The 72089-nt window shown below is 36.0% G+C and overlaps 1 long non-coding RNA gene and 2 pseudogenes across 1 annotated transcript; 1 reads left to right on the top strand and 2 right to left on the bottom strand.

Annotated features, from left to right (window-relative positions):
• Positions 1-38246: 38246 nt before the first annotated feature.
• Positions 38247-49687, bottom strand: LOC115990150 (annotated as a pseudogene).
• Positions 46300-48011, top strand: LOC115991854 (annotated as a pseudogene).
• Positions 49688-49695: 8 nt separating the features above from the next.
• Positions 49696-51805, bottom strand: LOC115991855. The gene is made up of 3 exons (XR_004092349.1): positions 51646-51805; positions 49938-50023; positions 49696-49808 (listed from the first exon to the last, which is right to left on the bottom strand). It is a non-coding gene; the product is annotated as an uncharacterized LOC115991855 (long non-coding RNA).
• Between the last annotated feature and the right edge of the window lie 20284 nt (positions 51806-72089).

Genomic DNA, 72089 nt, shown 5'->3' with positions numbered 1-72089 from the left:
GAGAGAGAAAGAGGTGGACTGGTTTTTGCTAAAACAATTAACTTGCATCTTTTTAAATTATTTTATTTTTTTGAGAGAAATCTTTTCAATTTCTAAATGGCCGTTGGAATTCATTTTATAAGAGGAGGTGAGGTGGAGGGTTAAATGCAATAATTACTCTAATAGAGTTATATTAGAGTGGCACATGGCAAAATCTCATACTTTCTCGTATTAGGTCTCTGTTTTTATATATATTGATTGATTGATTGATTATAAATAGGTGCCTCTCTTGGATGTAGTACTCTACTTCCACCCTACATATGTTTATATAAACAGTTTATATATATATATATATATATATATATTTAAATAACTTATATTAGCTACTTTCACTCAGGTAATTCTTCGTCTTAGTACAATTTGATTAGTTTTAGATGGTCACCAAATTTCATAAATTTTGAGTAAACTATATGCTAGTGTAATCGTTTATTTTTAATAAATTTAACATATCTAATAAAATGCAATCTTTAATTTATAGGTTAATTTTTGAAGTAACCAGCTCAAAAGATCCATTTACAAAAATCCATATATATAATACATACACTATTCTCTCACTCCCTCCTATTTTATTGTATAGCATTCTTAAATGACTTATTTATGTGAGATGCACTATTTATGTAAGATGCACAATACAGAACATTTGTCTAATTCAGAAGGATGCCACGTAGCAATTTGTAGCCTAAACTTTATCTAAATTAAAAAGGATTTTCCCCCCCGATGTTTTAAATAATAAGTGACACTGACACGCCTAAACTAAAACACTTGGGAGAATTGAACCCAAACTAAAATACTTTACATTGATTAGGAAGGAACATGCCAAATGAACCAGAGATCACTTCCATTTGATGTTCTAGTACCCAACAACTTCCACAAAAAACAACAATACATTTATGATTTATGATAATGTCATGGTTGCCTCCATAATTTACATTCCCTCCTTCCTAGTACTAGTAGCCTTGTTTGGGTCAGATGAAAATTGTTGTCCCGATGAGGTCCAAAATTTACCGGTAAAAAGTGCTGGAGTATTATCAAACCATAGAACTTTCAAAGGTCCTATCTAATTTTTATTTTTTCTTTTTTTTTTGGAGAAACCAAATGTTTTATCTAAAATAAGGGTTTAAACATTTTTTTTTCTTTAAAGGAATGTAGTTTGAGTTAAGCATGTCCTACTGTTCAGTTCTATAATTATGGCACTTCAAAGCGCTGGTAACTCCAAAATTTCCTAAATTAGTCATTCCTTAGGGATGTCACATGGACATGTCTAATATGTCCTGCTCTATTATTATTAATAAATGGGAAATATTAACTGTCCTAAAAGCATTAGTTTAGGAACTATTTTTTAAGAAATATTTTATTGAAAAATAATAAAGCAATTAATTTTATTAACAGTTTTTTATATTTCCTATATAAATAATGTTAAAAATTTTATAACGTGGTTTATTAATAATTATCCTAAGAACACTAGTTAACATTACCTTTAATAAGTAAAACTTCTCTTTCTAACACATAAAAATAAAATAAAATAAAAAAGGCCAGGCTTACCTATTATACCACACAAGAATAAATATAATGTACGCACTTCACTAAAATAGGAGAAAAATAAATATCATGTACAAGTTTCACCCAAAAAATAAGAAGATAAAAACAAGGAATTTTTTGTAAATTAGGTCCCGTTTGGTAAAGAAATTTGAATAATATTATTTGAGTATTTTTGATATATGTAGGTGAAAATATATATAAAAATATGTGTAATGTTGTTTAAAATGTAAAAATATGTATTAGAACTAAACTAAGCATTAACCTCTCTTTTGTGTAGATGAACCCTACTATAATAAAGAAGTTTCTTCTTTGTTGTACTGCTTGTCAGTGTGAAAACTCTTGCAGTCTTTGTCGAACAATAAGGAATAGAGCTAACACACTGACACTACGTACCTCTTATTTCTTCCTGAATTCTTTTCATTTTATTTTCAAGTTTTAGGTTGGAAAATTTGAATATATGCCTATACCTATATTGCTCGCGAAAACTAATGATATTATTCATTTATTATTATTATTATTTTTTTTAATGGTTTATAGATCAAATGCCTCTATATTTCAAAATCCACACTTCTTCCTCTCCTAAATCAAATTCCGCTCTACCTGTGCTTGATGGTCGTGCTAGCAGTACGTTGATGTTCTCAATGATGGCAAATTCGGTTGGGGGCATTGTGATGGTGGTTGTTAGTCAGTAGTGTATACATATGGGCAATGGCTTCGTGCAACACAATTTAATCCTTTGAGGAAAACTGTTGTGGATGTCAAAGGCTTCGGGAGTAATGCTCCAAGTCGTCATCAGGGTAGTCTAAGTTCTTCTCTAATATCAAATGTTTCACCAGGAGAGCCAAGTTATAGTGTAAAACCTGTATCTGAGAGTGTTGGTGTAGGACATTCTGCCTCTGTTGATTATGAGAAGATGATGGAACTGTCTCCGGTGGAAGTTGGACAGTTAAGTGGACGGTTGGACAATTTGGGTGAGCAGTTGATCCAAAATACAAAGGTAAGTCTGGATGCTAAAACTAAGGAGTCAGTTACCAATGTTGATGAAAAACTGCCTGATATTGATAGAGCTTTATCGGTGGGCTATTTGGATTCGAATTTGAATTCAAGTAAATCTGTTGCTGTGAGCGCTAAAACTACGAATAGTTTATGCCATGACCTTACTTCCTCCCTCCCTGATGGAGATATTTTCCGCGTGGGTAGTATATCTAGTGGTCCTAATAAATCTGGCTACAAACTCTGAAAGGTTGGGAAGTCTCCTAAGATGAGTGGAAGTCCTGTAGAAACTATCCAGACTAGTGGAAATACAAGTGGTGAGTTGGTTTTGCCTAATCCTCACAATTATAAAAGTAGTAGGGACTCTGTACCCAAAAGAGCTACATCGAAAAGAATGACAAGAGAAAAGAATGCTAATTCAAAAGGAGACTTGTCTGTGGGGGTGGAGGGTAAACGTAGACTCTCTGATAGTGTGGAGGCTATCAATATGGACCTTGAGAAGAAACAGAAACTGGATGAAGGTTCACATACTCTAGATCAGGTCAGCCAATTTGAAGCAGCGGAGGTTGCTAGGCAACCCCACCAAGAACAATGAGTATTCTAAGTTGGAACTGCCGGAGGCTTGGGAACCTTCGGACAGTCAAAACCTTACAGAAAGTTATTCAAAAGGAAGCTCCCGCTTTGATCTTCTTAATGGAGACTAAAGCTAATTTAGACACTATGAAGTATGTCCAAAATAAAATTGGGTTCAAGCATGGTTTGATTATTCCGAGTGAAGGTAGAAGTGGCGGTACTGCATTGTTGTGGAAGATTGAGTCTTAGTTCATATTCCTCACTATTCTAAGTGGTATATAGATGCCCATGTGGATGGTGGTCAGAATATTGGCTGGTGGCGCATCATAGGATTTCATGGTAATCCAGAAGCCTCAAAAAGAGAAGAATCTTGGAAACTTCTCAAATACTTGCATCAAAGGAATAATCTACCATGGTTGGTTGTGGGGGATTTTAATGAAATTATGGGGATGAGTGAGAAAGAAGGAGGAAGGATTAGGCAGACTAAACAGATGGAGATTTTTAGGGATGCTATTGATGTATGTGGTTTGAGAGATTTGGGATATGTGGGTTCAAAATTTACTTGGCAGTACATCAAGAGAGATGGCACTCAAATTAGGGAAAGAATTGACCGGGCTTTAGCCTCTACAACCTGGTCTAATTTATTTCCAAGTGCTAAAGTTTTCCACTTATCTAGTTCAACCTCAGATCATTCACAATTATCTATTCACTTGGATATGAGACTAACGCAGTGAAGAAGTAGGCGTAAATTATTCCGCTTTGAAGCTATGTGGTTGAAAGATGAAAGCTGTGAGAAAGTAGTGTCAGAAGCTTGGGAGGACAGGTTGCTTTCTAGGGTGGAGTTTCCATTCTTAAAATGTATGGATTTATGCCGAGACAGATTGGTGAGCTAGAATAAAAATGAATTTGGCCATGTGCAAACAAAAATTAATAGCTTGCAACAACGTCTCCAATGGCTTGAGAAGCAACAATCTAGTTTAGAGCTTGTCCAGGAGACAGGTAGAGTAAGGACTGAATTAAATGAGTGGTTGGATAGGGAAGAAGCTATGTGGTGTCAGAGATCTCATCTAACTTGGTTACAGTTGGGGGATAGGAATTCAGCATTCTTTCATGCAAGAGCTTTAGGCAGATTTCAAAGGAATCATATTAATGGCATTCATGATGACAATCAGATTTGTCAGGAAGATGAATCGAAAATTGAGGAAGTTTTCATGAAGTACTACACGGATCTGTTTACATCAGCTCATCCTACAGATTTTGTTGAGATCTTAGATGCTGTTCAGCCAAATGTTTCGGTGGAGATGAACAATATGCTTACATCAGAATTCCAAGGAATTGAAGTCTCCCAAGCCTTGAAGCAGATGTATCCAACTAAAGCTCCGAGTCCTGACGGTATGCCCCCTTTGTTTTATCAACAATTTTGGCAGTTAGTTGGTGATTGTGTAATTAAAACGGTTTTGGATTTTCTTAATCATGGGAAAGTTCCACCAAAATTTAATGAGACTCATATTATTCTTATTCCAAAAACAAAAAATCCCACCAGGGTCACTGAATAGCGTCCTATTAGTCTTTGTAATTTAGTGTATAAATTAGCTTCAAAAACTCTTGCTAATAGACTTTGGAAAATATTGCCTTCTCTTATTAGTGATACACAAAGTGTTTTTGTGCATGGAAGGTTAATAACTGACAATGTTTTAGTTGCTTTTGAAACTATGCACCACATTAGCCAAAAGAAGAAAGGCAAAGTAGGTGAGGTTTCTCTCAAGTTGGATATGAGTAAAGCGTATGACCGAGTTGAATGGATTTGGTTGGAGAAGATATGGAAAGAATGGGTTTCAATGTTTAGTGGAGAAGTTTGATGAAGCAATGCATAATCACGGTCACTTATTCTTTGAAGATCAATGGTGTACCAAGTGGTTCTATAATTCCAACTAGAGGCTTACGTCAAGGTGATCCTTTATCTCCGTATTTGTTTTTGATTTGTGCTGAAGGACTTTCTACATTAATTAAAAAATCAGTGGAGAATGGGGTGTTACATGGGGTGGCTGCTTGCAAACGAGGTCCAAGTATTTCTCATTTATTTTTTGCATATGATAATTTAATATTTTGTAAAGCTTCCATGGAAGAGTGTGAATCTTTGCAGAGAATAATTGGGATTTATGAAAAAGCCTCGGGTCAACTTTTAAATCAAGCAAAAACTTCTCTATTTTTTAGCAAAAATACTCCTACTGATATCAAGGAAGAATTCAAAAGGAGATTTGATGCCCAAGTCATTCGCCAACATGAAAAATATCTTGGACTTCCATCTTTGGTGGGTCGCTCTAAACGCAATACCTTTATGGAACTTAAAGAGAAGTTAGTTAGAAAATTGGCGGGGTGGAAGGAAAAGCTATTATCTAGAGCTGGCAAGGAAATTTTGATAAAGGCTGCTGCCCAAGCAGTGCCTACATACACTATGAGTTGTTTTAAACTTCCCGATTCTATCTGTGAGAAGTATGGTAAGAAATTTCTGGTGGAGACAAAAGGGTGATGAAAGAAAGATGAGTTGGATGTGTTGGGAGAATTTGTGTGTTCCAAAAAATCAGGGTGGTATGGGTTTTAAACTACTGAAGGAGTTTAATTTAGCTCTACTAGCTAAACAAGGTTGGAAGCTTCAGACAGAAACTAATTCCCTTGCATATAAAGTTCTTAAAGTTAAATATTTTCTTGATTGTGAGTTTGTGGAAGCTACTGTTGGAAGGCGTCCATCTTATTTGTGGCGGAGTATAATGGCTGCACAACATATTGTTAGGAGTGGAGCAAGATGGCAGGTTGGAAATGGACAGAAGATTCGAATTTGGTCTGAAAAATGGCTGCCAATCTCATCAACTTTTAAAGTAATATCACCACCAAAATTGTTGGGTTGTGAAGCTCTTGTTTCTGATTTGATTAACAGTGAGAATGGGGAGTGGAGGACTGATTTAATTCATCAGATTTTCTTACCACATGAAGCTGAGATCATTCTTAGTTTGCCCCTAAGTTCAACTCTGCCTGGTGATGTTTTGATATGGAGTGCAACCCCAAATGGGAAGTTCTCAGTGAGGAGCGCCTACAAAATTACAATTGGAAGGTGTTGTGGGGTTTGCAAATTCCAAATAAGGTGAAACATTTTGCGTGGAAAGCGTGTAAAAACATTCTACCAACATTGTCTAACCTTAAAAGGAGGGGGATTGTTGAAAATGATTTATGTGAAGAATGTAGGATGGGCTGTGAATCATCAGCCCATGTTTTTCGGAGCTGTTTTTGTGCTTCTAATACTTGGGCCCTTACATCAATTTTCTGCAGGCAGCAAGACTTGTACTTTAATGACTTTATGGAATTGTTTTGGTTTTTGGTGCATGTTCAGAGAAGTGATAATGATGTGCTCTCATTGGCTGTGACCATTGCTTGGGCTTTGTGGACTAGGCAGAATGAGAAAAGACATGGCGGGAAGTTTATGACAGGATTGGAGTTGGTCAATTGGTGTGGAAGATATATTGATTCATATAAAGCAGCAAATTCTGCAGATGCAGCAAGTTCTCCAAGTGCAGCACCTAATTCTGCAGATTCAGCAAGCTCTGCAAGTGCAGCACCTTCAGCACTAGTTTCGGCAACACATTGCAGACAGGTTTGGTCAACTCCAGCGGGTTCTGTTTTTAAAGTAAACGTTAATGGGGCTGTCTTTGCGCAACAAAGGAAGTCAGGGTTTGGAGTTGTAATTTGTAATTGTGAAGGATTGCTTATGGGAGCTTTGTCAATGAAGCTAAATCAGCAGCTGGTTTCCTTGGAGACCGAAGCAAAAGCTTATGAATTGGGGATTTTGTTTCCTAGAGATATGGGCTTTCATGAGATTGCTCTTGAGGGAGATTTTGTCATGGTTTCATTTGCAATTGCTGGCATTTCTCCTCCTCCCTCTTCGATAGCATCAGTTGTGTGTGGAATTAGTCCTCTTTTAAGTGCTTTTCATAGTTTTTCTATTTCACATATTGGTAGGAAAGGTAATAAGGTAGCTCACTTGTTAGCAAAACATGCTCAGAGTTTTGAGCAATTTGTTACTTGGATTGAGGAGAGCCCTTGTTTCTTAGAACATGCTCTCTCAACTGATGTAGTTCCTTCTTGTTAATGTTAATGGAATTTCAGTTTTTTATCAAAAAAAAAAAAAAAAGAACGGACATGCATATAGAATAATAAAATAAATAAATATTGTTACAAAACAACAATGATAATTAATTGATTTTTTATTTAGAAAATGATAATCCACAATTGTTATAAAATTAAGGTGTATTTTTTAAATGATGCAAACAAAATTTTTTTAATTAATTTCTATATAATAATTTTATGCTGTAATAGAAACATAAATAAATAAAGAAGATTCAAATGCTATATATTCTTAATGCTTTTCAAACACCGTACCCCTGGCCAAAAGCCAGTTCAACAAGCAGACATGCTTTTCTCATGGTCTGGAATTTTTAACTTTTCATTTTTGGGTTAAATAGTCTGTAAATATAGGATGTTAACGTCTGGGAAATAAGAAATTGAGATTGTAGATAATTATATGAGATTTGAGTCATTTCAACGTCAAAAAATAATAATAATATGAAAAAGAAAGTTTATATTATTTTAAAGTTTAAACACCATTGAACATACATATTGAAATCCTATGGAAAAAATATATTGTAATAAGCTGGTCAATTAATGCATTACACAATTCTCTCAATTCCCAATCTACAAGGACCATATCACCTACGTACAATGTATAAATGTACAATTGTTGTAATGTGAATTAACTGGACTAGCTAATCAATGCTAGTATGAAAATCTTAGACTTATTATACTAGGACGGTAGGATCATAGCACTCACCTTCTCTCGTTGAATCTATGCAAATATTTTTGGGTGGACATTAGACATGCACACATAGAGAAAGGTGATAGAGAGAAAGATAGATTTTGGCTTCTGTTAGGTTTTCTCTGAGTTGGACTTGGATTTTTAAATGAGTTGGCAAGTTTTGATTAGGCCATCAAATTCACATTACAACAATATTGTACTTTTAACCCAATTCATATTGTATCAATTCCTAATTTCATGTATCACTCTCATAAGCCATATTACCATGCATAAGCATGATATATATAAACAATCATAAATATATGTATAATGTGGGTTACAGTTAGCTCAATTGGTAAAATCTCTGATGGTTGAATAAAAAATTTGGAGTTCAATCCCCGTCTACACCAAAATTAATGGATGTCTTGGTCTGATGATAAATAGCTATCATAAGATATATATATATATATATATATATATATCTGTGTGTGTAATAAAATTCCTGCCTAAGTGTTATAAAAAAAAAAAAAAAATCCTGCCTAGCTAAGTTGAATGCTACTGGCTCATTTTTGTCCTTTTGTCAACTCCTTAAAAAAGTTTTGCAAGGATTTGATTTATTTGGTAGAATATTCTAATTGTTTATCATTGATCATTTTATTATTTCTAAAAAAATATAAAATATTTTGTCACTTCTTAACTTAATTTTTGTTATTGTAGTACAATAAAATTATTTCATGTTTACATATTTCAAATAGGATATGAATAACTAATTTTTTAGAACATGATAAAATTTTTCATTGAAGCTTATATTTGAACTAATAATAAGTTTTTGTAAGAAAAATTGGATTAGTTTTAAATGGATCATAAGTGGTTTCAAATGAGATTTAAATATAATAAGCAAGATGTTATTTGAGGGACTTAAAATAGTTGTAAATATGTTAGAAGTATTACACATTCAAAATGTTAGATAGAGGTTGTGGACGACTAAATTTCTCGGTTCGAAATAAAGTCAAACAAGTAAAATAGTGTCACAAATGTGAATTTGTATTAATGAATGTGGGATACAATTCTCTATGATTACAAAAAAGTGATCATTTGATTCGATCTCTTTAAAAGATTTGTTGATTGGAATTGTGGTAATGTGATTTTGATTTGAACACAAGATATCCTTCAATTTGGCTAAGGAATGGATCGAAGATCTTTGAAACGGAATTACAATGAATCTCAGGCTATGAACTTGTTAGAAATTATTTGTTCTTCATGCTCTTTGTGTGTTCTTCGTGTTCTTTGTGTTTTTCGTGCTTTCTTCCTTTTTGAGGGTTTGTGATGGAAGTTCTTTGATGTTTTAGAGGCTTGAATCTATAGAGTTTCGCTGATTTGTGGTTTGTTGAGGTTTCTGGAGGCTTTTAAGTTTGATTCCAGTGAACTTTTGAGATCTAGGAATATGATTTTGATAATTCCTCTTCGAATGTTCTTCATATTCGAAGGTTTGTGGTGGAAGTTCTTCGGGGCTTTGGAGGCTTAGATTCATTGAGCTTCGTGGTTTCTTAGAGTTCTTGGAAGCTTTTGAGCTTGATTCTAGTGACCTTTAAGATCTAGGAAGATGATTTGGATGATTTCTCTTCGAATGTTCTTCGTATTCGAAGTTGAAGTTCTTGAAGTTCCTGGAGGCTTCAAGGCTTGGTTCCAGCAGAGCTTCTAGACTTCTGAACTCAAGATCTCTTCCCAGTGTCTTGGTAAGATGTCTTGGTGTGTCTTGGTTCCTTCTGAAATGCCTTAGGAAGGCTTCTATTTATAGGAGTTTGGGGGTGGGTGAGTGACACATGGTGGAGTCTAATTGATGACACATGTCACAGCCTAATTGGTCTACTTATGTCATTACTTACACACGCTGGATTGCATATGTCATCGCTTACATGCGTTGATGTGTGATTGGTTTTTGCATGACACTTGGCAAATTTCTGTTGGTTTCTGAGTAGTGATAGCAAAACCTAGCAGCAACACGTGGTGCTTTGTAATTGGCTGTATTTTGTGGACTTGGTAGTATGACGTGTCAGCTTGTGATAGGTCGGGAATTTTCCCTCTCTACAAATGTATATTAAATTTTAATTGAGCAATTTATAATTTTTAGTTGAGATTCATGAATTTATATATAATTAAGGACATTCGACACGCGGTCAGATAAATAACAACTTGGCACAAAATTGAAACTCAATTAAAATTCAAAGACATATATGGCATCAAATTAAAGGGAAATTAGAAAGATACTTGGCACAAAATCGAAATGCAATCAGAATCTAATTTGGATGTTTAATAGAACTTTATCTCAATTTCAACTTTAATAATATATATATATATATATATATTGATAAGAATACTGTAACTTTCATTAAGAAAAAGATAAAAACAATACATCCTAAGCCAATGTGGACTCAAGATACTATGATTTTTCTCTATCCAAGTTACATAAGTAGCAATCCCCTTGGTATATTGAGTCAAAATATGTGCTGGTCAGTTACCTTGGTGCTTCACATGACATGGTTGGATCATTCTAAATTCCCGTAATTTCTTTTAAATTCCCATTATAATGTTGGCCACAGTGGCAGGAGGGTCGTTGAGATCATTAAGAGCATCAAATACAATCCTCGCGTCACACTCAAAAATTACATCCTGAATGCCCGCATCCCAAACGAACTGAACACCATCTTCCATGGCCTTTGCTTCCACTTCTAGCTAAAGGGCCAAATGGACAATAAAAATTTTTGCTAAGCGCTGCCTCCAACCTGCCTTCAGAATCTCGAATGACTGCCCCCATTCCTGAGGATTCGAGAGATGAAAAAACAGCTCCATCCACATTTATCTTATACCATGGCGGCTTTGGGAGAACCCACTGAATTGGTCTATCCTTTAAAATTGTTGGTATCTTGAGATTGGCTGCTTGAAATTCATCCACCAGATATCTTGCTTTACATAGAATAACTGGGCCAGGTTGTCTAGGCTTACAATGTCTAGTCTGGTTTATGTTGAACCGCATACTCCATGCAATGGTAATGAACAAACAGACCACCTCATCACTGAAATGCTAGATAACATAACATGCCACAATAAGTCTTTGAAATCTTGAAAGTGTGCTCCCCGAGCATCAAAAGGAATGCCCGAAAGCTTCCAAATCTCACTAGCCTTATCACAGTCCCAGAAAAAATGCCCACTAGATTCAGCTGCTACTCCACAGGCCTCACAAGTCGGATCATCAAGGACTCTTCGGTGACCAAGGTTAGCTTTTGTGGGTAAAATATTTTTGCTTGCCCTCCATGCAAAAGATTTGACTTTGTTCGGCACATTTAGACTCCAGAGAAGCTTCCAAAACTTGCGATTAGCCTGGTCATTTGAAGTCTCACTCTGGCCAATTGGGCGAGAGAGGTTGAGCCAATTTATAAGCACTGAGGACGGTGAACTTGCCCTTTGGATCATATGCCCATATTACACGATCCTTCGGTAATCTCGGGCTGATGGGAATGCTAAGGATGGCTAAAGCATCTATCGGATAAAAATAGTATTGGATTAAGTCCGAGTTCCATATTCCAAGCTGTGGGTCAATTAGGGAACTAACTCTAGCATCTATTGGAATTCCATGGGGAATGTTTGTTATTCGAAAAGTAGATGGCTGTGACAACCACTTATCCTTGTTTTGCTAGTAAAGCCAAATTCTTGAGGTCTCTAAAACCCAAACCTGCCCTATCCTTAGGCAAGCACATTTGTTCAACTGACCCCATCATAATTTCCAGATCATACTTGTCATCTCCTCACACAATACATTTGGCAATTTAAATACACTTATAGTGTATGTCAGATCTACTTGTGCCACTATCTTAATAAGAACTAGTCGCAAATCCGCGCATTGCGTGAGAAAATTTAACATTGTAATTTTTTTTTTTTTTTTTTTTTTTTGTGAAGTAAAAAATGAGAATAGTAGTAGAGACTTATAAGTAATAGTCACAAATCCATCTCAAAATAATGTGACTATATTGTAATAAATAATATATATTCAGTACGGTGGTTTTTTTTTTTTTATAGAATCAACAGTAAGTAAAGAAGTCTATGTCTTGAATTTTTTTTGGCAAGGAAACATGTTGTATTTACTTTCAATTATTATATACTAGTGGATGTCCCGCGCGATGTGTGTGTTCATTATCAGTTATTTTATAATACTCATGTGTTATAATGTTTGGAAAATTAATTTTGATTATGTACTATATACGTCACTAAAATAATGAATGAAAAAAAAAATCATAACACAATATATCCATAAGTAACCATAATTAATTAGACTCTAAAAATGTCACTATATGTCCTTTTTTGTTTGATCAGGTGTACATGTATATTTAGTTCTTACATTTGACCGTTTCCCATATAAAATTTATTATTATTTCGTTTTCTTTTTTCTTTTTAGAAATTTTTTTTTTTAAAGAAAACATGTGAATTTTGAAGGCTAAACATCTAAGATTTAAGATTTCTAATTTCTAATTCTTAAAACTAAATATACATGTCTAGAGATTAAAAATAAAACAATAATTTAACAGGGAAATATAAACTTATACTATTTCGTATCTTACGTTTAATTTTTCTTACATCTGAGTAACTTAATCACTTACAAAAATTAAATACTTTCCAAAAATATAAATAAAAACAAAAAACACATACCTTTTAGAAACCCCATATGTTGTGAAAAGATTGTATCAGGCTTTTATTTTTTAAATTAATGAAATTAAAAGTGAAAGAGTTCAAGAAGTTGGAAAAGGGAGAAGAACCAAATCTTTTAATTTTTCTACATTTATAGCTTAAACTAATCATTGATAAAAACATGGGAGGTGAAAGGCTTAAAAAAGTACTCATACAAAGCGCCATATGATAGAACCTCATGCACTTCTGCATGAGGCCTCTTCTTATATATATATATATATATATATATATATATTGATGGTAAGATATTTTGTAACACATTGTAATATAATATAGTGAGATATCAGATATGCATCAAATAAATCATAATTAGAACATGAAAATAAATCATAATTATTTCAAATCAAAGCTAACATTATTTTGCATTGTTGAAGAAGTTAATGAGCAGTTTATACACACTTTGTTTATTAAACCAACATATAACAATTTATATTTTGATAGTCACTAAACTCATATATGAGAATCAACTATTACAGAATTTTTTCTCCCCAATTTAGTAAACATGAAATACTGAAGCTAAATGTTCAGTAAATCTTAGCCAATCAAGAAATAACACAAAAGGGGTAGAAGAAAGCAAATGTATTCATGATAGAATTGTTTATACATGTTCATATTTGTTTTTGAATACCATGAAATCATTACATTTTGTTGAGTTATTAACAAATTCATGCACTTAATATTCTTCTTCTCTAAAAGATTCATGTAGTAGCTCTATAACTGTATCTTGTTTGATCTCTTCCAGGTCTTCTGCTTTAGCCCAAATCACAACATATAAACTAATGATCATGAAAAATGAACCTAGCAAGATGAAGCCAAGCACAATTTTTAAATTTTATCAAATCAACCAAGAAAATAGTAGGAGATGAAAACAAAAGAAAACTTCAAAGAATCGTAGACTTGTTTGTGGAGCACCAAGCCTAAACAAAAAAAAAAAAAAAAAAAAAAAAAAGTTTAATTGCGAATCCAATTCATATTGTGGTGGATAATAGTTGTTAAATATGTCCTAGTAATTAAGAAGGAAGAGAGAAACATCTTGAATAATAAACTATCACGTGTGAACAATAAATTATATATTTTACTACAAGAGTAATACATTGCAGTTGTAGAATTGCCAAGGAAAAATAAATATATATATATATATATATATATATATATGTGGGGCCCAAATGATTTATGGGTCAGGCCTATCTACCCGGGGAGAATCCAAAGGCCCAAGCCGAGGAGGGCTATGGCCCAAGCTCGACAAGATAGCCTATGGATACCGCCGAGAGCAGTTCAGTCCTCGGCAGACCCAAAGTCCCCCCAGAAAGAGGGGTAAAAACGGTATAGGACTGAAACTTGGAAGAAAGATCTAAAATATCCAGGGAAAGCTGCCCTTACTGCCATTTAATACTCTTAACCTGACATAGCCGCATTCTTTGGCTTTTACAACCACCCCCAACGACTTTGGGTATGGGCTGATGGGACAAATATCAGCCTTGGAAATGTTGACCCTATACGTGGACGAAGGACAGTGAACACAGGCGAGTATAAAAGGAAAAATCAGTAACCTAGAGAGAGGGCTGGGAAAAATGGCCAAAAACCAGAGCCTCCCAGCCCACCTCCAGGAGAAAGACTCCAGGGGTGAAGGAAACATAACTATATATGAACACCCCAAAAAACCCATCGCCTGGTGACTAAGGCCTAGCCTTTCAAACCCACGCTCTACAAATGATATTGTTTGGGCCCTTTTTACATGCGAACCCGACATTGTTACGGTCCGCCACGAATCGTGTCCTTACAATTGGCGCCGTCTGTGGGAAGGCTTGTGTGTTGGTATAGGAGGTGGGTCGATAGAGTTTCTTTGTTATTTCTAACCGTTGGTTATAGAGTTCTAGTATAAAGTTCTGCTAGGGGTTACGTTTCTTGACTAGGGGCTTGGCTGAGGAGCTAACTCCCTTGAAACCAAGGTCCCCCGTAAAGAGCAAACTAGGCACTTGGTAGCGTTAATCGTATGGATAAACTCTAGGAGGTGGGTCGATAGAGTTTCTTTGTTATTTCTAACCGTTGGTTATAGAGTTCTAGTATAAAGTTCTGCTAGGGGTTACGTTTCTTGACTAGGGGCTTGGCTGAGGAGCTAACTCCCTTGAAACCAAGGTCCCCCGTAAAGAGCAAACTAGGCACTTGGTAGCGTTAATCGTATGGATAAACTCTAGGGGCTTGGCTGAGGAGCTAACTCCCCTAAAGCCAAGATTCCACACAAAGAGAAAACTAAGTTTTGGACAGAACCAAGGCATTGCATGGTCCACGGACTCAAGCCTATGGGGAAACCAACTACCTGGATGAGGAAAACTAGGTTTTGGACAGAACCAAGGCAAGCATGGGAAAACCAACTACCTGGATGAGGGAAAACTAGGTTTTGGACAGAACCCAGGTATTGCAGGTCCCTCGACTCAGCTATGGGGAAACCAAACTACCTGGATGTGAACTAGGTTTTGGACGAACCAAGGCAATTGCATGGTCTCGGACTCAAGCCTATGGGAAAACCAACTACCTGGATGAGAAAAACTAGGTTTTGGACAGAACCAAGGCATTGCATGGTCCTCGGACTCAAGCCTATGGGAAAACCAACTACCTGGATGAGAAAAACTAGGTTTTGGACAGAACCAAGGCATTGCATGGTCCACGGACTCAAGCCTATGGGGAAACCAACTACCTGGATGAGGAAAACTAAGTTTTGGACAAAACCAGGGCATTGCATAGTCCTCAGACTCAAGCCTATGGGGAAACCAACTACTTGGATGAGGAAAACTAGGTTTTGGACAGAGCCAAGGCGTTGCATAGTCCACGGACTCAAGCCTATGGGGAAACCAACTACTTGGATGAGGAAAATTAGGTTTTGGACAGAACAAGGGCATTGCATAGTCCACGGACTCAAGCCTATGGGGAAAAACCAACTACCTGGATGTGGAAATAGGTTTTGGACAGAAACCAAAGGCATTGCATAGTCCCTCTCGGACTCAAGCCTACGGGAAAACCAACCTACCTGGATGAGGAAAACTAGGTTTTGGACAGAAACAAGGCATTGCATAGTCCTCGGACTCAAAGCCTACGGGAAACAACTACCTGGATGAGTAAAACTAGGTTTTTGGACAGAACCAAGGCATTGCATGGTCCACGGACTCAAGCCTATGGGGAAACCAACTACTTGGATGAGGAAAACTAGGTTTTTGGACAGAACCAAGGCATTGCATGGTCCTCGGACTCAAGCCTATGGGGAAACCAACTACTTGGATGAGGAAAACTAGGTTTTGGACAGAACCAAGGCATTGCATGGTCCTCGGACTCAAGCCTATGGGGAAACCAACTACTTGGATGTGGAAAACTAGGTTTTGGACAGAACCAAGGCATTGCATAGTCCTCGCACTCAAGCATATGGGGAAACCAACTACCTGGATGAGGAAAACTAGGTTTTGGACAGAACCAAGGCATTGCATAGTCCTCGGACTCAAGCCTATGGGGAAACCAACTACCTGGATGGGGAAAACTAGGTTTTGGACAGAACCAAGGCATTGCATAGTCCTCGGACTCAAGCCTATGGGGAAACCAACCACCTGGATGGGGAAAACTAGGTTTTGGACAGAACCAAGGCATTGCATAGTCCTCGGACTCAAGCCTATGGGGAAACCAACTACCTGGATAAGGAAAACTAGGTTTTGGACAGAACCAAGGCATTGCATAATCCTCGGACTCAAGCCTATGGGGAAACCAACTACTTGGATGAGGAAAACTAGGTTTTGGACAGAACCAAGGCATTGCATAGTCCTTGGACTCAAGCCTATGGGGAAACCAACTACTTGGATGAGGAAAACTAGATTTTGGACAGAACCAAGGCATTGCATAGTCCTCGGACTCAAGCCTATGGGGAAACCAACTACTGGATGAGGAAAACAGGTTTTTGGAACAGAACCAAGGTATTGCATAGTCTCGACTTAGAGGCCGTAATGGGAACCAACTACCTGGATGAGGAAAACTAGATTTTGGACAGAACCAAGGCATTGCATAGTCCTCGGACTCAAGCCTATGGGAAACAACTATTTAAAAAAAAAAAAAAAAAAAAAAACTATGGCACATAAACCTCAAAATCATCCGAAAGAACTCCTCGTTAACAGTTGGTTAATCCCTTAATTGCACGATTCCCCGGTCTACCCTCGGATCCCCAGTACCAAAGGGGTTGATGCGATACGGTGCAATATATTACCCAAAAGCACAATCAAAGTCCCTCGCTACTCGGCTACCCTCTCGGACGAATTATTTAGAGTTTATCGTTCTCGGACATTGGTCTAGCATGCATCGCGCAGCACTCAGCGGTTATCCCGGTTAGTTCCAAGAGTTTAATTTATTGAGGATTACCCTTGTTATACTTGATAATATTTGTGAGTTTAAACCAGTAGGAATCTGTGTTAAGGCATTTTTCTGCCCGGAATATCATTAAGGGCAAGCTTACATTTAATATTCATGCACCAAGTAGTTGTTGCAGAGAAGAAAAGTATGTATAAAGAAATAAACACATCTTTTATTAAGACAAAGGAACAGTACAGTGTACAATGAAAAGCTGAAACAAGCTTACATTAAAGCTAACTACGTAAGTAAAGAAAAATACAAGAGAATGAAGATAAAGCCGAGGAGGTAGCACAGAGGAGAGGTTGGCTACTGCTTCGAGACCTTATTCCTCCTCAATGCTTTTGCACGCCCATAACTCAGGCAGCAAAAGAACCCAACTTGAGCCTCACACCGCTGAAGGAAGGGTGCAGGGAACCGGAAGTTGAGGAGCCTTCACCAAAAATTTGCCTGCAACAAGGCAGAGGCGCTGATGGCGGAGAATCTTTCTTCTGACACACCAAAATTCTGGCATGAACAGAACCTGCTTCGGATTTTGACTAAAAGGGGGAGAAACACCCTTTCCCCTCTGTCGAAACGGAATGTTCCCTTGAATTTACGCCTCCTTTGCCCGTACCTCACTACTTTGAGTCTCAGGAGGACACGGCGCCTCCGTGGCGGAGAGAGTTCCTTTTCCCCAACCCTCGCCTCAAACATGATATACTAAGGGAGGAAACTGAAGGATTTGCGCGCAGGTAAGGCAACTTTCTCTCCTATTTATTTAAAAAGATAAGGTGGTGGCATTTAATTCACGCAGCGTCCCAAGGAACGCTACAGACAAAATGTCTCCGGCTCGATTTCCCACGCCATCTGCAACCATGAGATTAAAGGAGTCTCGTGAAGGCGCACCTCGAACACTGGGACGCCAAAAAGTACCGCGTGACCAAAGACTACGGAAATACCTCTTAATTTGTGGGCCCAGTAAACTCGCGGCCCAAGCCCGTTCTGCATGGGGGCCCAGGGGCAGAACCAAGGCATTGCATGGTCCTCGGACTCAAGCCTATGGGAAAACCAACTACCTGGATGAGGAAAACAAGTTTTGGACAGAACCAAAACCTTGCATGGTCCTCGGACCCAAGCCTATGGGGAAACCAAGTACAAAAAAGAAAAAATTACAAGTTTTGGACAGAACCAAGGCCTTGCATGGTCCTCGGACTCAAGCCTATGGGGAAACTAAGTAAAAAAAGAAAAAAAAAAAAAAAAAAAAAAAAAAAAAAAAAAACAATTATTACAAGTTTTATAACTGCTCGGATGGGAAAAGTTCCCGGCTCAGATACTGTAAAATGTTAAGGCCAATAAAAGTGTTAGGATGATGGTGGGGCACTCCACTATTCGGTAGCCTAAGGGGGCTGTTCATTTTTGCGGGTGATATGTCTTCGAACGATTACTTCCTACACCGCATAGAGCATCCAATTCTAATCTCGGCATTGTTTCGGGCAATTATCGTTATTCACAGGTACGCATTGCTAGTTCAAGCAATTCTGTTAAAGTTGTGGTGGCTTCTTTTTATTAGCAAGTATTTTGGCCTTAGTTGTCATCGATTCAAATACTATATTATTGTGCTGAGCAGCGTTTGCAAATTTGTAAAAACATAGAGACAGAACATGCGAAGTAAAATAACAACAATTTTTATTAATATGAAAAATTATTACAACATACAAAGAGAGACTCAAACAAGTCTATACAAAAGGTGAGCTGCCGAAGCAACACTAACATTCGCAGTACAGATAAGTAAACAGCCAGGTGTCTTTTAAACTCGTCTTCAAAGTCTCTCCAATCTCTGCCTCAGTATTGCTCATATCGAAAGAAGAACCTTCTTTGGAAAAAGATGAAGGAGAAGAAAGAAGAATTTGAAGGAGAAGGAAGAAGAAGATGGAAGAGATGAATGAAGAAGATGGAGGACATGAGTAAAGAAGGAGGAGAAGAAGAGAGAAGAGATGAAAAGAAAGAAAAATGAGTAAAAGAGGGAGAAAGAAAAGCACCAGGATGGAACTGGTGCTGGGAAGACTAAGAAAGGGAGGCAAAATGAGGCGCCAGTGAACGAAGAGAGGAAGAAGCAGGGGCACTTAGTCCCTGCCTCGATCCTAACTCCCAACACACTGGAGCCATATTAGGTATGCTTATGAGAGCGCGGTTGGTACTGATGATGGGTGTTCTCGACTCAGTCACGCCGAAAGTTTGACGTGACGAGTCCCTGCTTCGGATTTTGGCTGAAAGGAAGGTAAGACGAATCTTAAGCCTCCGCCATCCTTGCCCTGACCGAGCCATTTCGAGCTTTATTAGAACATGACGCTTTGAGGAGGGGTATGGTTTCTTCATCATTTGTTATGGTGAATGTACTGTGATTTAGTGTATAACTACTGGATTAAGTAAACGCTAAGGGAGGCAAAGGGTTTCAAATATCAAAAAAATAAAAGGGTCTCTGCAGGAAAGTGATAGCCTCCTACTTGTCTTCTTATAGGAAGGGCAAAACGGAAGGCATTAAATTCGTTCAGGTTTCCAAAAGAATCTGAAAACGAAGATGTGTCCATTCCATTTCTCCGCCTCGTCAGACGAACCGTCGAATGAAAATGAGTCTCGTAAAGGGAAGTCATTAAAAGCGTGTTTTGAATAATCAAACGACGAGAACACGTCAAGAGTAAAATCAAAAAACGCCTCGTAGATCAGTATATTTCTTGGACAGATGGAAAACCGTCAGCGTTAATGAAAGGCCGAATTAAAGGAGCCATCATAAAAGCTCGGCATTACCAAAACCCCCCTTTCCAACCAAGAGGTTGGACAGCCGGGTTTTGAGGGGCTATTGTGGGGCCCAAATGATTTATGGGCCAGGCCCATCTACCCGGGGAGAATCCAAAGGCCCAAGCCGAGGAGGACTATGGCCCAAGCTCGACAAGATAGCCTATGGATACCGCCGAGAGCAGTTCAGTCCTCGGCAGACCCAAAATCCCCCCAGAAAGAGGGGTAAAAACGGTATAGGACTGAAACTTGGAAGAAAGATCTAAAATATCCAGGGAAAGCTGCCCTTACTGCCATTTAATACTCTTAACCTGACATAGCCGCATTCTTTGGCTTTTACAACCACCCCCAACGACTTTGGGTATGGGCTGATGGGACAAATATCAGCCTTGGAAATGTTGACCCTATATGTGGACGAAGGACAGTGAACACAGGCGAGTATAAAAGGAAAAATTAGTAACCTAGAGAGAGGGCTGGAAAAAATGGCCAAAAACCAGAGCCTCCCAGCCCACCTCTAGGAGAAAGACTCCAGGGGTGAAGGAAACATAACTATATACGAACACCTCGAAAAACCCACCGCCTGGTGACTAAGGCCTAGCCTTTCAAACCCACGCTCTACAAATGATATTGTTTGGGCCCTTTTTACGTGCGAACTCGACACTGTTACGGTCCGCCACGAATCGTGTCCTTACAATATATATATACATATGAAAGTGAACAGAATTTTAGTGATCAAAAAATAAAATAATGTAAGAGAATTTAGTTAGTAATACCAGCATCATCGCCCAAAATGACTAGAAGCAACTATTTACAAGGAAAAATAGAAAACCCAACAGCCATTTGTCACTTATTATCCAAGAAAAAAATGTTATGGTAGTAATTCTGTGTTTAATGGATTTGGTTCTCTGAGATTCTAATAAGTTCAAGAACTTGTAAAGTTTATGTAGATGAATATAACAAAAAGTGCAAAAGAAATATATATTACATTGAGCAGGTCAATCATTTTATAAAATAGAACAGCATGGCTTAGTTGCTTTTCTAATTTATTTATCTATTATATTATTTTATATTTAAAGGAGCATTATATATTGAAAAGCAACAAATCATAGCTAAATTGAACTCATAATGAGAGATAAATTTAAATTAAATAAGGTATGATGATTTAATTCATGTAGAATGGTACAATCATTAAGCTCTATTTTAATAATTATAAAGAACATATTGAACTCAAAATAAGAGATAATTAATTTTAAGCTTTTTTTCCCCCTTGAGAATGAGATAAGTTTAAGCTAACTGAGGTGAAGTAATATGATTTAATTCATCTTGGACTACACAAAATCATTATTTTCTATTTGTGTGTGTTATCTATTTGTCTAGCACGATTTGAATTAGGTTGTAGGATTTCTTAAGAATGAGATTACATCAAGTTATATGCTTCAATTGAGAAAATTTTTAATTCCAAAGTAATGAAGATTAGTATTTACAGTGGAAAAACATAAAGCAACATTGTGTGCATGTCCATTGTCATAAAATGGATGCACATTGTAAGTGTCCCAAAGATATTTCCTTTTAAAAAAAAAATTTGAGAATCCCTTAAAAATTATAAATGATAAGAATTAGAGATTAGATCTTAAAATAATAAATAAATAACCTTCAGTATGTCTAACTTACCATAATGTTATTTACATTGTAATTTGTGGAAAAATTAATGAAAAACCCATATATATAAGATATAATCCCAACTACAAAGAAAAAGAGAAGCACCATACCTTTCAATCATAATACTTTGTTCCTCTTCCAAGGTATCTTAAGAAAGAAATTATAAATTAGCATAGATGTAGATGAGATTAAAAGATTTTAGCAAGAATTTATGTAATACTTAATTTAAAAAAATAACAAAACCATTCATAAAATAAAAGAAACAAATAGGAGGCAAGAGATTATGTACTAAAACAAAACATGGAATTAGCAAGATAGTAATGTATTTCGATGTGATGGAAGCGATACGGTAAATTGATCGAGGAAAATAACCATTACTCAAAAGAAGAAGTGGAAAACATTTAAAATACACCAAAATAAAACAAAATAGAGGGAAGATCGATAGTATTGTTAGCGCATTACTTACCAAATTGTGATGATGACTTTTTGTTAAATAACAATCTCTGATCAAAGAAATCACATCTCAATCTCAGTAAAGAAAATCCAGAGATTATTGATGGGTGTATTTCAAGAGAGTCAATACCATACCAGAGGCTGTACCGGTTTGGCCAGCGGTAAGATATATTTCAGATACCGATATACCGTTTCGGATTTACCGCTATTTTTTATATTTATAAATAAATAAATATATGTGTGTGTGTGTGTGTGTGTGTGTGTGTGTATTATAATAAATATAAAAGTTTACCATAAAACATTTCCTCAATTCAGAACTAATTATTCATGGTTTTAGACTTTAGTATCAATTAAAAGAAAAAAAAAAAAACACACACACACACAATATAAAAAATAGAAAGCTTAAAAGTTACCATTGCTTACTAAGAAAACAAATAATACTAATAAGTTAATGCAAATAAGTTACCATTCTGCCCTAACAAAAATTCAAAAATTACAAAACTTTAAAAAATAAATAAATAAAAAATAAAAAACTTTTTTCTATACCGGCAAGTATTGCCCGAAATTGGCTGGTATGGCCGGTATTTTTTCTGGTACGAAACAGAGGGGTCAAACGTATCGGATTGCTAGCCAGTATGGTATATTTTGGCCGTACCGACCAGTACAGTACTGAATCAACTCCCTTGGTGTATTTTCTTTTTTCTTTTTTTCTTTTTTTTTTTCTTTTTTTTGAGAATCAAACTGAATCAACTATTATTAATATGTAAAGTTAGCCAACTTCAATTAAGAGTATAGGTAAAATGTGGGATGGAACCTCCTCCATCCAAACTATTAAACCGCTAACATGTCTAGCAAGGCTATGAGCTACAGAGTTCCTTTTTCTTTTAACATGGAAAATTCTAAAATTGAGAAAAGAGTCTACATGTAATCTAATCTCCTCAATGAGATTACCATAGGAAGCTAGGGACTGCTCCTCCGCTTGAATTGCTCTAGTGATGATCTCCGAATCTCCCTCTAAAACTATCGAGCTAAGATTGAGATCCCTTGCAAGCATGATGGCTCTTCTTACAGTTGCTGCCTCCACGTCTACCACTATCTGAGGAAGAGGAATGTTCTCTGCTAGTGAGGCAAGCACCCCACCCATACTGTTACTGACCACAGCTCCTAAACCTGCACTGTTTGAATCCCGAAACACTGCCACGTCGTAATTAATCTTCAAGAAGGAAGCTCATGGAGGAGACCAGGTCACTGCTGTGTGGAGATTGGTCGTCTCAGTCGCTGGCTTAAATGATTGCATCCGGTTATAATCTTACAACTGCTGTCGAGCACCGGCAACTATTTGACCGAGTGAAGTAGCTGAATTACCAACTCTGATCTAGTTTCTCTAATGCCACAAAAGCCAAACGATCATGGCGAACAAATCCAAGTCTAGCCCGGCCTCTTCAACATGTAATATGAGTTTTTGGAAGTCATCCCAACGGGCTATGTTCCTGAAATTCCAACCCGTATCAACTTCCCAAACTTTGTTCAAACACAGACACAGCCACAAGGCATGAACCACGTCCTCTAAATGTGACTTACAATGATCACAAATTTCTTCCTGAAGCACCTACCATTTGACTAAGTTAGTTTTAATAGGGATGGCATTTTTTGCAACCCTCCACATAAAGTTTCGGACTTTTGGTGGTACCAAGAGACTCCAAATGGTCTTCCATAGTTTTTGTGATAGAGCAGGATTAGTATTATGACGGTCTAAATTTTCCTTCTCCTTTGATAGTAGATTATATCCTGATTTAACTGTGTAGGTTCCAAATTGTGTATGAGGCCATATCATTCTATCTCTAGCTGAAACATCACCAAGTGAAATGCCTGAATCAGCTGAACCTCTTCAGGCTTGAACAAAGCTTGCAGCAAGTCCAAATCCCAGTTTCGCGTTTGAGCATTGATCAAGGAGTTAACCCTCACTTCTGGAAAATCAATCCCCATTGAATTACTGACCCTTGGTGTAGAAATAGAGGGCAGCCAAGCATCACTCCAAATGCTGATGTCCTTGCCATTACCCACTTTCCATCTCCCTCCTTTTTTCAAAACCTCCCTACCCTTCAATATGCTGCGCCAAGATAGAACGATTCGAGAAGAACTTTGCTTTGAAAACCCAATAGAAGAGTGAGTTTTCATTGTGAAGGAGCCGCCAAGCCTGTTTAGCTAGGAGAGCGTCGTTAAACAAGGCCAAGTCTTTGAAGCCCATACCCCCCTCCCTTTTTGGTTTACACATAGTGCTCCACTTTATCCAATGGATATTACGTCTATCTCCTCTTTGGCCCCACCAAAATTTTCTAATAAGACCCTCAATTTCACCACATAATCCCACCGGAAGTTTGAAGCAAGACATAGTGTAGGTGGGAATGGCTTGAACAACGACCTTAATGAGTACTTCCCTCCCGGCTTGAGATAGCAATTTTTCCCCCCATCCTTGGAGTTTTTTCCATACTCTCTCCTTGATATATTCAAAACTTGCTTTCTTCCTTCTCCCAATCAAAGAGGACCCCAAATACTTTTCATAGCTTCGAATTTCCGGAACTCCTAGGGCATTCTTGATGTATTGCTTTCTCTCCAAAGTGGTGGACTTGCTAAAGAAAATGGTGGTTTTGCTTTTATTTATGTGTTGCCCCGAGTATTTGCTATAGGTATCCAAAAGTTCCAAGACTTGTCACATTCCTTCATCTACAAAGAAAAGATAGGTTAGTTTGGGGCCATTTTTGCAAAGTGAGTAGCCATGTATTTCTCCTTGGCTAACTGCTTGTGAAAAGAGATCATGCAGTCCCTCAGTGTACAACAAGAATAGGAAAGGAGAAAGGGGATCTCCTTGCCTAATTCCTCGAGTTGGCTTGATCATGCCTTTGGGCTCGCCATTCACCAATACGGAATAGGATACTGTTTTTACACCCACCATCATCAACTGTCCACCTTTCTGTAAAACCCATCTGCCTCATAACTGCTTCCAACAAAGACCATTCTACTCTGTCATATACCTTACTCATGTCCAACTTAACTACCATATATCCCTCCTTTTTGGATTTGTGATTCTGCATGCTATGTAGACTCTCAAAAGCAACCAAAACATTATTAGAGATAAGGCGACTCTTTGTAAAGGCACTTTGATGTTTCGTTATGAGAGTAGGTAAAACTTTCTTCAATCTATTAGCCAATACTTTAGAAAAAATCTTATGCAGTACGTTACAAAGGCTTATAGGTCTAAATTCGGAAACTAATTCCAGGTTTTTTACTTTAGGGATTAGGGAGATGAAAGTATGGTTCAAATGACATGGGAACATGGTTGTATGAAGGAATTGTAAGATAGTGGCTATTACCGAATCACCAACCAGTGGCCAAAAGTGTTGGAAAAAGATTGGGGGCATTCCATCCAGGCCCGGTGCCTTAAGAGGGGCCATCTGTTTCACTGCTTCATGTACTTCCCAAGCCTTGAAATCAGCTGATAGCTTTTCATTCATTTGTGCACTAACCCGAGTTTCAATGGTTAGCAAAACTTCTTCAGGAGACATGGGATTAGCTGAGGTGAAAAGTTCTTTGTAGTATTGGATAATGATGTCTGCCACTTCCTCATTATTTGCACTCCATTGCCCAATCAGATTTCTAAGCTTGTGAATGTAATTTTTCTGGTACTTGTTGGTTGCTTTGCTGTGAAAAAACCGTGTGTTATGGTCTCCTTGTACTGCCCATTGAGTTTTGGAATGTTGTAACCATATTCGGTTCTCTCTATCTAAGAGAATTTCAATTTCACTCTTCAATTCCCTCACCCGAGTGTTTAGCCCCAACTCCATTGCAATTCTTTTGGCCTCAGCTAGTTGTCTTCTCTTTTTTTCCAATTCATTCCTCACATTACCGAACTTCTCACGGCTCCACTTGGTGAGTTTGACACCACACTTCTCAATTTTCCCAAGAATCCTATTGTTGGAAGGATCAAATTCATTAGACAGCCACACGGCTTCAACTGTATCAGAGCAACCTTTGTCAGACAGCCACATCTCCTTAAATCTAAAAATTTTCTTCTTATGAGCCACCTCCAAATCTGTGAGGGTGATCAAGAGTGGGTGGTGATCAGATGAATCCGAGTGAAGGTGATGAACTCGTGCCCCTGCAAATTTTGTGAGCCACTTATAATTGGCTAACAACATCTCGAAAAAACTGCATTTGGGGTTGTGATCTCATGCTTCCTCCATGTTTTTCATTGCTCCTCAAAATCTTGTTAAAATCTCCTGCACAAAGCCAAGGGAGGTTAAAACGAGAATTTAAATGTCTTAACTTCGCCCAAGCTTCATGCCTCAAATGTGTTATCGATTTCCTATAAAAACCTGTAAATCTCCATGCATCCTCCTTTCCTTTGTTAATAATTGAATCAATATGGTTTTTGGAGAAAGTCTCCATTGTAACATCAATAGAATTTTTCCAAAACAATGCCAAACCTCCTCCCCTATTTTCTTAGGGCACAACAAACACCTAATCAAATTCCAATTTTCGTTTAATATCTTTTAGCCTTGCTTCATCTGACCATGTCTCGGCTAAAAACATGATAAAGGGATCTTTTGCCCGGACGAAAACACCAAGCTCCTTCTCTGAACGTAGGTTCCCAAGCCCACAACAGTTCCACCCTAGGCAACTCATTGCTCCTAGCGGGGCTGAGCACCAGCCTCCACCATTTGAATAGAAATTTCGGCATCATTCTTTAAAACCTGTTTCTTGTTGCAAGGTAAACCGGAATGATCATCAATTGTTGAGAAGTTTCGTTTGCATGGACCTGAGAACGTTGCCTAAGTTGTTTGCTGTGTGACCTTGCCTCTGTCCAACCTAGTCCACGTGCCTATTTTTTTTGTTACCCTAGCCACTTCATGCTCCTTACGTGACTTAGGGTTCGAGGTGAAAGCATTAGCAATAGGGTTAATTCCACTCCTTTTTTTTTTTTTTTTTGTATGAGCCGCTTCTCCTTCTTGATTGCTATTGGTGGAATTAATTGGAACATAAATTGGATTAATTCCACTCTGTGCCGTTGGGAGTAATGACCTCATATCATCAAATTTTTGGGATCATTAATCCCTATTAATTTTGCGTTTAATTGGTCCGAGTTTTATGGGGAATTAATGGAGTCTTGAAATTTAATACCCTTGTCACCGTTTTCTGAATATTAAGGGACATTAATGTTAACGGTTTTCCCCTTTAATTGAGCATTTACTTCCCTGTCCATTGATTCCAGAATTTGCACCACCATGGGCTCCTCCCTGACACTTGGATTAGTGTTGGTTTCGCCACCTTCCTCCGATCTGGCTTCCATTGGCTGCGCTTTAGAGGCTATGCGTTTTTGACTAAAAAATCCTGGGACGGCCACCACATTCCGTTTTGACGGGAAAAATGGTGGAGCATGTAGTGATGGCCCAAATTGTTTTTGTGTTTCTGCTAAACTACCTTCGCTTTCCAGCCAAATTTCACAATCACGATCTGAGTGATTCATTCTACCACACCAATAGCAAATATTGGGAAGGTGCTCGTATTTAAAAGTTACCCAGGATTTTTTGACATTCTCCATAGACACCACTCTACCACGACAAAGAGGTAATAATATGTCCATCTCCACACGAATCCTCATGAAATTACCCCCCTTCGTTTTAGCTGGATCGTTAGAGTGAATCACTTGTCCAACAACTTCACAGATTTTCTCAACTGCCTTAACATTCATGAACTTATAGGGGAGTCCATCGACCTGAACCCAAAAACGGGTCTTCTCAAAATTTAGTTTCTTTCGAGGCCATGCTATTATCGTATTTCTGCATGATTACCAAGTGCTTATCAAAGCACCATGGTTCGGTATTGAGGACCTTCTCTACTTCAGTTTCACTTTCAAAAATGAACAGTACCACATGATCTCCCAAGTTTTTAATCTTGAAACCATTTCTTGAGCGCCACAATGGAGTGAATGTTTTTGCGATGGCCTCAATGTTAAGAGCCCTTTTCGTGAGAAACTTACCTGTAATGATATGTTCTTTTGAGCTAAATTCCTCTTCTAATTGACATCCTGGTCATTCTCTCTCCTACAGTGATAATTTCATCCAACTCTGTGATAATTCCTCCATTATCTCAAATTGTTCTAGGCAGTAGAAAAATTAAAGAAAGAAAAAAGTGTTTCCCTATTCCCTTGAAGAAAACCCAACTAGCCACCGAACTAACACTGTTAGTGCATGGAGAAACAAAGAGCCTTCATAGAAGGTACAACTATTCTACTACCTAAGAAGAGTGTGGGGAACTTTCTTAGTTGCAGAGAAACTTTTATTAATAATACAACTTCTTTTATTTTCTTTGTGGGTGTGTTTTCTACTATTTTGTTCATATGACAATTTATTTTGTCATAATGCACTTTAGAATAATTTAATGTTCATATGATCGTTCAAGAGAACGTGTAAGGTCATAAACTCATAATGCAATATTGAGTTTTTTTTATGTCCAATATTGAATATTTTAATATTTAATATGTTCGATGTGTGTGTATATATATAACGGTAAATATATTGGAGTTTTAATATGGATTGCAGCCAGCAAAGTGGTATGTTAAAAAAGGGGGGGGGGGGGATGATATGTTTATTGAAGAATTCTTACTTTTTTGTGTGGATATATAGCGTATTTTATGACTACGTGTTTTCAGTGATAATGATAATAGAAGAATAATGCTACAGATACAAATTAGATTTCTTTAACTTGAGTGTGAGACTGAAGAGGCAGAGGAGATGCAACATCGTCATGAGGGAGAGAAGCTTGAGGCCAGGGTTTTTTGCCGGAACGTATTGTTTAGGATGTTGTTGGCACCAATGAGGCAAGGAGGGAGGAAAGCGCGCCATCTTGAGGCAGAGAGGTTTGTGTTGTGTCTGATATGTTTTGGGTTTAGGATAGAAGTAGCTGATTTGGGTTTGGGTTTCTTTTTTTCTTTTTTTTTTAAATTTCTATTTGATAATATCTTATCTGGCATTTTAGTTTTTAAAAACGCTAATGTGGAGCATGCCACATCAACTGTTTGTAAAATAATTTGTGTATGTAGCATTCCTCGTAATAGAATTATTATAGTTGGTAAGTTACATGTATTTAATTATTATTTTAGAATGTGTAAATTCATCATTAGAATGTGTAAAGTCATCATTAGAAATATTTCATCTTAAAATAACCGACTTCTGAGGGAATTCCACTGTGGAAAAATTTACTTGCAAAGTCAAGGGATTGAAGGAAAGAAAGATTTCCAATGTGGGGTGATATGGTGCCTACCATATTTTTGTTTTGCAAGTTGAAACATATGACTCTTTGGTGTTTGTTGCTCCAGTGAGATGCTAAAATAGGCAGAGAACTCTAAGACGAATATATACAGAGAACAAACTAAGCAACCTTTTAGATGGGTACTGCTCATATAATTAATCTGTGATTCTACAAATGATGCGGATTTGATGTGAGTTGTCTGCTTACTGTATTTTGCAGTGCATAATATATATTGAAAATTTTCAATGGAAGTAGTCTACTGTCGTTATTTTGAGTTTAACTCTATAGTCAGTCTTCTTTTGCTCAAATTTTAAAAGATAATGTACCTCATAAAATTCTCAATGAAAAAGAGTAAAAATGAGAGATATAGTAATAAACACTAAATTATCTATGTCATACAATGTAATACATAACATTATATCTTTATATATTATCTTTATAATGCAATATGATAACATGTATAAAATCAAAGAAAAGAAAAAAATATATAACAACTTAAAAAACACAAAAACTAAATCACATCAACCAAAAGTAGAGTTCTTAAGAACACAAACATTAATCAATCGAAGTAGAGATGCAAGAAAAACAATCTACAAAAAAATGAAAAAAAAAAATTTGAGAGAGAGAGAGAGAGAGAGAACCTTTTGTGTAGGAAAACTATACATAAAATGGGAGTAAGAATTGCAAATTTATAATAAGAAGATGGGAATAAGAAAAGCCAAAAATAAAAAGAAGATAAAGTGATAAAGGAAGAGTGATCTTAGCAATGGGGAGATGAAAAGGTAAAAGAAAGGGAAATGTCGGAGAAAGTGTAACAATAAGTTGAGAATTAATAAGAAAAAAAAAAGTGAAAAATAAGAGAGGAAAATGGAAATGATTGGATGATATGGCTCAATTGAGGCATAGCAACAATAAATACTACGCTTCAGCTTTTAGATATATATATATAGATTTCCTTTCCTGCATTCGACAAAAGCTTCTCCTTCCAACCAGATAATTTAGTGTCCAATCTCTCAATCAGCTACTAAAAAGTATTGCACTTATTCTTTCCAACCAGAGATGGGAGGCCTAAGTATTTTTCATGTCGGCAAATTATCTTGGCCCCAAACCGGTTCTTGATGTCTTCCTGTGTATCTCGCAGTGTGTTTCAACTAAAAATGAGTGTCATTTTATCCCAATTTAATTGTGGCCTGATGCTTGCACATATGTTTCTAAGACCCTTACTAAAATGGTGCAATCCTCCCTAGTAGCTTGACAAAAATTAAATTGTCATCTACAAAGAAAATGTGTGAAATCTTTGGGCCCCTAGTACTTGGTGCAACCCCCTTCAATAAGCCCTGCTCCACTGATTGCTTTAGTAAAGCAGATAGCCCTTCTACACAAATAAAGAATAAATAAGAGGAAATTGGGTCCCCTTGGCGTAAGCCACTAGTTAGGATAATTTTGCCTCGAGGTATCCTATTAATTTTAATGGAGTATGTGATAGATTTAACACATCTCATCATGATATCTGTAGACATCAAAATTTCATGATACATTCATAGACGTCCAATTGATCATGATCATGTTTTTTTTAATTAAATTAAGTTATAATTGATGATGTGGACAGTCAACAAATGAATTCAAGCCACATGACAACATCAAATGAAGAAGGCCAAGTGGCAACTTCAAAAGAAAAGACTCATATGGAATGTTCTCATTAAATGCAAGACCAAAATTAAAGTCAAATTTGTATTTAAATTCAAAATTTGTAATTAACTCTCAATAAATGCTGATAGTAAAAAAATTCCAAATTAAAGACCATTAAGTTGCCTATAAATAGAGGCTTCTCATATGAAAAAAGGGAGGAGAAACTTAGAGAAAAAAATCCTACTAACACTCTGCCAAAATAGAGAGTCATCTCTAAGTCCAAAAGAGTAATCTTGCCCCCTCAAAATCAGGGCTCATTTCTACTTCTTCAAATCAAAGTAGAGATTTTCCTTCAATTCAGTTTGAGATCAAATCAACGGCCCTCAACTTCAAATCAAAACTCAAGTACATCTAATCACACATCCAACCAACTGGAGACATCAAAGTACGATTCAAGATCAAGGTTCATAACCCTTCGAATCGTAAAGTTACTTGGAGATCAAATCAGAGGAGTTTTATTGTATTCTTTCATTGTAAAGAGTCATACAGAAGATTGTACTCACATATATACAAATCAAATACAAGCTGATAATTTGTTACACTATTTCGTGATCGTGTGATTTATCTTTTACGAAAATTATGTGTACAAATTTCTGGCATGCCTAGTGGGAGCACTCTGCCTCTCATCTCTTTCTTCATCCTATAAATCTTCAAATCTCCAATCTACCAAGATCAATGGCCTCAAAGAAGTCTCAGACGCCCAAGAATGCTACCAAGAGCGTTGAAGGGTCAATATGCAGTAGTACTTCTACAAGTCTCATGACTCAAAACAAAGCTAAGGCAATGGAACTCTTCACATCACAAGAAGCCGATGGGAAAGCTCGTATGACCAAGCTCGTCAATGCCTCAACTCAACCAAAGACATTCATCTCCTTGAGCACTTTAGGGGCAGGAAAGCACACCATCGCCAAGAAGGAAAATTCAACATTCACTCTAGAGGACTTAGTGATAGGGGCCAAATCATCCTACTCTGCATTAAAAACTAAGTCAAGCACTACTTCGTGTCTAGGTTCTTCCCCAGGATCCTCTCAAGAGGTTACCTCTTCAATATTCTCAAGAAGCTCATCTCGTACGATATTCATGTCAACCATGATGACAAAGACTACTACCATTGATGAAAAGATTGCTGAAATGGGACATGCCACCGCTAAACTTACCAAGACTGTGGAGGAGAAAGACCTTCAAATAGCCACCCTTATGAACAAGCTTGAGGTTCAGAATCGAGGGGAGTCTAGCAATGGCCAATCTTAAACTCAACAACATATGTTGCAAGGGGCTCATACATCCTCTCCAAAGAAGGCTAACAACCAACACGGAAGCTCTACCTTCATCGCTTCTTTATCAGTCCAACAATTGCAAGACATGATAGCAAATACTATTCGAGCTCAATATGGTGGCGCACCTCAAAGTTCTCTTATGTACTCAAAGCCATACACAAAGAGGGTTGACAACTTACGAATGCCTGCAAGCTATCAACCTCCTAAGTTTCAACAGTTTGACGTGAAGGGAAATTCCAAACAACACATTGCCCACTTCGTCGAAACTTGTAACAATGCTAGCACAGAAGGAGATCTCCTTGTGAAACAGTTTGTCCGCTCCCTTCGAGGGAATGCCTTCGATTGGTACACTATTCTTGAGCCTGAATCCATTGACAGTTAGGAGCAAATGGAAAAAGGGTTTTTGAATCGCTATCACAGTACTCGCACAGTAAGCATGATGGAACTAACAAACTTGAGGCAATGAAAGGATGAACCTATCGTCAACTACATTAATCGTTGGCGTTCCTTAAGCCTTGATTGCAAAGATCGTCTTTCAGAAGCATCTGGGGTGGCAATGTGCATCCAAGGCATGCATTGGGGACTACTTTACATCCTTCAGGGAATCAAGCCTCGCACCTTTGAAGAACTTGCTACTCGAGCACATGACATGGAGCTTAGCTTGTCTAGCTGTGGAGAAAAAGGCCTACCCATTGATAAAGATATGAAGAGAGGTGACAAGTACTCCAAGTCTACTGTTGAGGAGTCTCTTGCCATCACTACAAAGCCTATTCATTACAAGAAGAGCGCAAGTCTACCACAAGAAAAGGAAAGGCGTCAACCCACCTTAAGAGAGATGGAAGAAAGGACATATCCTTTTCCAGACTCTGATGTTTCAGGAATGCTAGATGACCTCTTGGAAAAGAAGATAATTAAGCTACCAGAATGCAAAAGACCAGAAGAAATGGGTCACACAAACAATCCAAAGTACTGTAAATACCATCGAGTTGTAAGTCACCCAGTGGAGAAATGCTTTGTTTTGAAAGATATCATCATAAGGCTTGCAAAAGAGGGTAAAATCCTCTTGGACCTAGATGAAACGATTGAGTCAAACTATCACTGCTACATCCCCAGCTCTAATAAAGTCACAAACTCCATCAAAGACATGGTCACCTTTAGCTTCAACACTGGGGGCATCTGACAAGCATATTCAATGTGGAACAATTGAGTTGTTTCACATGCCATGCTCAGACCCACTGAATGAAGCTAAAATAAAAGGCAAGCTAATGAATGAAGATGAGACTTGGGCTTTTGTAACTCGAAAGAAATCTAGGAAGAAAAGCAACTCAAAGTCACAAATAATCCACATAGAAAAGCAATATCAAAAGAGCAATCCTAGAAGGCCTCGCAAAAAGGTGATAAGGAATCCAAGCAAAGAAGTTCATGACGACAAATTGTTGCAACAAAGAAGCAACTCTCCAATCAACCTTCATGATTTCTTCCCCAAAAGTTATTTCAAGACAAGGACTAACGGCTTGAGAGTTGAAAAGTCAGAAGCATGTGATGAAAAGCCTCAAACTTCCAAATCATTTAGCAAAAGAGCTTGTCCATATCCTTCTCAAGTAGGAGATTTGGCACTCGCAACATGACGATCATTCAATATGTTGTCCAAGAAGTCTGCATTGAAATGGGGTGGTCCATATGTTCTCCAAGAAGTGAATAGCAATGGTACCTACCAAATAGTTGACAAAGATGGGCAAATGGTTAGTCTCATAAAGGCAAAACGTCACTAAGTTTGAAAATATGATGTGTTCCTCGGTAAGAGCTTAAACTGCCCAACAAAAAACAAAAAAAACAAAAAAAAAAAAAAATTCCTCAAGGTCGACCTAAAAAAAAAAAAAAAAACCTTGAACTACGTTATGATTTGATCTCTTATTGGGTACGTAGGCAACTTGGTATAACTTGCTAAGTTCATTCACAAATACATTTAAAAAAAAAAAAAAAAATCAAATCAAATTACCACATGAGTATACCAAGGGTAGGTGCACAACCAAAGTCTAGATCAGCTGTTGGACATGCCAGTGATGTCGAAGGAGCAAGCTAGTCAGACGAGTAATTTACAAGGTGGTGCTCATGATCCAAGTGATGAGGACAAACGCCAGAAGATCTACTTGATTAGTTGATCCAATCGCTTGAAGAAAGATAATAGAGATTGCAATCCAAGTGAAAGAAAAAGCAAAACATCAACTTGACCACGATCGTTTGAAAATATCAAGCAAGTGGAGCACGAGACCCAAGTAAAGACAAGCGCCAAGAGATGCTGCTAATAGGCTTCCAGAGCGACTCTCTTCTCCGCAGCCAGTTGAAAATAATCAATCTTGTAGAGGTTACGATCCAAGTCAAAGCGAGCGTTCACAGTCAAGCATGTTGCTTGGTCCAAATGACTTTTCATATCTGACTATAGACATGCCCACCATCTAAGCGTAAAAGCCATGCATTAATATTCTTAACTTCTAGCTATTAGGTGTGGCATTGGAGTAGTAAATTTAGGAGCCATGTGTCCGTGCGGTGCTAAGGCTTTAGGCCATGTGTTCAATGCTCCAAGGTTATCACATGCAACATTGGTGATAAAGGCCACAAGGCTAGAACGCTATAGTCACGTGGAAGCAAAAAGGAGACAATTAACAAACCAGTGCTTGTTCTTATATGGTGTCCACTTCAGGTGAATTCGAATCAACACAAGTCGATTGCTTTTGGAGCTTCAAGGATAGCGCAACTCCTCCTTTAACTCTGCGTATGCAAATATTCAAAATGAAAACATGCGGCTCATAAGAACGAAAAACTGAGCACTTCAACTTGCTTCTCTTGTGCTGACGCGTGAAGGAGGTTCGGAGATCTCACTACGGTAGCGCCTCCAAGAGATAACAATTGGTGTTTGTATCTGGCAACAACAGCTGCGAGATTAAGAACGAAACATACGAAGGGAGCTACACCGATAGTCACAAGATGAAAGCAGTGAGAGGGCTACGCCACGAAGCTTAGACGCCGATAGCCAAAAGATGAGGGCAGTGAGATGGCTAAGCGGATGAAGCTCTCAGAGACAGCGAGAGGACCACCGATGCTTGAATCCTTTGAATGCTGAGTCGAAGATTAGAACCCCATAACTCGTTCTGGACCATGGCGCGGAGGACACCGACTCACAATAGAGGGCGGCTGCAACAAGGTCTAAGTTGAAGCTGCTGGTACTTCAATCCGCAAGGCGTTGAAAGAAGAAGAGCGTAATTCAGAGTTGAAACAGAGACCTCACTACGGTATCGCCTCCAAGAAATGCTAATTGGTGCTTGAATCCATATGTGGCTATCTCTATGCTCCTGCGCCAACAGCTGCGAGGTGGAGACGATGGATGCGCGAACAAAGCTACACACCTATGGTTGTGGAACGAGGGCAGCAAGGGCAATCCGTTGGAGGCTAAGAGGAAGAGCAGTGCACGATGACTTGCTCTGGACTTAGCGCCGACTCAACAAGGTTGTTTGCAGACGAAGCCGCCAATGCTCGGATTCGTTGGACGCCAAGGCAAGAAGATTTGACGCAATGGAGAATTAAAGCAACGTCGATTATGCCACCGCCATGAGAAGACCATTTGTGGTTCAAAGAAGATGCACGGGCGCTGTTGATAAGGCTATGATGATAATCACAAGGGCTTTGACTGGATCTCAATGCACCAGTGAAGCAGATATGGCAACAATGAATGTCAAGATGGAACAAGGAGCAGCAAGAGTTCTCTAGATCTGATGAGACAGAGGAGTAATGTCGATGTTCTAGCCCACAAGATGCTGAGATGAGAAGAGTACACCGAGGAAGCTCTCGCACTAATGGCCGCAAGACAAAGGCAGTGGCGAAGGCAGTTAGAAGGACACTGAATGATTTTACCTGGAAACTGCTCCTTTTTTTTTCTTTTTTTTCTGATACAAGATAGAAATTCTATTCTAACATATTCTAAGTGTATATGTGTGTGAAACTCTCTCCTGAAGACTTGAATCCCGGCTCTTACCCCCCACACCCCACAAACACTTATACTTGTAGAGTGACTATCGCATCAAGGGTGCATGGTACTTGGAAACTGCTTTTGATTATGAGAACTAGTGTTTGATTTTTATTTTTTGAGAAACAACTCATGTTTTATTGAGAAAGGCAAAAAGAGAGAGAGAGAGAGATGCAAGCAGAGAAGGTTAGGGTAATTTATAAGGTATGTTGGGAATGTGAAGCCTAGTTTTAGGGCTTTAGAGCATCTCCAATGGCTTCTTTAAAGCCAATTTTAGAGAGAAAACACCCCAAAAACCCACTCCAATAGCTTCTCCATCTCTTTTTCTTTTCTTTTTTTTTAGAATTGCTACTGTGTTTCTCTACCAGTAGAGAACACTGTAAGTTCTGTAACGTTTCCTATTCACACTTCAAATGTTTTTAACTATTATAATAATCAGTCATTGAATAAAAAAAAAGGGTTTTCTCTCTTTCCTCCATTTCACTTTCTTCCTTGCTCGCTCGCTCTCTTTCTCTTGCTTCTCTTTAGCAAAAACACTCCTTGCTTCTCGTCAAAAAACAACGGGAAGCAAGCTTTAAATTCTGGGCAAAGCTAGCTTTAAATTCTTTCTCTCTTTAGAGTACATCACGCAGCTCGCTCTCTTCAGAAACTCTTCTCTTGGGCGAAGCAAGCTTTAAATTCTATCACTGCCATCTCCAATATCATAGCTTTAAATTTTCCACCAGTAATGTGTGTGTGACAGGGTGAGAGTATGAGAGAGAGAATGAGAAAGAGAGAGCTAGAGATGAAGAAAGAAAAATAAATGGAAAGAGGACACATTGTGTGGAGGAAGAGTTCTAGAAAAATAAAAACAAGATGAGAGGAGTGGGGATGGGGATACGTGTGTGGAGGAGAAAAAACAAGAGAAAAAAGAGAAAGAAAAAGAAATGTATGGATGCAAGGAAAGAAAGGAAAAAGAATAAAAATCACCATTGAGAAATGTTACCATAATATTTTCACAATATTTCACAATAAATTTGAAGTAATAAATTGTTATTAGTTAATATTGATAAGTAAAAAAATAATTTCAACGGTAGATTCATATTAGAACTAGTAACAACTTTTTATATAAATTTTGTTGTGAAAATATTGCTAAAAATGTTGTGAAAATAACACTTCTCATTAAAAAAAATATAATTGTTAAAAAAAGAATAAATAATGAATGAAAAAATAATATTTAAATGAGATAGAGAAAGGATAGAGAATTTGCTGAAAGATGTATTTAAAAAAGTAAATAGGTAAAAAGTAAATGTCACTGTTCATTGTCCAAAGAATACAAAAATATAGAGAAGCTGTTGAAAATGCTCTTACCTTAGGCACTAGGTTTTATAGCTCTATTAATTTTAGATAACGTAGTTGCTAACTTTGCAAATAAATAAAATAAAGTCACATTACTCTGAAACATGGTGCCAAGGTCCTCCACTATCAAAACCAATTAAATGAATTGCATGTGACAAATTAATAATAAACCATGCTTGATATATTGATGTAAATATGTAATGTAGCCATGCCGGGTTACAAGCTAATTACAAGAAATTTGGTTATTTTCAACAGTTGAAATTGTCAAAAAAAGTATTTTTGACCGTTGGAATGATCTTATAAAACCGTTATTAAAAACTGTGTTAAGAGCATTTTTCTACAACCTATATAACCATTTAAAAAAATGTTACACATTTATCAATGGTTAGTAAAGGTCAAAATATTATTATAAATTGTTGAAAGATATACACATAAATATATATTAAAATATGCTTATTACTTTTATTCATAGGCACCCAACAATTGGTAAAAGGATCTTGAGATAAGTTTCAACAGTTTTTAGTCGTTAAAATAAGTTTTAAAAAAAAAAAAAATTAATGCACACTTTCACATTAATCAAAATTTAATAAAATAATTAAAAATATAAACGTAAACACAATTGTGCAATTCCAAATTAAATTACAACAGTCAATCAACTACACTTAATAACACAGTGAAACAAATCAACACAACTCAACTAATCTGTTTCACAACTCAACTACTCTGCCTACAATAACGAATCAACACAACTCAACTCAACACTCTTAAATTTACAATAACGAATCCTTGTCCTTAGTCATTACTTCCCAATAGATCCTAGGCCTAAAACCAAAATTACTCCCCAACCAAACTAGCATAACAAAAGCTGAGACTCCACAGACCAGCCACACGTACATTCATTTAAATACCTTATCCATTGTATTTGATAAGGAACTCTCTCCTCTCCATCACAGCACAATGTAGAAGCAGAAGCCATGGCCTTTTTTCGCACTATTTTAGAGCTTTTCCCCTGCATGTGTCATTATTTCTCCAGTTGCAATCTTGAGCCTCAACTTTCTTCTTCAGTGCTTCATTTAAAGCCATATGAAAACAGTCGTACAAAGTGCTGCCACTTAGCAACTTCTCTTGCTATTTTATATGGAATAGGTAAGACAACAGTAATAGATGGCTAGAAGTCAAAAGTAGATGGGTAAGATCCTCTGCACCTATTAGATTAGCAATATGAGGTAACTAATAGTAGAAAAAAGAGGGGCCAAATTAAATACCCATAGAAGTAAATTACTGCATTGGTATATAACATGGATTAACACCAAAGATACTTCTTTTTTAAAACTTGAAGTCAGACCATCAAACAGCCAAGATTTAAAGTAAATGCTAGCAAAATTTGGAAGCAAAATTATTTTGAAAGTCAGTACATTTTGTTTAATTCGAAGGCCATAAAATTAATATTGGAAAAATTTATTTTCCACTTTTCTTTGTGGCTAATCCTAGCTATCTTAGAGCATAACATAAGTTATGACTTCTGATTCCATGCAAAAGAAAAGTGGAGGCAGAATTTGGAATTCAAAACAACGAAAGATTCCAAATTTGTATTTTTTGCCCCCCATTTTCTTCACAACCAAACAAAGTTCACAAATAAACAATTAGTAAAAGACAAAATGATTACCTCCAACAGAATTGAAGTCCACACTCCCAAGAAGCTGCTTCTTCCATCTCTTTAAACTCTCATCATCCTAATCCTCATATTGTATTTTACCCACCGCACCATACTCCTGAACTTCAGTTCCATTCTCCCCCCATATAAGAGAGCATCTGCATAAAACACAATTGTCAGAAAAGTCTATCAAATTAATTAGATCCTTTGTAATTGAATTTGGAAAAATATATATATAATTGGAAATGAACGACTGCACTTTCAATAAGATAATCTTAAATAAGTCAGCATAGCGCACACACATGCAGTAATAATAAAAACGGAATAAAATATGACAATACTTTCCCATCAATCTTGCCATGACATACCGAAACATGTCAATATTGTAACCATTTATGAACAAAGGATCTATGCTAAATGTCATGTTGATCTCTCCATGAACACTAACATTTGCAAATGAAGAGCTAGAACACATTATTATTACTATCTAAATCAACAAAGGAAAATCCTCATATGGAATGAAAGTCTAATCATGCTCTTAGGTACCGTATTAAGAGTGACAAAATAGTAGAAAAGATAAAAATAAGATGTAAGCATTTTATTGTTTCCAATGAGCACCTTGACCATGATCATTCATCTCCAGAACTTCCTCCAGTGTTCTATTGTAAACAAATATAAGATGTAAGCATTTTATTCTGATGAAAAGGTAAAGTAAAAAATCAAAATAAAAACTCTCAATTGACTATGTTAAGAGACTAAGAGTATCTTAGATCACTGTCCTCTGGATCACTGTCGTAATCAAAATAACATGACCAAAGAAGTCCAAAAATCAATATACATTAAAAATGGCATTGATAATCAATAAACACCTACATTAATTAATTCCACCATCCACAATTTTAAGATAAGAGAGCAATCCTTCTACTTTTGGATTATAAGATAGGAGAGCAATAGTTCTCTGTATATGAATACAAATCTTTATAATACAAAATATCTTCAAAAACCAAAATAATTATGATCTTAAAAAAATTCAACTCAAAATATCTTGTTTAGACCCTAGAAAATTATATAAAGCATGAAATTATATTTTTATCAGTTAGTGAACACAATACACACAAATGATGGGTTTTGAATCCAAAATTGTGACCTTCACCTTGCTCATACTAGGGAAGAGATGTCATTTACTAGATTTCATTGGCGTATGAGACAAAGTAGGATATTATGACCTTCCAGTATCATGGACTGCCAACATAAATCTCTACCTAAAAACCTTAGATGCATTTGAGTTGAATACATAGTTCACTCAAAATGAAAATGACTAAAACAACAAAACCAAAAAAATATATATATATTCATTTCTTCTTGTACTAAAACTTTTTAGCAGCCATTAAAATGAACTATCAGCAACAGAGTGAAACCATCATATCACATTGAAAGGAACTCAAAATGAAATTCAAAATCATAATCATAAAATAATTCATTAACAAACAAAGGAAATGCATCAATTCACTACCCAATTCACTGAAAAAGAACTTATAATGATAACAAACAAGTTTCATTAACCGATTCACAAAAAACAGACCTTGAAATCCTTATAAACAAGGCCCTTTTCAAAGGCAAGACCCACCACACACTCTCCATGAAGATCAAGTCCATGGGCCTATACTCATCCTTGTAGTCAATTCACTGTCCCATCCTCCACACAATCTTGTCCCACTCCTCCACGTACCTATCAATAGATTGATCCATCAATACAAATTTGAATATGCTCAAAATTCAAATCAAAGAAACGCTGATTTAGTATAATAAAAAATAAATAAAAAACGTACAAACCAATCCATTAGAGAGACAAATAGCTAGCAAAACACTTCAAAAGAGATGAATTGGGCACTGGAAACCAAGCACTTTACAAAAAAAATTCATAGCTCTAAAATATGAAAGCTAAATCAATAACTATGCTCCCAAATTAACCATTATTACCAGTTCAACAAATCACGAGCATAAAATGAATGCCATTTCCACTAAATTAAACTGAAATGAAGTGAAAACGAAACATTCTTTATCCACAATTTCAAAACAAAATTATATGCAATACATGCAAGATTGAAAAATAGTAAATCAATCAAATAACCAAATTCAAAAAATGAAATAAAAAGACATGCTTTGATCTGGAGTATATGAGCAATAAACAGAAACAAAAATGTGAAAAAATTAGGCAATGATGGAGGAAACCCTAATTGACGAAGCTGTGGTTGAAAAAAAAAATATATGAAATAGTAGACCACAAGGAATTAGGGATGGTTTCAGATCAAATAAGCCCTAACCTCTCATCAAATCCGCATCTATCAAATCCATCAGATATATAAACAATTCGTCAAATAATAGTAACAACTTGGTGAAATCAATTTGATGGCGATGATCTTTGTGAGGAAATCAAAACGAAAACCGTAAGAAACAGATATTAATTGAGTAGAAAAGTCTGTTTGTTTGTCTAGAAAATGATAGAGAAATATAAAGGGAGAGATGTAAGCTAAGAGAGAGAAGAAAACAGCACACATAAGTGAAAAAGGGAGAGAAATTTAAACAATGTAACTTGCCATATATTACCTCAGTGTGATCATGGTCATAGCGGACAACAAAGATGCACCTGCAGCCCTTACTGTCATTGTCATGTGGCATCCTTTTGATTTTAACAATATAGGCATCACAGTAAACCGCATGATGTTCTCTTTCCTGTGAACAAGCTGTTGAGGCAAAAAGAGAATATATCTGTAAAATCTAGGGAAAGTTTTTGACTACCTAACAAGCTCCCTCCATTATTTCCTTCCCAAGTTAAGTAGGACTGATAATTATGAACCTTTGTTGTTCTTTGAATATCTGATGCAAAACACAAATGGGATATAGGAAATGAAAAAAGTAACAAAAGAACAAATCCTAGGCTTCACCACCTAAGGGCATTTAGCATCCCCACCAAACAAAGAAACCAAAGGAGGAGACAAATTCTCAACTCATTATAATAATTCTTATTCAATATCATCTCCCCTTTTCACCATTACAGGAATACTAGTTAAATAGGGTTTAGGGATTACACTAATATAGAAAATACCCAATCAAATCCCTTAAAACCCTTAACATTAAAAACCCCATTCAAAATTTAAATTCAAAAATAAAATTAATTTCGCATTCAAAAATAAAATCTTAAAATGATTTTAATGCTCCCTGCATCATTATCTAAGAGCTCATAATTTTGAAGGCATCATGTTTGTTTGGACATGAGGACCCATGATTGTAAGTTTGTAACACATCTTATGGATCATATCCAACAAACAAAATAAAATAAAAAAACCTACGGAAATGATTACCTGGAAGCATAGCACAAGATCTCCAACCTTCACCTTATGACAGTCAGAGGCTTCTAAAGGAATAGACCACTCTCGGCACTCTATTTTTTACATTCACCCATTCATCATCCTCCTTACCAAAGCCAGCATATCGTACACAAACTTCCTGTGATATATAACACGATTTCACACCTTTACATAGATTAGCCAATATCATGCTTTATGATCTTGATTTGTTCCACAGTATCCCATATAACTATATAATTGCATGCAAGAATTTGACAGATATTGATTTTGTTAGGACATGATCAATCCCACACAAAACAGGAGTTCACCAAGTGTACCTTTTTGCATTGAGTATCTATGCTATAAGCTTATTGAAGAATGAAGCTATTTTTTGTTATTCCAACCTGATTTTTTCTTTTACTAACACTTATCCAGATAAATTGTATGTGCGAGAGCGAACAGTAAATATTCCGGGAAAAAAAAAAATCCTTGATAATTTTACAATCCGAACCACAACAACTTCTTGCCAACATGGTTCTATTTTTATAGGAAATGTACCCAACATAAGAGACCCCTGACAATTGGATCCCTATTTCCCACAGGTAATCATCATTCTTTTGCACCAACAGGGTAGCTTATCAATATCAGCTAGTAAGATATACAGTTATACAAACAACTCTTCCTTTTCCCTCTTGAAGAGAGAAGCGAGTAATGCTAAACTCAACAAGAATCAAATTCAAAGAAGAAGAAAACAGACAAATGCAACAAGAATCAAAGCTTATACCAAATTGAATAAATTTATCTCTAAATTAGCCTCACTCATATTATTCTAAATTCAAATCAGGTTAAATACCAATAAGGATTCCAGACTAGCTCTTGCTTGAAATAATCCAAGCGTCTGTTGCTCATGAAGCATATTTATGCGACAAACACTACAAAGCAACCTGTTTTATTTAGCACTTAGATATGGAAGAGTTTTTTTTTTTTTTTTTTTTTTTTTTTTTTTCTTCCAAAGATATTAATAATTGAAGGAGACCTATGTTAAGAGAATTTTTATTATCCCTAAAATATATAACAACAAAGATGATGATGAATCTTACAAGTTCGCCTTAATGAAGAACCCTATAACTGAGGAACGAAGCAACATCATACCTAGAAAGCCATAAAAATGTTAGCTACGGTTACAATATCAATTTAAAGGAGATTACAACATTCACAACCAAGATTATATATTTTGAAATTGATTCTATCCTAGCTGTAAAAAAAATTGTGATTTTCTTGAGTTTACATTATAACATCATGGAAACCAGAATGCTGGGAACCACTACTACTTTAATCTTTTTGAAAATATCAAGTTTTTTAACGGAGTTGTATCAAAGAAAGAATCTATGCTTCATTCTGAATAAATTAGAATTCAGCATGAAATCCAAGAAAAAACGTTGCAAGTGCAAACAATAACTATCTTAGAAGATCTGTTGACCTATTAACTATTAAGTCGTGAATTCATACACAAAGTATGCTAAGTGATGTCGATTCAACTCCAAGCAAGGTAGGAAGAATGGATTCACACTTCAAAGTTTGGGTTTAAGGGAAATAGAGATTGAAGCTGGTAATGATATAGAAATATTTAAAGGTAATAACATACATATAAGCAAGCATGCATTAAAAAAAGGATAAATTATACCAGCGATTATGCCTTAAAAAAAGGGTAAATATTTAAAGGTAATAGCATACCTATAAACTCATACCAGTGATTGAAATAAAGAATATTCAAGCAAAAGCTCCAAGTCACTTTACAAGATATTATAAATCCTTAACAAACCTTCGCTTGTCCTCAAATGTAATGTTTAACCAAAACCATTTCTTTCTTAATGTTATCTTACTTTCATGACTTCTTTTTACTTTTACAATACATTTTATAGTTTATGTTTTCTAAATTCTGAAACGGCAACATGCAACTCATTGTTACAGCGTCAAGTGCTCATATTTGACCTTTAGAAATATATTGTACGCATCATCGTGAAATCTTTAATGTCAAAATATAAAGAAACAGCATCAGCACAAAGTTTGAACTATGTAATTAAGTTAACACATGGAACAAGCAAAATATTCTATAATTTTATATAATCTAAATATGAAATTTGCACATAAGAACTAACAAGGTAATGTGAAATTTGTTTTATTCTCTTACCTAATTTGAATTTCATGGAAGAAGGAAGACGTTCTTTATATTATGTAAATAGCAGTAGTATATTCCAGGTATCATTTCATATTGACATACCTACAATACATGATTTTGAACAATTTCAGGTGTCTTTAAGAGGTAAAGTCGGAACAGGAGGGGCTACTGCTTTAGTGGGACTCCATAACAACCAAGGTAGTCAAACGCAAAAGGCAACCTTAAGGCACCAAGGCCTTGTATGGCCCGAGACGTGAGGCGACAAAAAGGCGCTAGTTCAAGTAAAGCAAGGCGCCAAATTTTTAATATATTTATTATACATATAGAATTTAAATCATACGTACATAGCATATTGAAATATTATAATGAAGTGTTTTTCAATGTGTTGCATGAAGAAATTATGTCTATCAAATTATTTCAAAATAGGATTGACATGATTTAGGCTCTATTAGTTATTCTAACAATAGGTTTTACAACAAGCTTTTATATAAATTAATTAATCTAACAATAGGTTTTGCATATAATTGCACAAAAAAACTGATTACTAATACCATAGGCAGGGCCAAACCCCTGCCCCTAAGTGGTTTTGTCTTTACCTCATTCCCACCTTACCTGCCCCTTAGGCCCTACAAAACCCCGTCCTGCCTCACATATATTACAATTTTTTTAATATATAAAACTTATTTCAATAATATTTAATATAATTATACTTAAAATTACAAATAAATTTATTAAATCAAATAAAACTAATTTTTAGCACCAGCGAAAGGTCTTACAAATAAATTTATTAAATCAAATAAAACTAATTTTTAGCAATTGAGAAAGTTCTGGAGTTGAAGATGATCAATTGAGAAGAAGACTGAACTCTAACTGAATCTATTAGAAAAGTGGGAAAGAAAAAGATCTAACTCACTCTACCACCCTCAAAAACAGAATTTAGAAAATATCAAATTAATAGTTGTAACCCATGGCTTAAGTCATCGCCTTAGTGCCTTTTTCATGGCTTAAGTCATCGCCTTACTTGCCTAGGCTGTAAAGGCAAGTGCCTCACTAGAGGCACCTCACCTTAGAGCCTTTAAGGTGCCTTAGTGGCGTCTTGCTTTCCCAGGCGACTAGGCAAGCACCTGGCTCGCCTTTGACTACAATGATAACAACAATTATAGGTTTTAAAAACAAGTATAACTACTCAAAGAGAACAATAGCGTATAAGTTTATTGAATTTGCAATCCATATTTGTGAAGTTCTCAGTTCAAATTTTAACTGATATATCTTGGGGTTACCTGAACAAATGTTCCTAAAATATTATCCTGTTTATCATTTCTTATAAACAGCAAGTGGTCTATGATGCCCTCAATTATAGCAGACAAATTACCCACGTAAATCCAATGACTAACCTACCTAAATTTAATGATTTCAAGTTGGGCACATTAGAAGGAAAAAATCAAGAAACATTTCTCAACATATTTAAATATTACTAATTTGGGCTGTCACCTGATTAATGAACATGATACACTCTTCTTCTTTTTTCAATTTTAATTGAAATCAGATTGGACTACCTGTCACTACCATAATATGCCAAAACCCTTAACAGCTAAAGTTACATTCTTCATGCATCTAACCTCCTCAGGGTCTGGAAATCCCACAGAATTACAAGCATTACATACATAAACAGAAATTGAAGGAACACATGAGTGCTCCAGCGAAAGCCATTACAATCAAAAGGCACACTGAAGTAACGATTTAACGCCATTGATTTATGTTTCTAAACTGGTTCCTGTATAATAAAAAGAATATAATGATGCCAAACCCTATGCACGAAGATATACAAGTATTTTAAATTTTAGGGGTAATTACACATAACCCACCTGGGGTTTGGGCGAAAATCACTTTGCCTATCAGTGATTTGAAAAGTGTCACTTAACCCACCTAAGGTATATTTCGTTTGTTTTCCGTAACCCACCTCTGTTAAAATCATGGGCAAATAAGTATTTTTGCTCAAATTTTATATCTCCCTCCTCCCAAAACAAAAAATAGCACAAAAATATAAGAGAAACAAGATCAAAAAGGGAGGGTTTTGAAACCTTCCTTGGATCTTTCAAAAAAAAAGAAAAATCCACCTCTCTCATTACTTCGTTTATATCCTGAAAACTCTATCAACCTCACCGTACAAATACGATCAATCTCAATCTCTCTTCCTTTGTACTTCTCTTTCTCTCTTCTTCAAAACTCAAATCTACAAACAGCTTCAAAGCTCAGAAAACCTATGGCCATGTGCAATGGTGCTTTCTATGATCTCTCATTATTGCTTCTAATGTTAGCATTTTCCCAACGTTTCTTCCTTGTAGATTCAACAACAGACCCAGCAGATATTAAGGTTCTCAAAGATCTAAAAAATGGTCTCAACCCAAAGTCCATTGTACCTGGTTCTTGTCTAAGTTCATGGGACTTTTCGTTGGACCCATGTGACCACATCTTCAGCAACCACTTCACGTGCGGTTTCAGATGCGACCAAGTTGTCTCCGGCTCATCCCGAGTCACCGAGATCACTCTCGACCCAGCGGGTTACTCACTCACTTCCACTACTTGGTCACTCCCTTACTTACAAACCCTCGAAATTTCAGACAACTCGTTCTCAAGCTCAATCCCAGACTCACTGTCCAACTCAACTCGCCTCCGCTGACTCAGCCTCTCCAGAAACTCGCTCTCTGGTCCAATCCCCGACTTGCTCAGCTCACTCTCTCAGCTCCACGAGCTCTGCCTCTCAACAACGAACTAAACGGTCCCATTCCTTTAACCTTGAACAAACTGGTTAGCCTGAAAAGACTCGAAGTCCAAAGAAACAACCTCAGTGGCAAGATTCCCAAACTGGGTTCTCTTAGAAACTTCTATTTCTTCGATGTCAGAGATAATGAGCTCTTTGGTGAAGTTCCATTAACATTGCCAAAGTCCCTCATCAAGGTCTCTGTTCGAAACAATAACTTACAAGGAAACCTCCCAGAAATTTTAGCCAATTTGGGTTATTTACAAGTACTCGATTTGAGTCATGAGAGAGGTGGAATTTTCAGGATATAAATGAAGTTATGAGAGAGGTGGATTTTTCTTTTTTTGAAAGATCCAGGGAAGGTTTCAAAACCCTCCCTTTTTTATCTTGTTTCTTTTGCATTTTTTTGCTATTTTTTGTTTTGGGAGGAGAGAGACATAAAATTTGAGTAAAAATACCTATTTACCCCTGATTGTAACAGAGGTGAGTTACGGAAAACAAACGGAACATACCTCAAGTGGGTTAAGTGACACTTTTTAAACCATAGGTAGACAAAGTGATTTCGGGCCAAACCACAGGTGAATTTAGTGTAATTACTCCTAAATTTTATATGCTATATTGCAATGTATAATAAAAAGAATATATAATGCCAAATCCTATGCATGAAGATGTACAAGTGTTCTAGAAGTTACATGCTATGTATAACACATAGGACATATTTCATATAGCTAATATGCATATATACATTTCAAGATAAGGTTTTGAATTTCTCAATTAAAAGTAAAAGATGCATTCTCACCATGCATTATCTTTCGACGATTTAGCTTCATACCTCAACTCTGAAAGATCTAAGGCCTTTTTAACTGCAATAAAAATCGTTATCGTAAGCTTCTCTAGAAAAGTATAATTGCATTAAATTACATGAAATATTCCAATTTTACCACTATAAACAAACTAGTTTATTGAGAATGCATTTTAAACCATAGTAGACCTCCATGGCTTGACATGAGGATCACATACAACATTAACACAACAATTGAAGTGGCCAAAGATATGTTGCACTAGGTATTGCCAAAAATAATCCCTCCCAGATGGTCATTGAGTGATAAACAATAGCAGAAATAATAAATACAAAATACTGGATAAGACATGGAGAAATAGGAAGAATACTTAAAACAAACAAAATAGTTTATTTTTACTAAGACAAAAAGAAAAAGAAAAATATATGGTACTTACACAGTAAATTAAGATGAGTATAATACAAATAAAATATATTCAAAATTGACCTAATTAAATCAATTTGCAAAAATGCAACATCACTTATACAATTGCAGAACCAACTTAGTCAGTGCATTAAGAGATTGGTACTCAAAATACTTAGAAAAGGGCCATAGTAAACTTGTGAGCACCTTTTCATAAGCTAAACAATAGTTCCCAAGTTGGGGCCAACATTTTGGTAAGGTACTCAGTTTAGGTTGTTGAAGCACCAGGAAATTACACGCGACCATGTAACAGCACAAATATTTAAACATTACAGTCTATCAATTAAGGCATGGGCACTATTGAGAATGAACCCTAAACCACCAAACATTTATATGCCACACCTGAACCAACATACTATAACGACTTTTGTCAAGCTTTAGGCAAATGAATCCACATCAAGAGATTTATCAGATTACAAAATTTTTGTTTTGTGATTAGCTTTTCTTCTTCTCTTTGTTATGAATTCAGTGATATGACAGCATAGAGAGAACTAATTTTTACTCAACAGTGAGTGATATTTTATGTTGATATTGCACTTGCAGTAAACAAACCAAGATATAGTTTTGTGATAAATCAAACAACTTATTTTTCCTGATAATTTTTTTATATGTAATCATTATTTGAGCATTGAATCTCATATCCCACAGAACAAGTATTGAACATAATAATAATCATGACTATCTTGTCAACAGTTCCACCCGTGCTGACAAACAAATTGACCTTTAGAAGTTGAACTTTAAGGGGCATTGCTTGAAATAGGTGCATCTGAATGATCAACAAATAATTTCAGGGCACCAGATGAGGGAGTAGCTTTATATTGCAACTGTTCTTGTTTGTTCAGGAACCAACTCTGCACCTACAACACAATAAGAACGATATAGTTATAAGAGTTTCAAAAACAAAGAAAATTGGTAGAGTTTGAATTAAAAAGCTGCTCCCATTTTATGGCAGATTTTCCCTTACGACTAGCTGAGTGACTGCAATGATAAAGCAAGCCAAGAAATATATATGATATGAGGATTGGTTAAACCCTGTTACAAGGAAGCACATAAGGGTGTGTCATTGAATTAGGCTATAGTTAAGATATGAGTGAAATGGAAATTCACCTAAAGCTGGTTGCAATATCTTGGCAAAACTCCTGACCCAGTGATTGTTCCCCTACATCCTTGAATATTTTCCCCATTTCTTTGATCTTTGAAAGAGCAAAAAATAATATTAGAAGTTAAACAAAAAGAGAGCCAAATTGCCATCCCCCCCCCCCAGCTCCACCCCTCATAATCTATTCCAACTACTGGGGTTCAACTAATCTCAACATTTGATCTAAGGGTGCCAATTTCATTGCAAAAACAAAGGAACATGCTCATTTAGCCTGAATAGGAAGAGTTTTGCACACTCTGATAATTGTGATGTTTTAGCAAGCTTTGATCAACCAAAAATTAATCCACACCACATCCTCTTTGTTTTAGAAAGTATTAGCTGGAAAACTAATCTCATCACCACCAGAAGCAACATAATATGTATGAAGGAAGGTCACACAATTTAACCATATATTGATCAGTATAATGAACAAATCATACCAATGCTAGAATATAAGATTTCAGTCTTTCAGAAATTATTTCTGCAAATCTTACACGATGCTCCGACACAGAAACATGTATTGCTCAAAAAAGAAGTTTATAATCGTCTATATAAATTTCCACCAAAAAATGTAACAGAATTACTAAATCATCAATTTTTTGGAAGAAAGATCGTCTCTTCCCCCTTTGTTAAAATAATTAGCTAACCATCAAAACTTTGATGCTAGTGAAAGTGGAAAGTAAAGCCTGTAAACTACAATTAATTTCCCTTCTGATAGGAGTGTCAGACTAATCAATACAAATATATGTACCACATGGTAACTAATATCCTTTAAAGAGTAAGGATCCTCTTTAGTGTTGCACTTGCCCATTGATGTCCAATGTGCAAACAAAAGTCATATTTTGTCGTACCAAGCAAGCCCTGTAACCCAAAAAAAAAAAAAAAAAATAGTGCATCTACCTACTGAGTCCCTAACTGGTAATCTTTTTTCCCCCTAATAATTTGATAGTTGGGGAAGGGATGACTTGAACCTGATCTCTCCGTTGAAAACACTAGAAGGTCCCAACCAGTTGAGATAAAAGGCAAGTCCTATCCTGGAATCTTCCTTTGTTTGTTTCAAGCAAATTTCCCTTTTCTTCTTTAGAGTTATAAGTACAATAAATGCTAAAAAAACGCCCTCTTCCTCTCAAACAAAATAATAGTTTCAACTTTCAACATCGATATGCTGCAGCATAATTGACCACTTGAAAATCATAGATTAGTGTATACCATACCTAAAAGCACATCCCCTATGATTGTTCTTCCTTTAAAGGTTGCCACTTGCCACCTACCCAAGCTTATAAAGCCTCCTCAGCCTAGTAGGGAAGGCCTAAATCAAAACCCATCATCATATAAACTAATATCAAACCACTAGCCAATCACCCACCAAAATAAAGAGAGGGTCTTTCATTTAAATTTGTTTACAGGCTTGGTGATGCTAAAGTTCAAAGTTTGGTAGCAATATGTAAACCAGGAAGCTTAGATGGTTGAGATACAAAGTTGAATTGGGCAGCCAAGTAAAACACTCAAATATCATAATACAAAGCACCCCAGTATATATAAAAAAATTTCAACCATTCGTATCATATAAAGGGGAAGCTAGGAAGGTGTTTACGGCTAAGTTGTTAAATTTCAAGCAGATTAAGATGAAAAATGACAGACCCATCACTGGCAAGACAAAGAGAAGGATGACTCTACCTCAGCAAGAGTGAACTCAGAGAGAGAACCTTCCAAATCTTTTCACCCAGACCCCTCCATTGTTGAGAGATTGTAAAGGCAGTAAAGCAGAAACAGAGAGAAAGGCATGTTTGGTACAAGTTTAGACCCACGTTAAACACACCTTTTCACCCAAAAAAAAAAAAATTTGAAAACGGTTGTTTAAATATATTTACTAAACAAGCCCTAAATATTGTAAATGAAATGACACTGGATTTGCATTGGGTAACAACACTTATTATGTGATGTGTGCAGGACTCAGGCGGCTTACGTAACAACGTATATGGCACCATATTACATCAATACCCTTTAATCCATTTTTACCATCTTCCTTTTGATGGTTTATTTCTTTCCATCCTTTGTTTTTATTAACGTTCATCTTTATCTTCTGAATTTTTATTTTAAGAAATTACCCCCCTTAAATTTGGGATCAATTAAATTTCAGAATTTAAATTTTACTACATTTTAATGTTTTAGAGGTGGTTAGATTTTACTATCTAAAATTTGGGAGTATTTAGATTTTACTCTCTAAAATTTCAAAATTTTGAGTATAAAATTTAAACACTCCCAAACTTTAGGAGATAAAATTCAAATTTTAAAATGATATGGTGTAAAATCTAAACACCCCAAATTTCAGGGGGTAAAATCTAAATTCTGAAATTTTAAAGTATAAAATCCAAATACCCCTTAAATTTAGGGTGGAATTTAATTTACTCTTTTTTCTCTCATTTCTTTCCTTCTCTTTCATTGATCCTAGTGGGACCATAGTTTAAAAAATTTTATTTTTAATAAATATTGTAGGGACTCGATCCGTGACGACCCCAAGATAATATTGGGCTCGTACATAAAGAGGGCCCAAACAATATCACTTGTAGAGCGTGGGTTTGAAAGACGAGGCCTTGGTTACCGGACGGTGGGTTGGGTAGGCTCCGGCCAGTTAACATCGTCTAAGGAGTCTGGGGAGCTTTATGCTCTTGTTATTCTCCTTGTTTCTAGGACGCCATGGTTAGGGAGGACTCATTGTCCCCCCCCCCCTCCTCATGCTCTCTCTCTCTTAACCTTTTATACTGGCATTTGACCTCTCGCCAGCGTCCACGTGTAAGCTCAATTTCCTAGGGTTTAAGACTTGTCCTGTCAGCCCATACCTAGAGTGGTTGGGGGGATGGTTGCAAAAACTGAAGAGTATGGTCCTGTCAGGTGCAGGTTGCTTTATTGCAGTGTTGGCAGCCTTTTACGTGGGCTTCTTCTGCACTATGCTCATTCTTCCTTTTAGGGGTATTTATGGCCTGCCAAGCAGGAGCTCGTCCTCGGCCATTTCCTTAGGCCGTCCTTGACTCCCATGGAGCGTCCTTGGCCCTGCCTCTCCTCGGCGCAGGCCTTGGGCCTTAACATGGAATGGGCTGGGGTCATGAACTCTGTGGCCCCACAATAGCCCCTCAAATTCCTGCTGTCCGACCTCTTGGTCAAAGAGGAGGGTTTTGGTGATGCCACGTCTTTAGTGCGGACTGCTTAGCTCTGCCCTTCGTCAATGCGAGCGTCTCTTCATCTACCTAGGAAACACACCGGACTACGAGACATTCCTGTGAATTCATTCACGAGGTGCTCCTGCCGCTTCAGTGTTCGAGACGCGTCTTTAATGATTTCCCTTTACGAGATTATTTAAATCCGGCAGTTATTGACGGCATGGGGAAATGGAGTGGGTATATTCGCATTTACAGATCTTCTTGGAAATTTGGGCAGATTAAATGCCCTCTGTCTTGCCCTTCATATAAGAAGAAAGGTAGGAAGTTACTTCTCTTACACAGAGACCCTTGAATCCTTTTAAAGTCTTAAACCCTTAGCTTCCCTCTGAGTTTCCTTTATCTGCCCGCTTACACCTTAAATTGTGATTCGCCTGAGATAGGAGCAAGAATGAAGAGACTGTACCCCTCCCAGAAATGCCATGTTTTCTCGAAACTCAAAATGGCTCAATCAGGACAGAGATGGCAGAGACTCAAGATACCTCTCATCCCTCCTTCAGTCAAAATCCGAAGCAGGGGCTCGTCGCGTCAAGCCTTTGGTGCGACTGAGCTGGGGTCACCCATTATCAGTGCCAGTCGCTCTCTCATGAGCATAACTAACATGGCACCAGCGTGTTAGGAGTCAGGGCTGACGTAGGGGCAAAGTGTCCCTGCTTCTTCCTCTCTTCCTTCACTGGTGCCTCCTTTTGCCTCCCCTTCTTCTTCTTTACCGTCACCAGATCCATCCTGGTGCTTTTCCTTCTTTCTCTTCTTCTCCTCTTCCACCAAGGGAGGTCCTCCTCTCAATATGGTTGCTACTGAGGCAGAATTTGGAAAGACTTCGGAGCGGAGCTTAGCAAGACTTCTGGTTGTTTGTTTGTCGTTTCTTTTTTTTCTTTTTTTTTTGTAATTCATTTTTTGTATAGGCTTGTTTAAGCCCTTCATTGTACGCTGTAATACCTTTTCATATTAATAAAAATTAACATTGCTTTACTTTGTATATTCTATTTCTTCTTTTTGAAACGATTGTGTCGTGAATAGACGTACTACCATATGACTTCTTTTTAATTTTTATATTCTAAACGATGCTTAGGGCCAAAATCCCAGTTAACAAAAAGGCCTTGCTCTAAACGGCGCGATAGTGCCGACTTGAACAAATGATACTTAGAGCGAAAACCTTTATTTGAAAGAAAGATGTAATTCTGTACTTATCGGGCTATTCGGCTTGATAATGCCATCCTAAAAGGAACAATACTTAGGGCTGAAACCCATGCTAAGGAAAAAACGTTACTATGAACTTAATAAAGCAGTTCGGCACAATAATGCCGACCTGAAAAAACGATACATACCCCAAACTAGCCGAGATGACAGCTGAATGCTCGGTGCGGTGTAGGCGGTAATCATCCGAGGAGGGGTGGTTCGAAAGTGGGCCGTCCATGTGAGCCGCCAAGTGCTTAGAGTGTTTCGCCGCCTTCCTAATGGCTTTTGTAGCCTTTGTCCCTTTTTTTTTTTTTTGGTATCCAGTCCGAGGACTGAGGTACGATCATGCTGAGCTCAAACGCTCGTTGGCATCGGTTCCCTTAGAGCTGAGGCTCTGAGGACAGATCGGGATCTTCTTTATGCCTAGGACTTAATCCGACTTTTAGTAAATGATCTTCTTGTAGGTCTGAGTAACCCAAAATTCTCCTTAAGTAGTTGGTTTCCACATAGGTTTGAGTCCGAGGACCATGCAATACCTTGGTTCTGTCCAAAACTTAGATTTTATTAAGTAGTTGGTTTCCCTATAGGTTTGAGTCCGAGGACCATGCAATACCTTGGTTCTGTCCAAAACTTAGATTTATTAAGTAGTTGGTTTCCCCATAGGTTTGAATCCGAGGACCATGCAATACCTTGGTTCTGTCCAAAACTTAGATTTATTAAGTAGTTGGTTTCCCCATAGGTTTGAGCCCGAGGACCATGCAATACCTTGGTTCTGTCCAAAACTTAGATTTTATTAAGTAGTTGGTTTCCCTATAGGTTTGAGTCCGAGAACCATGCAATACCTTGGTTCTGTCCAAAACTTAGATTTATTAAGTAGTTGGTTTCCCCATAGGTTTGAGTCCGAGGACCATGCAATACCTTGGTTCTGTCCAAAACTTAGATTTTATTAAGTAGTTGGTTTCCCCATAGGTTTGAGTCCGAGGACCATGCAATACCTTGGTTCTGTCCAAAACTTAGATTTTATTAAGTAGTTGGTTTCCCCATAGGTTTGAGTCTGAGGACCATGCAATACCTTGGTTCTGTCCAAAACTTAGATTTATTAAGTAGTTGGTTTCCCCATAGGTTTGAGTCCGAGGACCATGCAATACCTTGGTTTTGTCCAAAACTTAGATTTTATTAAGTAGTTGGTTTCCCCATAGGTTTAAGTCCGAGGACCATGCAATACCTTGGTTCTGTCCAAAACTTAGAAAATTTAGATTTATTAAGTAATTGGTTTCCCCATAGGTTTGAGTCCGAGGACCATGCAATATCTTGGTTCTGTCCAAAACTTAGATTTATTAAGTAGTTGGTTTCCCCATAGGTTTGAGTCCGAGGACCATGCAATACCTTGGTTCTGTCCAAAACTTAGAAGAGTTGTTAAGTATGGGGATGGGGGGTGTTAGCCCCTTGAGGGATTAGCCCCTCGATCAAGATATGCGGTGTTGATCCGCCATGGAAAGCCCCTAAAACCGTCCGCGTTACTAACGCTTTGAAGCACAGCCCCTAATGGAACTCTACGTTAGGACACGGCAGCGGGCTGCTGGAAGTAAGAGGAGGACTTCTGGCTTCACCGCCTGGGCCAACGCACAAGCCTTCCCACAGACGGCGCCAATTGTAGGGACTCGATCCATGACGACCCCAAGATAATATTGGGCTCATACGTAAAGAGGGCCCAAACAATATCACTTGTAGAGCGTGGGTTTGAAAGGTTAGGCCTTGGTCACCGGACGGTGGGTTGGGTAGGCTCCGGCCAGTTAACATCGTCTAAGGAGTTTGGGGAGTTTTATGTTCTTGTTATTCTCCTTGTTTCTAGGACGCCATGGTTGGGGAGGACTCATTGTCCCCCCCCCCCTTCCTCATGCTCTCTCTCTCTTAACCTTTTATACTGGCATTTGACCTCTCGCCAGCGTCCACGTGTAAGCTCAATTTCCTAGGGCTTAAGACTTGTCCTGTCAACCCATACCTAGAGTGGTTGGGGGGATGGTTGCAAAAGCTGAAGAGCATGGTCCTGTCAGGTGCAGGTTGCTTTATTGCAGTGTTGGTAGCCTTTTACGTGGGCTTCTTCTGCACTGTGCTCATTCTTCCTTTTAGGGGTATTTATGGCCTGCCGAGCAGGAGCTCGTCCTCGGCCATTTCCTTAGGCCGTCCTTGACTCCCATGGAGCGTCCTTGGCCCTGCCTCTCCTCGGCGCAGGCCTTGGGCCTTAACATGGAATGGGCTGGGGTCATGAACTCTGTGGCCCCACAAATATAATTTAAATTATTTTTTTATGCTTTTAGCCTCCAAAAATGCTATTTTAAAAAATATTTGGACTCTTGGATTCAAATTTTAATGAGATTAAAACATTAACAGTAAATTTTTATATCAAAAAAAAAAATATATATATATATATATATATAGATGGGTTAAGTTACACCTGGTGTAACTTGATAAGAGTTACACCATTTGTAGACCGTAGATTTGTAATTGATCTAATGGTTAAAAAAGTAGTATTAAATGCTAATTGACTTACACCTCATTCACTTAATTAATAACAATTTTGTTTCTCTGTCCTTATTTATTATTTAAAACCTTTTACATATACTCCTTTTCTTTCCAATAACTTTACAAATATATTTGCAATATATATATATATATATAGGTATCCTATCCCCAACAAAAAAGACTTAGTTAACAGGCTTGGTAAAACAGTGGTTTTCAGTAAGTTTGACATGAAGAGTGGTTTTTGGCAGATACAAATCAGTGAGTCTGATAGGTACAAGACAGCCTTCACCACACCCTTTGGTCATTACGAATGGAATGTAATGCCCTTTGGTCTTAAAAATGCACCTTCTGAATTCCAGAATATCATGAATGAGATTTTTAATCCATTCTCCAGCCACACCATTGTATACATTGATGATGTACTCATTTTCTCAGAGTCCCTAGACAAACATTGGAAGCATCTCAGAACATTCTTCCAAACCATCAAGAAACATGGTCTTGTTGTCTCGGCTCCAAAGATTAAGCTTTTCCAAACCAGTGTCAGGTTCTTAGGTTTTGATATTAGACATGGAGTCATCAAACCCATTGATAGAGCCATCCAGTTTGCAGAAAAGTTTCCAGATGAAATCCTTGAAAAGACCCAACTCCAAAGGTTCTTAGGATCCCTCAATTACATTTCTGATTTCTATCAAAATCTCCGGCAACAATGCAAGCCTCTTTTTGATAGACTCCGAACCAATCCTCCTCCTTGGACACCCACTCATACACTGGCTGTTCAACAGGTCAAAAAATATGTCAAGACACTCCCTTGCCTTGGAATCCCCTCTGAAAATTCCTTCAAGGTAGTCCAGACAGATGCCTCAAACATTGGTTATGGTGGCATTCTCCTTCAGCGTGCTAGTCCCACTTCCCCTGAACAGATTGTCTGTTTCCATTCAGGAATTTGGACTCCCACTCAACTCAATTATAGTACTATTAAAAAAGAGATTTTATCTATAGTACTATGCATTTCAAAATTTCAAAGTGATCTTTTGAATTAAAAGTTTTTAATTAGAATTGATTGTAAATCTGCAAAACATGTTTTAGAAAAAGATGTTCAAAACATTGCATCAAAACAGATTTTTGCACGATGGCAAGCCATTCTTTCAGTTTTCGATTTTGACATTGAATTCATTGCAGGAACTCAAAACAGTATTCCTGATTTCCTAACCCGTGAATTTTTGCAGAATCCAGAACAAAATGTCCGGGAAGAAACCCGTACAACCCCAACCTCCCAAAATGCCTAAACAGCATAACACTAGGAGTACCATGGGCTTATTCTTTCACATAAAAGAAACTCCATGGTATTACCTTCACATGTTTGTAGTTGACAAGTTGTCTCCTCTAGTGTGCTGCTCATTGTTTTAGCCCAAATAAGTGGTTGTTTTGCCAAAAACATAGGTTCGTTGGTGTTACTATTTTTCCCATGAGTATTGCAATCACCCAGTAATTTTTTTATTTCTCATTCTCTTTAATCAGGTAATTTTAGTTAGACTGATCTAAATTATATTCTTCACTTTTATCCCACAAATTTTGTAAGATGAAAAGTCTGTCAATTGTGAACTTTAAACATAGCTCTCACTCATGAGAATAGGAACCCTGTTTTGGGTATAGTTGAAAGTAGATTCACTTCAACTTGCTGACAAAGTTTATGGTTCAAGTTTATAGGAATAGAAATTTAGCTTTGATATGAAAATTGTTGTGTGCGGGCCAAAAGAGAATTTATTTTGGTGGTAAAAAAGAGCACACGGGTTGGCTGTGTAGCCTATTTGCACTAGTGTCTTTTATACTCTCATAAATATTCAAATACATCAGCAGATGGTTCAAAATATTTCCATGAGTTCCTGAGTGCACGAAATAGAAAATGGATGCGAGTGTCATATTTTACTTCTCGAACTAAATCCAGGTCAGAAGCCCAATTAATTTCAGTCATGGAAGCTCTCTTCAAATTTTTGCAAGACATTAGATGGAAAGCCTAGTTAAAGGCATCCAAATAGCTCAAGGAACCCAGCCACGTCCCATTTACAATTGCAAATGATAGACACATCTTTTGAAGGGACAAAAAATCTAATAGAAATTAGATTAGCACTAGTGGCATCGAGTAAATTACAAGCTTGGTCAGTCATTAGATTAAAAACTGCTGAGGGAAATACAGAGTACCTTGGTCTCGCATTGTCTATGTGAAGATTAAATTCTATCTCAGATCAAAAAATTACAAGCTTGGTCAGTCATTAAACAACAGTTGGCCATTTATTTATTTTTAAAGAGACAGGATATATATTCACAATTGATAAAACTATAAGAGTATGACCAGCTTAAAAGAAGGAAAAAAAAGAAAAAGAAAAAAGAGTAGTATGAAAAAAAAAAAAAAAAGTATTGCAAATATATTTGAAAAGTCATTGGCAAAAAAAGGAATATATGTAAAAGGTTTTAAATAATAAATAAGGAGAGAGAAACAAAATTGCTATTAATTAAGTGAATGAGGTGTAAGTCAATTAGCATTTAATATTATTTTTTTAACCATTAGATCAATTACAAATCTATGGTCTACAAATGGTGTAGCTCTTGTCAAGTTACACCAGGTGTAACTTGAACCCTTCTCATATATATATATATATATATATATATATGTTACATAGGTAAAAGTAGTGGCATAGTCAAAAATATTTTTCAAAAAAACTTATATATTTAATCTTTTGTAAACATTTATGGCTTCATTAATTGGATGGGATCGAGGGATTGTAATTATATATGTTAATTTCTTGTAAAGGTTGGACTCTATAATAACATAAACACTATGGAAAGAAAAAGGTTTTTCTCTTTCAAAATTTAAGAAATTAAAAAAAAAAAAAAAAAAAACCAACCCTTTAAGTGCTTGACTACGATTTTTTTCTCTTTTGAATGCAATATGCTATGATTTTTATGGTTAAAAGTTTGTGACATGTTCTACTTTATCATTATAGAGATTAAAAAAAAAAAAAAACTTTTTTTTCTATTTTTTTATTGTTATTATAGAGTCCAACTTTTACAAGAGATTAAATATATATAAATACAATCCCTATATCCAATCCAATTAACGAAGCCATAAATGTTTACAAGAGACTAAATATATAAGTTTCTTTAAAAAAACATTATTTATTATGCCACTTGACGATGCTCGAAAATTAGTAGATTGAAGGCTCTAGGTTTCAACAACAGTTGGATGACTTGAAGAGGAAGAAAAAGACTATCAAAGGTGACCGAGGTGAACCGGCCAACGACCCTCTTAGTCAGTTTTCTCTCTAAAATACAAGTATAGTGAGTAGATGAATAGTAGAACGTACTTTAGCGAGGTGAGGTTTGATCCCTATTATAGAGAGTTTGGAGTGGATCTACTTGTTAGGTGCCACTAACATTGTGGGAGATGTGTGGACTTAATAGGGCGAGTAGAGCGAATTTCAAGGAATTCATCCCACGTTTCATGATGATGGTTAATGGTTTAACCATTTGAGATTGTGGAAAATATTTAGAAATTTACTAAGTGTTTAGTAGTTGTCCATACCCCCTTATGGTATAGATAATCAAGTTCTCTTTGGATGGCCAAATTCTCTTTGAACGACTAGTGACATGCTAGGATGCCCTTATTTTATGTATGTAGTGCATATTTCTCTTTTCTCCTTTCTGAATACTATTTTGGACGTTATTGGTTTTGGACAACCATTATGGACAAAGATTACTTGTTGTTGATTACTATCACCACTAATTTTATTTATGTTGGTTTTGGACGACCATTATGGACAAAGATTACTTGTTGTTGATTACTATCACCACCAATTTTATTTATGTAATATATATATATATATATATATATATATAGAGAGAGAGAGAGAGAGAGAGAGAGAGAGAGAGAGAGAGAGAGAGAGAGAGAGAGAGAGAGAGAGAGAGAGAGAGAGAGAGAGAGAGCATTTTGGTCCGATTGCAAAATGACTTGATCTTTCTTTCCATCAAAGCTGACACATGCATTACACACCAAACACCAAATCCTACATCTCATGAACAATACAATTCTAGCAATAGAATTGTTTCGTGAGATTTTGTATTTATTTTTTTTAGTGTCCGTTTAAGAAAAACTTATTTAGTTGAAATTGAAAATTTTTTGCTGAAAATACTATAAATAAAGGTAAACGTTAGCTGAATAGTACAGTAGGACCTATGAACAATACCAAAGTGCAGTAGAGCCCATAAATAGTAGTAAAAATAAGTTAAAATTGTAAATAACCTGAAGCTTACAGCTTGTCCCAAACAGACACTTAGTGTTTTTTAATCATCTCTCTCTCTCTCTCCCCCCCTAACTTAAAGGGGGTAAAAGAAATAATATTTAATGTAGAGTGTATTGTAAAATGGTGTGGTGAAGTGATAAAAAAAAATGATATATTCACAACATTTCACAACAAATTTTATGTAGCAAGTTATTACATATTATTATTACTAGGGCAGAAAAGTATTTTCAGTGGTAGTTCAAATTAGAACCAATAACAACCAACCACCTATAATTTATTGTGAACATACTGTAAAAATATTTTGGACATAACATATCTCTAGAAAAAATAATATTTACATAAAGTGGCAAAAGTATAGAATATGTGATAAAGGTGTATTGTAAAATGGTGTCTTAAAAAAGAAAAAATTATTTTTTTGAGGTGTTATAATAGCATTTTTTTAATTGTAATTTATACCACATTAAGGGGCCGTTTGGTCACCCTTTCCAAAACACAGTGTTCAGTGTTTAAACACTGAACACTAGTGTCCAAAATTTTAAAAAATGCGTTTGGTCAACCTACTGTGTTCTGGGTTGTTTGAAAATTGTTGCTCCAAAAACCATGTTTGAACAGCGTGTTTTGAAATCAAGTCGGAGTAGATTTTAAAACAACAAAACTGTTTTCCAGTGGCACTTCGGTAATAAAAGTGAGATTCAAACGGGGCCCACTTGGTCAGCTTTTTTTGGTCATCTGTCTCCTCTCTTTACTCTTGTCTCTTCTCACGCCCCAAAGATCACACAGCTGCAAAGATCACACAACTGCAGTGAACCCGGAACTCTCCACCCACCTCCATAACTCCCTTCACCCAGCGCCATTCCACCTCACCCCTCACGGACCCAGCGCCATTAATCAACCGAACCGAAGGCCACGTGTCTTCTACACACACTGCATCACCAATAACCCTTTCTCATAGTAATCACAGTAATCCCTTTCTCACAATTAATTCCTCACCTACGAAGCTCTGTTGCTAAGGAAAATTGTTGCATTCTCACAAGATCCGAAGGGCTTTCAGGTAAATATTTCAATTTCTTAATTATTTGTTGCAGCTTTCTTTCACATCCCATTCAATTTCAGATCAGTTCACTACTTTCCAGGTTAGGGCCTATTTTTAATCCCACATCTTCTTTCAGATGGAACCCTTGCTCTCATCCTCATCCACCTCTCTCGTCCATTACAGAGCATCTGCTTCCTCCTCTACTTCCTCCTTTGCTTCGTCCTCTCACTGTGTTCCCTTACTGGTGGGTCTATTTTTGCTTGTTCTGTTATAATTTTGTACCTAGCTCATTGAAAAAATCTTTTCATTTTGTGTCTCTGTGTTGTTGATGATGTGAACTTGAGATCAGTAGGTGTAAGTGTAAATTTCAGTTGACAAAATTATAGTTAATCAGTTTTGCTTGTTCTATTAAAATTCCGTACCTAGGTCATGCATTTTCTCTTCATTTTCTGGCCTTTGTGTTGTTGCTGATTTGAACTTGAGATCAGTAGGTGTAAGTGTAAGTTTCATTTGACAAAATTATAGTGAATCATGAGTGCTTGTTCTGTTATAATTTTGTACCTAGGTCATGCATTTTCTCTTCATTTTGTGGCCTCTGTGTTATGGTTTGAGATTTAATGTTTTCCTTGAAGTAGAAAGGGCGTATGTATAAATGTTTGTGTGAGAGAGAGACTTCAACTATTATATAGGGTTCCCATCCCCTACAAATGTCTCCAAAAATTTTAAAATACAGTATAAGAAACAGAAACTGCTTCAATTGTTTGTCATGACAAACTATGAAAAAAACCTGAAAATACATATAATTTTATAAGAACTTATTAAATGGCAGAAAGGATTCTTCATTTTCCTTCCACAAACCCACTCTTCTCTTTTACTATTACTTATTTGAATTTTTCGTCTTATTATTGAAAAAGATGTTAAAGTTATTATCAATTTTTTATTTATTTTAAATTATAAGTTGATGACATAATGAATGTGGTAATTTGGAGCTAATATTTTTGTTGTCCTGCTTGAACTTGGTGTTGCTAATGCTATTAACCTCTTTGGAGGCTCTTGTTGTTTTGAGTCTGGCCTTTTGGCTTGACTATGTGTTGTTCTTGATCAGAGTTCCAACTTCTTAAAGTCTTCCCCCTTCATGGTATGTATCATGAATTGAATAACTGGAAGTCTCATCTTTTAGATATTTACTGTATAAAAAATGTGTAACTATACAAGAGTTACAGCAGGAATAATTATTATTATTTTTTATTATTATTGTTAATTTTTAGGCTTCTGTTTCCATTGTAGATGAAGTTGTCTTTCTTCATTAAAATTATTTTTACCTATCCAAAAAGAAAAGGAACTATGGGTGTCTTTTAAATTTTGTACCATGGTAAAATAGGTGGAATGCTATAACATGTTAACGGTTGAGTAATGCTTTCACTTTGGGCTAAATATCTTTTGATCTGAACCATTCAATTGGTTATTCTAAACAAGATTGCAGGATTGAAATCATATTTTCGTGAGGTAGTTTACCTCATATTTTATTAGTGCCACTTTGTAAGAGACATTGTTTGGAATTTCATTAAATTTTTGTAATATTACAATAGCAATGAAGTTGGATTGCTGAAAGGATTAAAACAGTAATATATTTTAATGGCTGAGTGTGATTACTTCATGCTTACCTAGCATAAGAAACTTTTAGTGGGTTCATAAATGCATATGTGCCCTCTCTTGATAAGAAATGCATAAAATGTAATTATCTCTAGATTATATAATGCTTCACCTTGATGATAAGATATTTGAGGGAAGACTGAAGAGAAAGGGATAAAGAAGGAATAAAGAAGGGATTAAAAAATTGTTATTTAATACATGGTCAACTTTTTTTATCATTAAAAACACACATACCAAACACATATTTTATATTTTTTGAATACTGAAAAATATTGTTTAAACCATGATATTAAACACATTTTTTTGTTTTATTCACACTAAAAATACGTTGTTCAACAATACTTTTTAAACCACAGTTTTCACATCTTTTTAAACAACAATTTTTGAAAACTATGACCAAACGGCCCTAAAGCATCCACTTTGGTGGTGTGAAATTGTTAAAATGCTATTTTAAACACATCAATTTACAAAAAGTGTACTACATTAGTGGTGGTGGTAGTTGTAGTTGTGGCTATTGTTTATTGTAGTTGATATGTTATTTTTTGTGTTATTTATATTATTTTAATGTGTTAAATGTTAAATAAAATTATTGATATTAGGTGATTTTGTAAATAAACGTTAAATTTTTCGCAACACTGTGCAGCACCCGTGAGCAAGACCTTTGTGTATTTTATTGCTGCCGGGGTCTGGATTTCTGTGGAATTATATTATGGGCCAATTTGTTTGTAGAACAATGAATATGGGGGAGTCTGTGCAAGACTTAAAGGTAAATAAGTCCAAGTTGATACCATTAATAATGGCTTGGACTTGGAGTGATATCGTGAGATGAAAGAATGGCCCATTAAGCAAGCTTTTAGCTTCTCGAAAGTTTTAAAGATGTACTACAAATACATGTCCAGTTTTAGTATGGGGAGTTTCGAAATTTTGTGGTGGCTACTAAGATTATAATATGACCCAATTATTAATTCCATTATTATTATTTTTTTGAAAAGCTAATTCCATCCATTTAAAGTGAGCCCATTGGAATTATAAGGGGCAGAAGAGACTTATTCTTATTGTATTAATTTGAAAACTAATTTGTAAGTGAAGTGACCTTTTTGCTGAAAAAAAAAAAAAAAAAAAAAAAAACTTTGAATCTTCACCTTTATTTTGAGGCAAATAGTTGATTCTAGTTAGCTTAATTAGTATAATTTTTTTATTATCGAATAAGAGATCCAGAATTTGATCTTCCGGTTATTCTAAAAATCAATTTGTGTCATATTTTGATAATAAAGAACAATCATTAAAACAGTGGATTGTTCTCACTGTTAGTTTCTTTAAAACATTTTTTTTCCTCATTTTTGTGTGTGTGTTAAAATACTTAGTATTCTAAAAAAAAAAAAATCATTAAAAACGGATATCATAAGTTCAAACTATATCTAAAAAAAAAATTTAGGCAAATGAATATTTAGGAAGTCATAGTTGATGCTTCGTTAAAGGAGCTTCGAATTAATTGTCCATTTTATTCCTTATGAGCTTCTATTATGATGTCTTTACCCCAATGGATATTATGAGCTTCCTTATGAGTTTCTAATTGTGTTGTACTCTTCCATTCCTAATCTGATAAAAGGGTAAAGTTTCCATCCAGGGCTTTTGTACACTAGAAAAAATACATGAGAGATAAGCAGGGGCGAAGCTACATGTAAAGGTGGGGAGGCCTACATGTAAGACCCCCCAAAACTTTTTGAATTTTTTTTTACTATATAGAAATATTTAATATTTTAATAATTAGTCCTCAAAAATGGGACTTGGCCCCCCCAACTATTTGAGTTGGTCCAATAATGTTCTTAAAAAAAATTATCCAATTTGTCTAGTAGTTATAGAGAATGTATTGTTTCTCAAATTCATTTTTTATGGTAAAATGCATTCTCGTATTTTCTAAAGTTTTGAATCATTTATATCTTTGAACACTTCATTAATTTAATTGAAATTTTTTTACTCACAACGGTAGAAAATTTGGTAACTTATATTGAAAATGAAAACTCTAAGGATTTCACTATGGAAGATGGTGAAAGATTAATTTAATTTTATAAAACATTTAGTTTTAAGGATTCATTATGAAAGATGCTAATTTTTTGTGTGTGTATAGATACATGTGTTTGTGTATGTGTATAAAAGTTTGTATAGACTAATAAATTAGTAACACAAATCGGCCCCCTTAAACAAAAATTTCTGGCTCCGCCCCTGGAGACAAGGGCAATTTTACGGTACCCAAAAAAAGGAGGGATATGGTACCCATTAGAAAGAATCAAATATTAAATCCGCTAGCTATAACAATCAGGTCTAGTGAATAAGAATATCCAAAGTGATTATTAAATTACGAGTATCATTAAGGTGTTTACACAAGATAATCATCTCTCATTCTCTAAAATTAACCTCTTTCTCTTATTAGAGATTAGACATGCATGATGTCAAATGTTAATATAGCAGCATACAATTTTATTAAACAAGTTACAGTCCCCTCGACTTTAGCTCTTTGAGGTAGTCATCGATTATCTCCATCGACTTAATAGCCAATTGGCTAACTGGAAGTGGTTCATCATCATCTTCATCTTTGTCAAAGCACTTGCACCTTTCCAAATTACAGCAAATTATATCAACCAAAAAAAAAAAAAAAATACATATATATATATATATATATATATTAGTCTTGAGAGAGAGAGAGAGAGAGTTGAGTTTGTTTTTCAACTTACTTTGCAGGGTTATTTTCAGGTTCTACTATAGGAGGAGAACTTTTAGGGGCAGAACATCCAGGTGGTGGTGGGTTTGCCACTACAATTCAAACGTTTGCAATTAGTTTTTTGTTTTTATATATATACAATGAAAGAGGCGAGAGGTTTCTCAATGACTTCTAATACAATAAGATAAGTAAAGGAAGAGGTCATGAATTTCTAAGAATCCGAATAACTTATAAATTAAACTTTTATATATATATATAAACAAAATGTTCAGACTTAAAACATTAAAAAAAAAAAAAAATGTTAAATAAACTCTGAATGTTTTACTTTTACCTGAAAGCTTCTTTTGATTATCATTGGAACTCATGTTCAAACGAGAAAAGGCAAAAAAAGGGAGAAAGAGAGTCAAGCAGAGAATGTTGGGGTTTGTTATAAGGTATTAAGTTGGGAAAGTGAGGCCTAGATATAGCTCTATTTCAGATAACGTAGTTGTTAACTTTTGAAATAAAATAAAATAAATACACATTACTTTCAGACATGCCGTTATATAAGATCCTCCAGTATTAAAACCAATTAAATGACTTGCATGTGACAATTAATGATAAATCATGTACGTAGGTAATGCAGGTTATAATCGCAAGTTCTTAATGGTTTGTTATTGGTCCTAAATTATGTTTTTTTTTTTTTTTGGGTGTTGTGATGTGAGAGTAACTGTATGTTCAAAAATGTTTGCTCAATTTATATGTTTAATAAAAATGATATATTAATGAGTGTTTTTAGAGAAATCGTTAATTATCAATTGTAAAAATGTTTTAATATTAATTTTATGAAAAATATAAAAATTTATCAAAAAATTTATAGATTTTTTATAGGAAAGAGAGGATTGAATAAAATATCCACGATTCACATAAAAATAAAAAAATAAATAAAGAATAAATATCCACGAGTGATATAATTAGGAGCTTCACTTTTTAGTTTTTGATACTTTGATATATATACAACTAAGTTTACAATGGCTATCAGTGTCTTTACCTCGAAACTAAAATACGCACTAACCTATTTGCAAATTTACTAATTTTACTCCAAACTTAAACTACTGAATATATATATATATATATATATATATATAGACAGTGATTTACAAAATATAAGTAAATAATAAAGAGTGACCTTAGGAAGCTTCAAATTTTATTCTATAATAATAATAATTATATTTTTATCAAGTCAAATTTGTCCATATTTTTTTTTATTACAGAATTTGTAATAACTAATATTTTTTAATAATAAATAAAGGATATTTATATCTATCTTTATCTATATATCTAATACTATATATAAAAACAGAAGCCTTTAAAGAGGTGTTGCCATGTTAGGAAAAAAGACCCCTTAAAATTCTGTAACGTATAAGTTAAAAAGCGATAAATTATGTTGATTGGCAATCTACAGTATTCTACACACCATTTAAAACCTCTCATTATAAATAACAAAAAAATAACCAGTTAAAATTAAAGGACACACGGAAATAGAAATAGAGAGGCGATGAAAGAGAGAGAGGTGACGAGGAAACGGGGAAAGAAGCAGAGAAGGAGAAAAAAAAAAAAAAAAAAAGAGAAAAAAAGATTGCAATATGGAGATGAGAATCTATATAATAATAAGGCGAAAATGCACTTTTGGTCCCTACATTTTGAGCCTTGTTACAATTTAGTCCCTAAATTGATTTAGGTCCTAGGTCAGTCCCTAATTTTCAAAAATTGTTTTTAAAATAATCCCTACCGTCAACCCAGTTACGGAAAAAGCTGAGGTGGCAAACAGCGTGTCCTACTTGCTGACATGGCGCTAACGTGGATATTAAAATATTATTAAAAAAACTTATTAGGCATTTTTGAAATGCCACGTCAGATTTAAATTAATAAAAAATTAAAACAAAAATTCAGGTCATAAATTTTAAAATAAATAAATAAATAAACATTAATTTAATTAAATTAAGAAGAAAAAAAAAAGCTTTTTCAGTTTAAAAAATTGAGTTCCTATCCAAAAAAAATTAAATCTAATTTTTTTTTTTTTAATCTTCAATCTAATTTTTGGGATAATTGGGAAATGTAACAGCCATAAATCCACTGGAATTTGCCACAAATCCAAATCACCCTCCACAAATCCAAAATAACAAACCCATTCTTACCCACACAAACCTATCGGAGAAAACAATAAACTCATCCCTACCCACACAAACACATCGAAGCAAACCACCTCCACCCAAATCCTCTGCCACAACCGTCGATCTAGATCAAAACCCATAGCTTACAGCCTCCATGCTACCACGAGCCACCATCACGCCACAACCATCAGGCCACCAACGCGCCATAACCTAGTAGAAACCTCAGCCACAAAACCCATAACACACCTAACCCACAACCCGCAACCCATATGCTACGAAGATCCATGGCCATGCCACCACCACAACCCAATCGATTGATGATTCCATTGAAGTACGATGACCCAAACAAAACGCCAACACCGCTGGAGTTTCGGTCAATCACAGATCCAAAGGAAACCTAGATTTGAACTGAAAAAGCTTTTTTTTTTTTTTTTTTTATAATTAAATTTAAACCGAGTTTTTGGCTTTCCTAGAGAATTCGAATCCTGGAGAAACTAAGTTTCCTAGAGAATTCGAATCCTGGAGAAACTAAGTTTTTGGGTTTTTTGGAGTTTTTGAGTTTCTAGGTTTCCTGAAGCAGTCGAGCTTTTAGGTTTGGAGCCACTAAGTTTTTGGGTTTCCTGGAGAATCCAAAAATAGCTCTCTCAATGGAGGCAGTGGAGTCGGTTAGGGTGGTGAGTTGATTTGGGTGGCGAGTGTGCTGTGTTGTGTTGGAGATATGGATTTGGGGTTTGGTTGAGATCTAGGTTTAGGGTTTGGTTCTTTGCTCTGGAGATTGATTATGGGGAAGAACAAAGAACAAGAACTTTAGAAAAAATACTGAAAGGAATTAAAAGAAAGAAAGAAAAAAAAAAAGACATTCAATTAATTTATTTTGTTTTAATGTATTTATTAAATTAATGTTTATTTATTTTAAAATTTCTAACCTGGATTTTGTTTTAATTTTTTATTAATTTAAATCTAACGAAGCATTTCAAAAATGCCAAATAAGTTTTTTTAATAATATTTTAATATCTACGTCAGCGCCATGTCAGCAAGTAGGACACGCCGTTTGCCACCTCAGCTTTTTCCGTAACTGGGTTGATGAGAGGGACTATTTTAAAAATGATTTTTGAAAACCAGGGACTGACCTAGGACCTAAATCAATTTAGGGACCAAATTGTAACAAGGCCCAAAATGTAGGGACCAAAAGTACATTTTCGCCTTTTATAATTTTGAATGACATTTATTTATGGCAATCATGTGTAGCCTTTGAACCCTATTATTAATAGGGAAAAGTTAATTAGTATCTTAGGCTCCGTTTGGGAGTTTATAAGGGAAGGGAATGGAATGATTATAAGGGAATGGAAAGAAATGGAATAGAATGGAATTGAATGTATTTAAGCAAGAGAAAAGAATGTAATAAGGAATGGAAAAGAATGGAATGGAATGTAATTAAGTAACCTTGATTGGATTTTTAAAATGAAGGAATGGAATGTAAGTAATTTTGTTTGGAAGCAACATGGAGGGAATGAAATGGATTCATTTTATAACAATATTACTATTAGATCCTTATTTTAAAATAAATAATTGAATATACAGAGGTATTTTTGGAGTTTTAGTAAAAAAATCATTAAATCTAATTTCATTCCCTCCCATTCCTCCTAATTTCAGGAGGAATGAAAATTTGAGGTTTTAAGGGAATAAAGAGGAATGAGTGTTCCCTCCTACTCATTCCATTCCCTTCTACTTAAACTCCCAAACAAGAGAATGAGTTTTCTATTCCCTCCATTAAAACTCCCAAACAAGGGGAAGGGAAGAATATTCTAAAAGTATTCTTTTTATTCCTTTCCATTCATTACATTCCTTCCTCCCAAACGAGGCCTTAATGACATTGATTTAGAAAATATTTTTAGACATTTTTCATAGGAAAGGAAAAAAGCAACTGATTTTTGGACAGTTTTTTCTAAAAAAGTATTATTAAAACTTTTTTTAAATGATCTATTAACAAATGTCTTAAAAGTGTCCATTAACCGGACTATTATTAATTTTTACTCATTAACAATGTATTGCCCATCAACCAAAGAATATTAATTAAGACGATACAGTGATACTAATTAAAATGAGCCATACCATGCAAATAATACTTCTATCAATTGAATATGATAATGCTTGGCGTCAAACTTCATAGCCACTTGTACCAACTATGGTGAAAAAGATGCTAGAAAACAATCAAAGCACATAATTAGTAAATTGAATAATCTTGATTCCACCAAGGAACCAATTCGCATATGTTTGTTTTATCCCTTGAGATTAAGAAAAACTATAGTTGCACTTCATATTATATCACGTATAATTTATTTTTTACGCATTCCGTTCTTTAAAATATAGTAGCATTTGATCCATTAATGAAAACTAATAATAATAAATTAATTACATCCTTAGTTTTTGCAAGCAATAGGGATAGTCATATATTCAAATTTTCCAACCTAAAACTTGAAAATAAAATAAAAAGAATTCAGGAAGAAATAGGAGCGGAAGTGTCCCTGTAAAAAAAAAAAAAAAAAAGTGGTAGTGTCAGTCAGTGTGTTAGCTAGCACTATTCCTTATTGTTGGACAAGACTGGAAGAGTTCACACTGACAATTAGTACAACAAAGAAGAAACTTCAAACTTCTTTACTGTAAATTGCTATTCCTATTTTTTGTCTTCCTTCGACGTACGTACGTTAATAGAAATGCATGGTCAAACTGTCAAAATCTCGCATAAAAGTGGAACAACTCATGTATGCCATAAAAGTTGAACAACAAGGTGCCTGCGGTTCCTCTTGTTATTTTGACACCCTACCCCCTTTTTTTGGAGCCGCGATTTGGTCACATGGGAAGGTTGGGGGTCCATTTCCATAAAAGAGATGTCACATAAAAAATCCTTATCTTGTACTCTCACGTTTTTTGGGTGAAACTTGTACATGATGTTTATTTTAGTGAAGTGCTAACCCGAAGGCGCTGACATGGTGGGCGAGTAAATCGATTCGATTAGTGGGCACGAATTATTATGCCTGGCCGAACGTTGGACTCCTCAAGACTCTTTCCTCTGTCAGGGGTCTCGGCTGACTGCGCTTTACCATCACTCGGGGGTCTATTTTAGTGAAGTGCGTACATAATATTTATTTTTGTGGTATGGAGCAAAATAAGCCTTTTTTATATTTTGGGTAGAAATAGGGGTTTATTTATTAATAATAAAAGAGACAAATAGACTCTTTCCTACATCATAGTAACATGATATTTGTAAAATGTGGATTTTGAGCAAATTCTAAACAGACAACCGATGGATCTATTGAAGAATGGTAAGTGATAATATGGGCACAAAAT

This window comes from Quercus lobata, chromosome 5, assembly GCF_001633185.2.
Source record: "Quercus lobata isolate SW786 chromosome 5, ValleyOak3.0 Primary Assembly, whole genome shotgun sequence".
NCBI lineage: Eukaryota > Viridiplantae > Streptophyta > Magnoliopsida > Fagales > Fagaceae > Quercus > Quercus lobata.
This window is presented reverse-complemented; position numbering and strand designations above follow the sequence as displayed.